Source organism: Tachysurus fulvidraco, chromosome 5, assembly GCF_022655615.1.
Source record: "Tachysurus fulvidraco isolate hzauxx_2018 chromosome 5, HZAU_PFXX_2.0, whole genome shotgun sequence".
NCBI classification, from domain to species: Eukaryota; Metazoa; Chordata; class Actinopteri; order Siluriformes; family Bagridae; genus Tachysurus; species Tachysurus fulvidraco.
Genome location: NC_062522.1, coordinates 15,685,220 through 15,757,308, shown reverse-complemented (window position 1 = coordinate 15,757,308; position 72,089 = coordinate 15,685,220). Strand labels below are relative to the sequence as shown.

General features: G+C 38.4%; 4 protein-coding genes across 8 annotated transcripts in view; 2 read left to right on the top strand and 2 right to left on the bottom strand.

Moving 5' to 3' along the window:
- The first annotated feature begins 16,362 nt into the window (after window positions 1-16,362).
- slc6a22.1 (solute carrier family 6 member 22, tandem duplicate 1) lies at window positions 16,363-31,122 on the top strand. Of its 2 annotated transcripts, XM_047813458.1 has the most exons (16): window positions 16,363-16,609; window positions 17,579-17,661; window positions 20,114-20,313; window positions 21,144-21,278; window positions 22,406-22,546; window positions 23,177-23,261; window positions 23,353-23,485; window positions 23,591-23,725; window positions 24,021-24,124; window positions 24,221-24,345; window positions 24,438-24,550; window positions 24,678-24,815; window positions 25,039-25,141; window positions 26,511-26,611; window positions 27,778-27,948; window positions 28,659-31,122. In XM_047813458.1, exons 3-16 carry the CDS (start codon window positions 20,118-20,120, stop codon window positions 28,698-28,700), a joined length of 1,722 nt encoding a protein of 573 aa, XP_047669414.1. In that variant the 5' UTR covers window positions 16,363-16,609; window positions 17,579-17,661; window positions 20,114-20,117; the 3' UTR covers window positions 28,701-31,122. The 2 variants fall into 2 exon arrangements, with proteins under 2 accessions (XP_047669414.1, XP_027002279.1); XM_027146478.2 differs by lacking the exon at window positions 17,579-17,661 and having other exon boundaries at window positions 16,368-16,609.
- A 559-nt stretch (window positions 31,123-31,681) lies between these two features.
- Window positions 31,682-43,385, bottom strand: fkbp5 (FKBP prolyl isomerase 5). 2 transcript variants are annotated; one of them, XM_047813461.1, is made up of 12 exons: window positions 43,167-43,385; window positions 42,794-42,883; window positions 37,942-38,062; window positions 37,306-37,450; window positions 35,662-35,804; window positions 35,382-35,496; window positions 35,094-35,250; window positions 34,908-34,998; window positions 34,585-34,668; window positions 33,307-33,492; window positions 32,972-33,211; window positions 31,682-32,764 (listed from the first exon to the last, which is right to left on the bottom strand). In XM_047813461.1, exons 3-12 carry the CDS (start codon window positions 38,044-38,046, stop codon window positions 32,669-32,671), a joined length of 1,362 nt encoding a protein of 453 aa, XP_047669417.1. In that variant the 5' UTR covers window positions 38,047-38,062; window positions 42,794-42,883; window positions 43,167-43,385; the 3' UTR covers window positions 31,682-32,668. The 2 variants fall into 2 exon arrangements, with proteins under 2 accessions (XP_047669417.1, XP_027002290.2); XM_027146489.2 differs by lacking the exon at window positions 42,794-42,883 and having other exon boundaries at window positions 43,167-43,384.
- Window positions 43,386-49,026: 5,641 nt separating this feature from the next.
- Window positions 49,027-65,728, top strand: rab44 (RAB44, member RAS oncogene family). 3 transcript variants are annotated; one of them, XM_027146417.2, is made up of 10 exons: window positions 49,027-49,181; window positions 50,000-50,986; window positions 64,009-64,046; window positions 64,234-64,385; window positions 64,474-64,596; window positions 64,689-64,770; window positions 64,853-64,967; window positions 65,138-65,236; window positions 65,394-65,470; window positions 65,562-65,728. In XM_027146417.2, the coding sequence occupies exons 2-10, from the start codon at window positions 50,018-50,020 to the stop codon at window positions 65,650-65,652; spliced, it is 1,746 nt and encodes a 581-aa protein (XP_027002218.2). In that variant the 5' UTR covers window positions 49,027-49,181; window positions 50,000-50,017; the 3' UTR covers window positions 65,653-65,728. The 3 variants fall into 3 exon arrangements, with proteins under 3 accessions (XP_027002218.2, XP_047669376.1, XP_047669375.1); XM_047813420.1 differs by having other exon boundaries at window positions 50,000-63,892; window positions 64,480-64,596; XM_047813419.1 differs by having other exon boundaries at window positions 50,000-63,892.
- Window positions 65,362-72,089, bottom strand: part of entpd8 (ectonucleoside triphosphate diphosphohydrolase 8) — a 7,053-nt gene continuing 325 nt past the window's right edge. The window contains exons 2-10 of the mRNA XM_027146484.2: window positions 71,778-71,907; window positions 71,524-71,641; window positions 71,224-71,374; window positions 68,732-68,891; window positions 68,399-68,629; window positions 67,763-68,029; window positions 67,389-67,499; window positions 67,133-67,267; window positions 65,362-66,329 (exon numbers count right to left, since the gene is read on the bottom strand). Of these exons, the coding sequence (XP_027002285.1) occupies window positions 66,135-66,329; window positions 67,133-67,267; window positions 67,389-67,499; window positions 67,763-68,029; window positions 68,399-68,629; window positions 68,732-68,891; window positions 71,224-71,374; window positions 71,524-71,641; window positions 71,778-71,903 (1,494 nt within the window). The 5' untranslated portion in view covers window positions 71,904-71,907 and the 3' untranslated portion in view covers window positions 65,362-66,134. The remainder of the gene's footprint in view (window positions 66,330-67,132; window positions 67,268-67,388; window positions 67,500-67,762; window positions 68,030-68,398; window positions 68,630-68,731; window positions 68,892-71,223; window positions 71,375-71,523; window positions 71,642-71,777; window positions 71,908-72,089) is intronic.

Genomic DNA, 72,089 nt, shown 5'->3' with positions numbered 1-72,089 from the left:
GTCCAGTTCGATAGTCGGGTGCGTTCTACGGTGCCTGTCGGCTTGGAGTTTCTGCTGTCTGATGGCTCTCCGTAGCTGGGGGTGAGCCTCGGTCCAGGTCTCCTCGCTCCTACGGAACCAATCATCCACTGCAGGTAGATCGGAGGGTTCATCGGCCCATGGGAACAAGGGCGGTTGATGCCCGAGGATACATTGGAAGGGCGTGAGGCCGGTGGCCGGTTTGGTGAGCGAATTTTGTGCATACTCCTCCCACACGAGGTACCTGCTCCAGTCAGCTTCGTTGTTCTGGCAGTATTATCGGAGGAAGCGGGTGAGTTCCTGGTTCAAGCGTTACGTCGGGCCGTTGGCCTGTGGATGATATCCCGAGGTAAGACTGATGTTGATATCTAATTGCTTGAAGAAGGCCGCCCACATGCGGGCGGTGAGCTGTGGTCCTCTGTCTAAGACGATGTCTTTGGGTAAGCTGTAGAAACGGAATACATAATTACAGAGGGTCTCTGCTGTTTCCAATGCCGTAGGAAGTTTGGGTAGAGATATCAGGCGGCACGCCTTAGAGAACCGGTCAACGATGGTGAAAATGACGGTGCAATTATCAGACTTGGGCAGGTCGGTGACGAAATCAATGGTGATATGAGACCAGGGGCACTGTGGGATAGGTAGTGGCTGTAACAATCTGGCCAGGAGTTGATGTAACGAAGTCACTGGTGTCTTCGGACAGAGAGGGCCACCAGAATTTGTTTTGAGCCAGTCGGGTTGTGGCCACGATGCCGGAGTGGCCGGAGCTGGGTGAGGCATGTAGTAGTTGCAGAAGGTTCGCGCATAGATTCTCCAGCACATAGGTTTTGGTAGTGGGACAGTAGTCAGGAGGCGGAGAAAGGGCATTAGCCTGAGAGATCTGTGTCATGATGTCCTATTGAATGGGAGCGACAATCTGAGCCTCGGGTATGATGGGCTCTGCCGGAGAGTTCTGGTCAGGTTCATTATCAAGGTGGGAAAGTGTGTCGGCTTTGATATTCTTCTATCCTGGTCTGTAAGTTACGGTGAAGTTAAAGTGCTTGAAAAACATAGCCCATCGTGGTTGGCGGGGGTTTATTCGCTTGGCCAAGCGTAGGTATTCGAGCATAATGATCCATGAGAACCGTGAACGGATGCTGAGCGCCCTCCAGCCAGTGTCGCCACTCCTCAAAGGCCGCCTTCATGGCCAGTAGCTCACGATCCCCCACATCATAATTACGTTCAGCGGGAGACAATTTCTTGGAAAAGTAGGCACAAGGAAACATCTTATTAGCCGGACCTTGTCTCTGGGAAAGGACTGCTCCGATGCCAGTACTGGAGGCGTCCACTTCGACAACAAACAGCCGCGCTGGGTCATTGTGGTGCAGGATGGGAGCTGTGTAAAGCGCTCCTTCAGTAGGTGAAAGGCTCGGACCGCTTCAGGTGACCACGTGAGATGAGACGGTGCTTCTTCGTCATAGAAATGAGGGGTGCCGCGACCGTGTTGAATCCACGGATGAAGCGGTGGAAGAAATTAGCAAACTCAAGGAAGCCTTGCAGCTCTTTGATGGTTTGGGGTCGGGGCCACTTCAACACTGCCTCCACTTTAGAGTCATCCATGGTGACCCCTCCGGTGGAGATGACGTATCAAAGGAATGAATTGAAGGTCTTGTGAAATTCACATTTCTCGTCCTTTGCGTAGGGCTGATGTTGAATCAGGCGCTTTAGTACAGCTCTCATAGCTCGGATAGCGAAACTTCACAGTGATTTCGTTCAGGGCCCGATAATCTATGCAGAGGCCGAGCCCTCCATCCTTCTTTTTTACGAAGAAAAATCCGGACAATGCCGAATGAACCCCTTCTTTAGTTCCTCCTCGATATATTTGTTCATAGCTTCAGATTCTGGCTGTGACAATGGGAAGATTCTGCCCTTAGGCGGTGAGGTGGTAGCTTGTTGGCCTTGACCTTGCTGAACGCCTCCGCGAGATTGTGATACTAAGCCGAAAGGTTGGTAATGACTGGAGTGTCAGGTGTGGCGGCCGCGGAGTACAGCGGAAGAAGTGCTTCTTAGGGATGATAATGTTGAGCGCAGGTTTCATCCCAGGTTATAATCCGCGGTTCTCCAGCCATGGCAGACCCAGGATCAGGGAATGATGAGGAGAGGTAATGACATGGGATCTAATAATTTTGTTGTGACAGGAACCCATTTGTAATTTGATTTCCTCAGTGACGAATCTTATCCGTACCTCTCCGAGAGGTCGACCGTCTATCGCCTCCACTGCCACAGGTGAGACACACTTAGTTAGCGGGATGGCATTCAATCTGACAAACTCCTCCGAAATGAAATTTCCAGCGGCACCGGAATTGATGAGAGCCTCCAGATCAAAGCTTCCACCCGGTACTTTCAGGCGCACATCGAGCCGGGCACAGTTCTGAGTTTGAGGGGCGAAAGTTGTCACGCTCACCAGCGTACTTCGCTCGTTGTGTGGTCTAAAAGGGCAGGAAGACAGCAGGTGTCCGGAGTTACCACAGTATAAGCAGAGTTGATGATGGATGCGACGTGCTCTCTCCTCAGGGGTGAGGTGAGTGTATGCGGGGTGCATGGGTCCGACATTCTCGGATGACAGAATGCGTGTGGATGAACGGCTCTGATCAGGATATCGATTCGGATAGACAGCTCCATGAATTCCGATAGGTCTCTCCCCTCATCATGACAGGCGAGTTTGGCTTGCAGCTCGTGGTTCAGACCTTTGCAGTAGAGGAGCTTGAGGGGACTCTCCTCCCAGCATGCCTGAGCTGCGAGGGTGCGAAATGCTAGCGCATATTCCGCAGCACTGCGGTTTCCCTGGGAAATGTTCAGAAGATGCTCCTCTGCGCCCTCTCCTCCTGCGGGATGTTCAAATACGCTGCAAAACTGGGCGATGAAGTGATGGAAGGAGGGGAACGCGGTGCCGTCCTCCCTCCATACCGAGGTAGCCCACTCTAGAGCCCTTCCGGTGAGCAGGGTGCAAACGAATGCTATGCGGCTGGCTTCTGTGGGGTAGAAAGAGGATTGTTGTGTCACAAATAGTGAACACTGCATCAGGAAACCTTTGCATTTTGCCGAATCCCCATCGAATTTCTCCGGGAAGGGCTAGCGGAGGCTGCACAGGATCTGCACAAATCTTGCAGGGCTGTTACAAGTTCACCCATGTGCGATGTGAGACGAGCCACTGCTGGGGGTGGTGGCCGGTTTGCTGAGCTTGGTGAAGAGCTTGGTGAAGAGCTCTGTTTTGAACTGCGAGGCAGCGGCTGGATCACTTTGCGGCAAAGTCTTCTGTAATGATGCGTCGTGAGACGTAGGATCCATTTGCACCCTTTATTATGATACTCGTGGTACAACAGGCTTAGGACAGAGTCGGCAAACACACCAACGCAGATGAGGCAGAGATCAGAATCAGTAACACAGGCAGAAGGTCAGGGCAGGCGGCAGAAAAACGTAAATCAGAGTAAAACAGTACAAAGTCAGAAACCAGGAAGACACAGGAAATAAACGCTCAGACCTATAGCAGAGGCAAATTGAGACTTCGCACTGGAGTCAAGTTCAAGTTCATGTTTTATAGGAAACGGGTAATTGGCAGCAGGTGGTGGTGTAATTAGCCCCGGTGCGGGGATTATGGGAGATGCAGTCCGGAAACAACTAGTACTCATGTTCCCTCTGGTGGCGGTCGGGGGACGAGGCAGGTGCTTCAGCCGTGACAGAGACTTGCTTGACAAATATTAAAAACAGACTCAACTTGACTTTTACTTGTGACTTACTCCCACCTCTGAAAACCACCCAATTATATTAGCAACTATAATAAAAACATTATTGTGGCAGATTTTCACATCAGCTGATTATGTCACAGCAACATGCATATTTGTGTTGTCTAATTTTCCCATATATTTTAGGCCATTCAGAGCATCTTAATTGATCAGAGCATTCTAACTGATAAAGACATACAGATTTTGAGAACTGAATTTTATATTGCATGTTACATGAGGAAAGAAGTGACTTCTCCTATAGACCAGATGGTCATGATTTCAACTACCAGCACACTGCCATGGTGTGTGCCTGTGAGCTGCTCAGTTGTGTCCTATTTCAATGATATGTCAATTTTGGGTAAATCCAAATAACTTATGACCTACAGTAGAGTGCCTTTCCTATATTTATATTGAACTTTACCATTATTAATGGACTTAATTAAGACCTCATGCCAGAAATCTACACAAAATAGCACAAAGGGGAATATTAATATTATTATTAAATTGGAATATTATTGAAGAAATTACGCAATATATTTACATTTACATTTACGGCATTTAGCAGACACCCTTATCCAGAGTGACTTATCCAGAGTGACTTATAACTGACTTATAACATAATATATATTATGTTATGTATTATATGGTTGCATAATGTTGGGCAGCAGAAGTAGTTGCAAGTGCAGATATAGACCTTATTGAAAGCAGGCTGACAAATCCAAATCCTTTTAATTATCAATCAACCCGCTGGTACTGGCACTCAGGAACATATGCTACATATTTTGAGAGTTCAAAATAGGACTGTAGAAGAATAATAAAATATCCTACTTTACTACTACTGTACTTTTGCTTCTCTTTTTATTAAATTATTTGCTTTGATTAATATCATAAATACCCGTGACCTGAGGTAGTTCGGATAAGCGGTAGAAAATGAATGAATGAATATCATAAGTACAATATGTACTATATATGTAGCAGTGTATTGGCAATATACTAGAGTCTTATTTTATTTACATATCATTCCAAGATAAATTGGACTAGCCTTGAGCCAGTAAGATCCACAACTTTTCATTGCTTCACTTTCAACATGCTGTAAGAAATAAAAAATGTCTGAAAATCAGACGATAAGGGTGAAGATATTAAAGAAGAACAAGAAGTTTATTCCAACAGTGACAAAATACATGAAGGACCTTTGGTTCATCTGAGTCCCAGGAACCCAGGACAAAGCATGCTTAAGTATTTTATACTGTTTTCCCTCTTTGTAGTTTAAATGAGGTTCCGCTTTGAATGTGTATTGAGCGTAAGAACTGATGGCTGGGATACACCTTGTTGTCTAGCCGGATGTCTTTAAATGTTAATCATGGTCACGTAAACCTTGGCTTGGTATTGTTACAGTTATCACCCAAATGGTCACTTTAAATGGTATTCGCGGTCACATAGACCCTTTTTTAGTGGCGATCCTTGATGTCCTGCTGCCGCTCCCATACTAACGATTTAATCAAGTTTATTCATTTAGAGTTCTAAACATATTACCTTATGATACATAAGCCTTTTTAGGAATGAGCTCTCTCCGATGTGTATCTTGGAGTGGAATCTGAATTTCTGTAATTTCTAACCGTTGGTTATGTTTATCACATAACCATTGAGGGTCACAGCCAGTGTGCTGTTCACCTATCTTAAACCTGCATTTATCTTTGACCATATCCACTGTCAGCAAGACCCTGAGTAAACATTTAAGGCCATTCTGTCACAATCCCATGGAAGCCCACTAGACTCTATCTGTTAGGCGAAGTGAGGGAGGCGGAAGCCGAGGCACCAGCAAAACAGAGTTTAATGAAAGAATACGCAGAGTATACACACTAGAAACAGTAAACAATAACGGACGCTGGAATGGAGCAAATGTCGTGCTTATATAGGCCAGTGAAATGAGGAGCAGGTGTGGTAATCAGTACGCTGGTGATGCGCTCCGCGCAGGCGGGGCGTGCACAGGAGAAGAAGCTGGGTGCTCCCTGACACCACCCCCTCCCCCAGGGGTGGCACCGGACACCCTGACCCGGCGACGAGGCCGGCCCCTCGACCGGGGCGCCGGGCAGCGTGGATGTGAAGCATGGAACTCCACCAGCAGCGACGGATCCAGCACGTCTCGCCGAGCCACCCATGACCGCTCCTCTGGCCCGTACCCCTCCCAGTCCACCAGGTACTCGAGGTGACCCCTGCGCCGCCTAGAATCCAGCACCTCCTTCACCACATAGATATCGGGCTGGTCCACGATCTCCGGTTGTGCGGGCGCCGCGGGGCCACCTGGGGGGCGAGATACAGGAGAGGCACAAGGTTTGAGCAAGGACACATGGAAGGTAGGGTGAATGCGGTACCTTGGCGGCAGTTCTAGCCGATAGGACACGTCGTTGACCTGGTCGGCGATTTTGAAGGGCCCAATGAACCGAGGGCTCAACTTGCGGCAGGGCAATCTCAGTTTCAGGTCCTTGGTAGATGGAGGTCCAGGTCCCCGGGTCCCCGGGACGGAAGCGTGGTGATTCCAGTCGCCGAGCGTCGGCGTGTCGGCAGGTGTTGCGGAGGGCTCGACGCAACTGGGTGTGTGCAGATTCCCGCACCCTACTGCTCTCTCGGAACCATGAAACGACTGCAGGCACATTGCTTGGCTCGTCCAACCAAGGGAACAGGGGTGATTGGAACCCCAACACACACTGGAAAGGGGTAAGTCCTGTAGTGTCCTGGCGGAGCGAGTTCTGGGCATACTCAGCCCATGGCAGAAACCGACACCACTCCTCTTGATCCTGGCTGCAGTAGGTCCTCAAATAACGGCTCAGTTCTTGGATCTTTCGCTCGGCCTGGCCATTAGACTGCGGGTGGTATCCCGAGGTTAGGTTCACGGACACCCCAGGAGTTTGAAGAACCCTCTCCAGACCCGGGACGTGAACTGAGGCCCTCGGTCTGAGACGATTTCCTCGGGGAGTCCGAAGTTCCGGAAAACGTGATGGAACAGGGCTTCGGCTGTCTCGAGGGCGGTCGGCAGGCTCTTCATCGGGATGAAGCGGCAGGCCTTAGAAAATCAGTCTACCACCACCAGGATGCAGGTGTGGCCCTCCAACCGGGGCAAATCAGTCACAAAATCGAGTCCTAGGTGAGACCAGGGGCGCTGAGGGACAGGGAGCGGCATTAGCTTGCCCACGGGCAGGTGGCGTGGGACCTTGGAAATGGCGCAGGTGGGGCATTCCTGCACGTACCATGTGATCTCCACCCAGGTGGCCTGTGCCCGGTCCTTCAAGGACTGATTTGATGAGATCGCGTCGGCAGGAGGTCGGGACGAAGACACGTCCATCTGGGCATCCCGCAGGCGTGGCCTCGTGGAGCGATGCCGTGCGAATCTCATGGTCGATCTCCCAAATGATGGGCCCCAGGATGAGCGTGGGAGGAAGGACGGGTTGCGGGTCACTGGGTTCCTCCGGCCCGTACATCCGGGATAGGGCATCGGCTTTGCCGTTGAGTGTACCGGCCCGATAGGTGATGTGGAACCGGAACCTGGTGAAAAAGAGGGCCCAGCGTGCCTGTCGGGGGTTAAGCCTCCGTGCCTCTCGTAGGTACTGGATGTTCTTGTGATCGGTGACAACGGTGAATGGGTGATCGGCTCCCTCCAGCCAGTGTCTCCATTCGTCCATGGCCAGCTTGATGGCCAGAAGCTCGCGGTTGCCAATGTCATAGTTCTGTTCAGCTGCGGAGAGCTTGTGGGAGAAGAAGGCACACGGGTGGAGCTGAGCAGGGGTTCCCGATCGCTGGGAAAGAGTAGCCCCCACTCCAGTAGAAGACGCGTCGACCTCGACCACGAAGGGCCTCCGGGGGTCTGGGTGACGCAGAACAGGAGCGCTACAGAAGCGTTGTCGAAGCTCGTGGAAAGCCTCCTGAGCCTCCCTGGTCCACCTCAGGGATCGGGCGTTACCCCGGAGGAGTGAAGTGAGGGGGGCGGTGATCCGGCTATAGCCCTGGATGAACCGGCGATAAAAATTCGCGAAACCCAGGAAACCCTGGAGCTCCTTGATCGATTCAGGGACGGGCCAATGTCTCACTGCCTTTACTTTTCCTTCGTCCATCTGGATCCCCTCTGCACTGATGATGTAGCCCAGGAAGAGGATAGTATGGCGGTGGAACTCGCACTTCGAGAGGTTCAGGTAGAGCCGGTGTGAGCGCAGTACCTCCAGGACGGCACGCACATGTTTCAAGTGTTCCTCCCGATTTCGGGAGTAGATCAGGATGTCGTCTATGTAGACCATGACGAACCTCTGGAGATAGGGCCGCAGTACCTCGTTCATGAACCCCTGGAAGACGGCTGGAGCGATGGATAAGCCATACGGCATGACCCGGTATTCATAGTGCCCCGAGGGTGTGATGAAGGCAGTCTTCCACTCGTCTCCCTTCCTTATGCGGATTAGGTTGTATGCGCTCCGCAGATCGAGCTTGGTGAAAACCCTTGCATCCCGCAGGTCCTCCAGAGCAGCGGGCACGAGTGGGAGGGGGTACGGAAGAGGAGCGATTTGGGAGTTTAGCTGCCGGTAATCAATACAGGGGCGAAGACCTCCATCCTTCTTTCCCACGAAGAAGAAGCTGGATGCTGCTGGAGAGGATGAGTGCGTGATAAACCCCTGACGGAGAGCCTGCTGAACGTATTCCTCCATTGCTCTGTGTTCAGGAGTGGACAGCGGGTACCACGGCCTTTGGGTAGCTTAGCACTGGGGAGCAGGTCAATGCAGCAGTCCCAGGGTCGATGAGGGGGGAGACAGGTGGCGGCCTGGGCACTGAACACGTCCTCGAAGTCCCGGTACTCCTCGGGGATGTTTGGCTGAGTTGTAGTCGTAGCCTCCTCCAGCCGGGTGGCGCCGATCATAGCCCTTTGGACTTGCGCCGGAAGCTGGGAGAGACAGTGCTCCTTACAGTAGGGACTCCACTCCAGTATGTCACAGGGATCCCAGGAGCACCTGGGCGCGTGCCTTTGTAACCATGGTCTCCCCAGGATCACGCTGACGGTGGAACACTCCAGGACCAGGAACCTGATCTCCTCCCGATGGAATAGCCCCACTTGGAGTGTCACCATCGGGGTGCAGTACTTCACCCATCCCTTTCCCAGCGGTCGTCCCTGGATGGTGTGCACCTCTAAGTCCTGGGAGCTCCTCTCTCGGGGGAGGTGTAAGCGGTCGAGGCAGGCCCGGGAGATGAAGTTTCCCGCTGAGCCGGAGTCAACTAGGGCAGGTACAGAGATAGATATAGCGGGGGTTAGAAGAGATACCATGAACTTGGATAAGGGTGAGATGTCAGTGGGAAGCTCAACAGTACTCACCGCAGCACGAACGGGGCGTGTGGGGCACCGAGTGACGGAGTGTCCCGCGATCCGCAGTACAGGCACCTTCCCATAGCCAGGCGGCGGTCTCTTTCTCTCCAGGACAGTCTCTGGGAGCCCAGCTGCATAGGTTCGGCGTCTAGGGCGGCAGTTGCGCCTTGCAGCGCGCCTGGTTGAGTAGGAGTGGTAGCGGGATGACAGGCTGCCAGGCGCTGAGAGAGCCCGATGGATTTCTGAATGAAGCTCTCCAGCCCCACTGTGTCCTCATGCACTGCCATGGCCTGCTTGATCTCAGGATTCAATCCCTGCCGATAAATGCTGAGAAGCGCTGACTCATTCCAGCCACTAGATGCTGCCAGGGTGCGGAAACGGAGGCTGTAACCTGAAATGCTGTCGTTCCCTTGACGTAAGCTGAGCAGCTGGTCGGCCGCGGTGAGGACGCCGGAGGTGGCGCAAAACACCTCCAGGAAGTGAGCAGTGAACCCAGCGTAAGACTGCGTAGCCGGGCTAGCCGCGTCCCACAGTGATTGTGCCCAAGCCAGTGCTCTCCCGGAGAGGAGGGAAATGAAGAACACTACCTTGGATCGTTCGGTGGGGAATCGCTGTGGTTGCATCTCAATATAGAGATTCACCTGGAGCTGGAAACCGCGGTATTCGGAGGCTTCTCCGGAAAAGGCAACCTAGGGTTAGGGTTAGTGCCATGGGGCTGCCAGTGGAAGCGGGTGGGTTTTGTTGAGCTGCGGAGGAAGGGAAAGTGGCTTGGAGCGCGGAAATGAGGTCCCGAACCGATAATCAGATGTGGTAATCAGTACGCTGGTGATGCGCTCCGCGCAGGCGGGGCGTGCACAGGAGAAGAAGCTGGGTGCTCCCTGACACTATCCTTCTACATCAAGAAACTTTGAAACTTTGAGAGAAATTGTTATGTTGGCAATTGACAATTGCTTGTTGTGAAAATGGTTCTCGAGGGGATGAGGTATTGGCTGGACAAAACTCTTTTTCCAGGGCTAGGCAGCAACAAGAATTGCTGAACAATTTAAAAATATATATATAAAGTGAATGTATAATGAGTGAGTGAATGTATAATTTTTTTCAGGTCAAAAAATTGGCCCCAGCATATACAGTACTGCTCTCTGTATAGTCTGTGGGCTTGCATGGGCTATATGGGGAAGTGGCTTTATAAATAAAAACAGTCAAGGGAAAAATAAAACACACCCTTCTTCAATTGTATGCTTTTATTTATCAAAAAACATTTTATTCTAACATTTATAAAACTGGTAGAAAGAAACAAGTACAGATTGCAATTCAGGAACAAGTAAAACCACAGTGGCATGACTTAGTGGTAAGCATATTTACCTTACACTTCCAAAATTGGGAGTGTGGTTTCTGCCTTCACCCTATGTGTGATGTTTTCACGCTCTCCCCATGCTTCAGGGGTTTTCTCAAGGTTTTTCGGCTGTTTTTACACTGAAGCAGATTTAATTATTAGCATTACAGCACAGTGTAATTCTTTTCACATATCTGTTTTTTTAGAATCTGTGCTTTTTAGAAGAGTGCTTAGGGTCAGATAATACGGCACACCTGGAGCAGAGCCAGGTGGAAAACCCAAGGGCCCAACAGTGGCAGCTTGGTGGTTTCGGGCATGAACCTTGATCTTTCGATCAACTATGCAGAGCCCTAACCACTTGAGCTGCCACTGCCCTGTGTGTATAACATTACTTTCGAAAAGGATGTGGTGTTTATTTATATAATATATCTAAAAAGTTTATACCCCCCTGTTAAAATGGCAGTTTGCTTGCCGTGTAAAAAAAATAAAAAAAAATAATCAAGATAAAACATGTCAGACCCTTTTCCACCTTTATTTTGAAATTTCAACCTATATATTTTTAAAGTGAGGAACAATATGAATCATTTAAGGGGGGAAAAATGTTAAATAACCACGCCCTTTTTATAATTGGGAATATGGCAGTGCTGAGAATCAATCATCCACATTCAAGCTATATAATTGTTCAATACTAATTATTATATACTTGCCATCAATTAACAATATATTCTTATAGGATTTTTCTGACATATTTTCTTATATTAGTTAGGAAAGAGTTACAAAAATTTTTTTTAAAGACATTGAATATATCATAGAAAACTGTAAAGACAAAAATACATTGGAGAAAATACGGCACAACAATGACAGTATAAAGAACAGGACAACTGATGAACAGTTGAAAACTGGTCAGGGAGGATGCAGAAAGGCCTAAGGCAATTTTAAAAGAATTGCAGTAATTTATGGCAAGTTTCTCCTTACATGTGACAACAATCTCCTTAATTCTTCATATGTCTGGGCTATGGGGATGAAGGCAAGTCGAAATCATGTTTTACTAAAAAACATCCAAACCTGACTAAAGTTTACAACAAATACAAGCAAACTCCCAAAACCATGTGGAGTGATGTGTTATGGTCTGATGAAATCTTTGGGCTTAATAGACAACATTGCCAAAAAAAAAAACACTATCTCCATGGTGAAATACTGTATAGAGGAGGCAGGGTCATAGTTTGGGCTGATTTCCTTAAACTGGAACTGGGGCTATACTTAGTATAAAGAGAATAATGAACATCTCCAAACTCCAGTCAGTTTTGGCACATCTTCTAAAACGCGTAAAATGAAGAAGAATGTCACCTTTCAGCACGATGACCCGAAGCACACCTCCAAATGAAAAAATGAACAGCTTCAACAAAACAAGGTTTTGGAATGGCCCAGCCAAGTTCCAGATTTAAATTCAATTGAAAATCTGTAGTGTGACCTTACGATGGCAGCACAGAAGATGCCCAGCCAATTTAAGGAAGAATGGCAAAATATTGCTAAATCAACATGTTCAAACTGATTGACTCGGGATTAAATCTAAAACTGTATTAAGTATTAGATTAGGTATTCAATTAAGTATTAGTTTAGCAGTGTGCACACTTAAGCAAACAGGTTATTATACGTTTTTCTTTTTTTATCCAAACTATTCTAATTGTTTTTCTCTTTAATATATAATTTTTTTTCTTTTGTAGTTCAAAAAAGGTGGGTGGAATAAGACACAAATGCAGAGATAACATAAAAAAGGGGGTTTATTAAGAAAAAATACTAACACAAGGACAATCATTGAAACACAAGGAAGTAGTGTGAAGAGGTGGAAAGGGGTTAAGGATAGGGCGGGGCTAACACAAGTGAACACAAACAAAAGCACATGGCGCAGGCCAAAACAAAGCCTGTCAGAATGTCCACCTAGTGTTCAGACAAAGAACAGTCAAGCCATCCATGACAGTTACTGTAGTTTCATTTAATGTTAAGGAACATACATAAGTCTCAATAAGTCAAGACAGAGGAGCATGTACTTTCCAGTGAGGCTGATGTGGGTGTAACTGTGTACATGTACAGTAATGTATTTGTACAGAACACTGACACTGGAGACTCCTTTCAGAAATGTTAAACAAATGTCTTATAACAATAGCCTCCACCATGAAAATTAAACATGATTATTCTAATAATACATAAACACTGTTTTCTTTGTTATATAACAAGACTTAAGCTACTGTATGTGCAGCATCTTCAAGTCCACATGAATGAGCTGTAATTTTAGGAATAGTATTGCACTGTAACAAATAGCTGTAAAAATAAGAGACAATTTGTATACAAATATATTTTTCATTGGGCATAAAGTTGTATAATGATGCCTTTGAGGAACAAAATAATAACAGCAAGCTATTGTTCAGACTTATGGTAGTTCAGCTTAATTCTTTAGTTCTTTTCTTTTTCAGTTAAGTCAGACTTGAGTCCGCCCATAACTCTTCTTAACAAAATCATGATGCATCACATCCCAGTAAGTGATTTAACACACATTCAACGTTAAAAAATAAAAAAAATGTCATAAAATATTATAGATCATTTAATTTAAGATAAACTGAAGAATTTTCACCCAAAAATAACCCTGCTGCTAGGTTGAAATATGTTTTTGGTTAAATATAAGCTAGGATAGTCCTCTCTCATTTCTAAGAAATCAAATCAACAACTCACTAAGTTAGCTAGATTGGTCATTTGCACATATGTTATCTTGCAATCTAATCAAATATCCAAGATAAGATGTGATCTATTGATTTGTAAAAAAAAAAAAAAAAATGCAAGGGACTAGGCTCCATCTTACCATTTGTTGTGGGGATATTTCATGTATAAATATTTGCAAAATGTATCATATTGCTTTTCTCCTCATTTATGTACGGGAATCTTGCTTGTTATGCTAGCTTGGTTGATGCAAATAAGAGGCAAAATGTTAATTGAAATATGCACTAATTACATTACTTTGCTGCAAAAGTATCTCAGTTTTTTGCCTAATGCATCTTTTAAATATTGTTTACCTAAATGCAGAAGAGCTTTTTTTTAAGTTTACTGCCTTTAGGTTTTTCACTAAAGCTGGAAAGAACGAGTAAACTGGATAATGCAGGATATTTAACATGAGATTAAACAATTTGTATCTACAATAGAAAAGGAATTGCTTGCTTGTATAGTGTGATTCTTGCTTCCACCCTGTGTGTGGAGTTTGTATATTCTCTGTGTGTTTAAACTAGCACTTTTTACTTCTAGTCCATAATCTAGTGATGAAGCAGTATTGACAAATTCATTTTGTAAGTCACTCTAAAAAAAGACTGTTTGCCAAAAGCCACGAATGTAAATGTGCTTATGGGTTACCTCCAGGTATTTTGCTTTCATACCCTGCTTGAAAGACAGCCTGTTTTGGTTCTACATGTTGCCTTTGATTGTGGAATACCACAAAAATTGTGCAACTTGCTAAGATGCTGCGAATGTCACATGCATGTACACACATATAGAAAAGGGAAGATAGAGCAGGTATCTAAAAGGAATATATATCTTTAAACATTTTTTATTAAGGGATAAATGTAAGGGACTAGGCTCCGTCTTACCATTTGTTGTGGAGATATTTCATGTATAAATATTTGAAAAATGTATCATATTGCTTTTCTCCTCATCTATGTATGGGAATCTTGCTTGTTATGCTAGCTTGGTTGATGCAAATAAGAGGCAAAATGTTAATTGAAATATGCACTAATTACATTACTTTGCTGCAAAAGTATCTCAGTTTTTTGCCTAATGCATCTTTTAAATATTGTTTACCTAAATGCAGAAGAGCTTTTTTTTAAGTTTACTGCCTTTAGGTTTTTCACTAAAGCTGGAAAGAACGAGTAAACTGGATAATGCAGGATATTTAACATGAGATTAAGCAATTTGTATCTACAATAGAAAAGGAATTGCTTGCTTGTATAGTGTGATTCTTGCTTCCACCCTGTGTGTGGAGTTTGTATATTCTCTGTGTGTTTAAACTAGCACTTTTTACTTCTAGTCCATAATCTAGTGATGAAGCAGTATTGACAAATTCATTTTGTAAGTCACTCTAAAAAAAGACTGTTTGCCAAAAGCCACGAATGTAAATGTGCTTATGGGTTACCTCCAGGTATTTTGCTTTCATACCCTGAAAGACAGCCTGTTTTGGTTCTACATGTTGCCTTTGATTGTGGAATACCACAAAAATTGTGCAAATTGCTAAGATGTTGCGAATGTCACATGTACACACATATAGAAAAGGGAAGATAGAGCAGGTATCTAAAAGGAATATATATCTTTAAACAATTTTTATTATTATTTTCAAATTCAAATTTAAATTTATTTGTCACATACACATACATACAGGGTACGACATGCAATGAAATGCTTTTTGCACCTGTCCGGTCTTTAAGCATAAAAGGAATGCAATTAGGGGTGTAAAAAAAAAAAAAAAAAAAAAAAAAATAGATAAACAAAAACTATAAACTATATAAAAACTATATAAAATATGAAAATATATGTGGAAAAAAATTTATACACATATACATAAATATACACAAATGTGTATGGTTTTTAATGATTGTCCTTAAATTGTCTATGTGCAGTATGGTGTGTATAGAGTGTATAAAGTGGCACTGTGCTGTGCAAGTCCAGAGTTAAAATGACAGTCCAGAGTTAAAGTGTCAGTGCAAAAAAATGTGTGCAGAAAAGCAGTGTAGATGGAGGAAGAGGTCCAGCACTAGATCCTGGGTGTTTCCTCATTTAAACTTCGAATGGCCTGCGGGAAGAAGCTTCTCCTCATTCTCTCTGTGTTTGCTTTCAAGGAGCGGAGGCGTTTCCCTGAATGCAACAAAAAAGAGTCCATTGTTGGGAAGGCTGAAATCCTTTACAATCTTCCTGGCCCTGGTCCTCCAGGTTTTTAGTCTCCTGTAGGTAGGCCGTCTCATCATTGTTGGAGATCAGGCCCACCACAACAGTGTCGTCAGCAAACTTGATGATAGTGGTTTTGTGGAAAGTAGCCACACAGTCATATGTGTACAGTGAGTACAGCAGGGCGCTCAGAACACAAGCCTGGGAAGCTCCAGTGCTGAGGGTGAGGGTGGATAAGATGTGTTTGCCCACCCGTACGGCTGAGTTCCAGGACCTCCAACTTAGAGGTGAGCGTGGAGGGAATTATGGTGTTAGACAGTGACCTGTCATCCACAAACAGCATTTTTGCATAATTCCCTTTTGTGCAGTCAAGGTGGCTCATCATTGTGTGGAGAAGATAAGCAATGGTGTCCTCAGTAGAGCGGTTCATGTGGTATGTGAATTTAGTGGATCTGGTGTCTGGTAGTGATGCAGTGATAATAATTTGTTTAATTTGTTTTTGGTTAATTATTTTTTGGTTAATTACATAATTTGGTTAATTACTGGTTGGTTAAAACTAATTACATTTTTCAAAAAAAAAAAAATAATTTTATGCCAGCTGGTCAGAGCAGCCAGTTTTTCAGCAGGTATGGTATGGGCAATGTACATTTACAGCATTTAGCAGATGCCCTTATCCAATAACTGAGGGTTAAGGGCCTTGCTCAGGGGCCCCAGCAGTGGCAGCTTACCAACCTTCCGATTGGTAGCCCAACACCTTAACCAACACTAGGCTACCACATCCCAATGTACAATTGGTTATGTCAGTAAATGAACCATAAAACCTAAGGTTCTGTTTGACTCTTTTGGCGTCCCACAGTCACAGGTTGCCACTTGGCGTACCCTAATTCCTATCATTTACATCGGTATCTGGCCAAAGGGTAGCTTTGTGACACAGTTGTACTCTCCTTTTGATATATGACCATAATTGTGTAACAGTTAAACTGTAACTGTTTAATATCTTTTAATAGCTTGATAAACTGAGCCTAAACTCAATGGCTAAATAAGCCCCGCCTCATCCAAGCGCAAATACATCTTCAAATAGACGCACGTGTTTTTCCACTGTAGTTCGAGTACAGAGCAGAACAGAGACACAGGCGGATAACGCGAATATACCGGATAAAATTGCCTGTTCTTGCAATTTCTTTATGCACATCCAATCTTGAGCAACACTGGCTTCCTAAACTTCTGAACGACTGCCTCCATCAGGTAGCATTTGCTCTTTCGTTTTCTCTCCTTCCTTACCCCGTTAGGGCAACTGTAAGTATAAAACCTGTGTTTAGAGGACATTTGCTTTCGCACCGCGTCACTTAAGGAAGTGGATTGTAGCCTATTGTATTGTGTCCCTGTGCTCATAATATCTAGGCTAAAGGGCACGGGGAAGGTACAGTGACTCATTGTTACTTCCTGGGGTTTGTAGTGCCTCTGTCAATCCTAAACTCATAAGATTACACATGATCAAAATTACCGTTTGTTAAGAGTCACTTATGTGCGTTTAGAGTGATCGTTTGATGGGGAAAAAATATCTTTCTGTGAAGTTAACACTGAACGTAGATGGAGTTCCAACAATTGCGCGTCCTCGCAACGCGATGCAATGTATCACATTAGATACCAAAGTAAGCTCTGAAATTGTCATAGTGTCGCTTTAAACGCCCTGCCAGCTGGTTTAGTTGCTGTGTGAATATAAGCGTAACAACATGATGATAGCATGACAAGTGATAACGTAAAAGCGTCACATGATGATTATTATTTAACCTTCTATAACGCAGTTATCATCGCCAATAAGCTTGTTTCCTCTTTGTAGTCACTCAAAGCACCCATAATCACCCGTTATCCTTAACAGTTTCTATCACATTGTTCCTGTGGGTTGATGCCCCACTAGTGTTAGGAGCACATTTAATAAAGAGGGAGGAAGGAACCGTCAATAAGTAATTTAGGGTGTTGGTGCTTTATAACTGATCTCCTACGTGTAAGTCTTTAGGTTACTCTATGGTGTGACAAGCTGAGTTGTATTGTTATTATTATTATTATTGTTGTTGTTGCTGTCTCTCTCTCTCTCTATCTCTCTCTTTCTCTCTCTCTCTCTCTCTCTCTCTCTCTCTCTCTCTCTATATATATATATATATATATATATATATATATATATATATATATATATATATATATATATAAGAACAGCAGGTGAACCAGGGAAGAGTTCTGGGCAAAGCAAACCTATCAGAATCAGTCTCATTGAAGAGCCAGTGTAGCACAAAGAAAAAGTCAGTGCTGTGATGGAAAAGTTTGAAAACCCAGTGTTAAGTATCTTGCTACTTTTGGGATTGCATAGGTGCAGACCGCTCACAATGTTACTCTGACATGTATCGTCTAACTAAAGCAATTGTTCCTTAGTTTGTGGATCACTTTTTAGAACAGCACTTACTGCTTTGATTTGTTTGTTACATAAGATTGACTGTTTGTTAACATGATAAACCTGTTAGGACCTCTAAAACATGTCTTACCAGAAGTGCAGTAGTGATGATCATTACACACAGAAATAGAGAGCATAGCTTTGAATGTTGTAATACCATGCCAGAGTGAAAAGCAATCAAATGTGACTAAAAATACTTACAGCTCTCAGCAGTGCTTATGAGTTATATTATTAAATTGTCTAATTTTTTTTTCAGTGGAAGCTTTGGTGTTGATTTTGATATGCACAGGCACAGACTTGATTTCCTTTTTCTATCACCATTTTTCTGATAAATGAAAATTTTCAGAGAATACAAATAATCAGCTGCTGTGTTTATTTTTATTTTTTTGCTGTTAATTTAGGTATATACATAGGTATTAAATTTTTTTGTGCATGTTAAATGTATGACTTTTTTGCTTGACTCAGTTAGATCTACAGCCATGTCATTTAAATCGTTGTAATGTAGTATTGCTTGGACTTTTATTTTATGCTAATTAGTTCTCTCAGGTCATTAATCAAGAGTAGTTTGAGCTCCCCACATGGACACACTTTTCAGTCTTTTCCTAACTGACGGCACCGATCTGACAGTCCTTTCAAAATCACTTTCAACAACTCCAATCCTCTTGCCTACTGATTTTAACAAATTTCATCTGCTTGACATTCAGTGGCTTCCCTCCCATGCATAAAGCAGGAAATGTGTGGATCTGGTTTTCATTTGTCTTTCTCCAGTTACAGACATGACTGGTACCCCACTTCACATCTCTTAGCATCACATTGGTTTCTTTTCAGTGTAGACTCTCCACTCGTGTCCCACAAGGCTCAGTTCTTGGTCCTCTTCTCTTCTCCCTCTAAACTCGTCCTAATAGATTCTCATATCACTGCTAAGTGGTCATCTTTTGCCAGCTCATATTCTCCTTTCCATCCTTAGATGCCCCTTTTTCTGCTTAGAATTCGCATAGCTCTTATCATTCCCAGCACTGCATCTAGTGCCCTCAGATTTTGTCACACTGCTCAACTAGTCCCACCATTTCTCACGGTACGTTAGGCATGCATAAAGACACTGCACAGTTCTGCAGAGTTTCAATAATCTTCATAGAGAACTACTATCAAGACTGAAGAGTGTTAATCTTCCCTCTATATAATTATTTGCTCTCTGTAAACACTGTTCAAAGTGTACATTAACATTTATGGCATTTTGCAGACGTGCTTATCCAGAGAGATGTACAAAAGTTCTTTGAATTCACAATCAATAAATCAATACTGGTTCACACGGTCACACAGTACTAATACCATCAGTCTAAAAGTCTTTTGCAGGGTATTTCATTAAAGATCTTTACCTGTAATTTGAAGAAAGCCAGCAACTTCTGTGTTCTGACATTGATGGGAAGTTCATTTTACCACCTACCTGTAGGTGAAATAGTTAAGGCAGATCATGTTTAATAGATTTCTCATGTCTCTGCTGGTTAGAAGGATGCCGGTAGTAATTTTCCTACATTGTAAATTTTAAACACTTTAAATAATAGTTAAATATTGTGTTGCTATAAGCCAAGGAAATTATCTAGAACAGTGGACATTTGTATCAGTGGAACGTGTAAGGCCTAACAGAGATTACACATTGCCAAGGTTTTGTTTAAAATTAAATCTGTGAGTACACAGTCTTTTTATAACAGAAATCTGTTTAGATATAATATACAGTTTGACCATGAATGAATTATTAACAAATTGCAGTGGGTGCTGAGGCACAAAATGAAGCCATATATGTAACACAATATATAAGCAAAGGTCGTAATGCTGTGCTGAGTCTAGTATACTGGCTGTTCTATTTTAGCCACACACTGTTAAAATGGTGCAATTTGGTTGGAAGACAATGTGTGTCATACATACATACACACACATATATATATATATATATATATATATATATATATATATATATATATATATATATATATATATATATATATATATATATATATATATATATATGTGTGTGTGTATATACACACACACACACACATATATATACGTGTGTGTGTATATATGTGTGTGTGTGTGTGTACATATATATAATTTTTTTTTTTTGACAAAAAATGCTTGTACTCTATGTACTTGCATGTAGTGTCATTGAGCTAACACAAATCAAGAAAAGTCTGATGAATGCTTTCTTATTCAAAACTGTACAGAGGGACACTAGAGAGTTTTTATATATACATGCTTGTGTAGTCATAACAATGGAGATATCTAACATGTTTACCTTCTTTCAGTGATATGGCGATGAATTATGATCCCGAGATGCAGATGAAATTGGCTTGTCCTGAATCAGGAAGAGTTCATACAAAAGGCAAAACTCAAGAGAGAGGCCAATGGTCAAATAAAGTTGAATTTATCCTAGCTGTTGCTGGCCAAATTATCGGTCTAGGAAATGTGTGGAGGTTCCCATACCTGTGCTACAAGAATGGAGGAGGTAAGTGATTAACAACCGAAATACTGAACTTATGTGGTTATCACTTGGAAAAGGCTCAGTTTAAAATATTTGTTGCACATGATCCATGTCGAAATATACAGTCTGGCTTTTATACCAATACAAGATTCAGTCTTGGTAAAAGGATAAGTATATATACAATAACTATATATGCAATAACTATATGATGTCTGTGTTCCATCTTTGGCAAGACACCAGTGCTGGTGCTACTAGATCTCAGTGCTGCATTTGACATCATAAATCACAGAATAATCTTAGACCATGAGTGCAAAACTCATCTATGTAACATGCCACATTCCAATATCAAGTGGCACACATAAAAAAAAAACAGCACATTACTACCGCTAATAATATTAATAATAAGAAGAAAAGGAAGAATGTTATCATTAGTGAGATAGTATTAAAGTGAAAGAGGGATTTTTAGTTATACATTTAAAAAATGTAAAATTTCACTCCCCTCCTTTGCTTTGCAATGTTGGTGAATGTTTCAGTTGGTGAATTCTCCAGCTGAAGCAAAATCCACATTGTTTCCTTTTTTGTTTTGCTTTGGCTGATTTGATAGGCTATTCATGCAATTCACTTAGACCTAATTCTTTAAACAAACTCTCAAATCGACTTGAATAATCACTAGGGACCAGTCAACTAGTATCCAAAGCTGGACCCATTGATGATCTCACTCACCGGCCAGCTTCCTTCCATCATACAGGAGCTGCTTTTGAGCTAAACAAATTTATAAGAAAATGCCTTTTTTTGTGAGATGTGCATTATATATATAAACTTGTCTTACCTGAAATTGTGACTTTGTTCTTCAGGAGCATTTTTAATACCATATTTGGTCTTCCTGTTTGCCTGTGGCATTCCACTGTTCCTCATGGAGATATCATTGGGTCAATACACTAGTCAAGGTTGCATTACCTGCTGGAGAAAAATCTGCCCCCTGTTTGAAGGTGAGCCTTTATGCATTTAAAAAAGAACTTTGGTCTAAAATGTACTTTTTATATATTTTTTTCCTTTGAATTAATGGGTACTTACTTCAAGGTCCCAAAAAATAAGTAAATATGTAGATGTAAAACAAATATTTACAACAAAGTTTGTCGTAACTTTTTTTTTTGTAAAAACAAAGTTTGTTGTTGTCCCTACTAAGGCATCTGCAGTGGTCAAGGACAGTCGTGTAAGAAGGACATTTGTGATTTTAGTGGATAGAAAATACAATTTTAAATGTGTATTTTAATGCTTTAAGAGGAAGTATGTGAGTACCCATTGTGTATACTATTAAGTCATCAAATTAAAAATTGAATTATTTTATGTTGTTGTTAAGTTTGTTTATTACTGTATTTAACTTGAACATTCTGGTAACCTACCTTAAAATTTATATCAGGGAAACCTATCTACAACCTTTTTTAAAATAAGCAGGTGTAGCTCTGATTTTGTCAGAGTGATAGCATGCAGCCAAATTGTGGATAAGACTGAATTGTAGAATTGCAACATGTGAATCTACAAATACCAACTCTAGGCTATTTTTGTATACAATGTAACATGACTCCTCAAATCTATTAATTGGAAATTATGCCCCCAATATAACCACCACTGTGCAGATGTTATTTGGTTATTAGGCTAACACTGCCGTGCCACTGGAATTTTACTGGGTGTGGCAGTGGAACAAGTGCATGGAGCACAGCAACAAGCTAGGGGTTTGGTAATCAGCTCAGTGTAATCAGCCACTAGTTATTAAAAGGCCAGAGCTTGATTAAAACACACAGTGCATTTCTCACAGTGAAAATGCAGTGTTTAATAAACCCAGCAACACTGCTATGCCTGATAGTCTCACATGTCAGTGTCACTGATAATTTCATTTCTGAAATACAGATGGTTGGTTGTGGTCCTTCCCTTAACAGATTAACAGGTTATTGGAGGGCAAATTGTGCATAGCATTGAAACAAATTAATAGTAAAATGTTTAATAGTAAAAAATGTGTAATTTAGACCCCTGCAATGAAGAAAACATTTTCTGATGACTTAAGTGGTGTGGTGGAAACAATGTAAAATAATGCTACTTTTTTTATTTCCTTTTGTAGGATTGGGCTATGGATCTCAGGTGGTCGTGTTGTACTCCAGCATCTACTATATCATCATTTTGGCCTGGGCATTCTTCTATCTTTTTTCTTCCTTTAGTGCAGAGTTACCATGGGCTAGCTGCAGCAATACCTGGAATACTGGTATTAATATTATTAACATAAACAACTAATAAATTAAAAACTCAAACAGTGGATTGTATAGAGATTTGGCATTTTAAGTTGTGAAGTTAAACAGGACGTGGAAGGGTTAATGGCCATGATTACTGCAAATTTGTCTATTTAACAATGTATATTTTCCTGATACTATTTGCCTGCCAGCCATGATAGCCTGATAAAAAGCATCGTATCTGCTGTTGGGTTGCAGGACAAGTGACTGAAATTACTGAGGTCATAATATAATAATTTATTTATTTTTTTCATTTTCTGTGCTCATGTCATACATTAGAATACATATTAAGGTACGATACAGTGCTAGAAATTACATCCCACCCTAGGTTATGCATATAAACAAGGTCTACTGGACCCTCAACAAGGTCTACTGGAATCAATTATATTTAAATTATGTTTGTGAAATACTGGACCCCCCTTTATTTAACAGTTAAATGGATCTATTGGTACAAAAGTTCTCTTTCATATAAGTAAATTGTTATACAGTAATATCAAATATAAAGTAAATTATAGTGCCCCCTTAAATGTCATTCTATAATTTTTAGACTGTGGTTCATGTGCTGTATTAGGGGAATGTTTAGCTGTGTCTTCTCTCCTCAACAGAAACGTGCATTGAATTTGAAAAAATGGAGTATGTAAACTTGAGTATACCAGAGAATGCAACTTCACCTGTTAAAGAGTTCTGGGAGTGAGTGTTTTTAAATTGCAGTTAAAATAGATCTATTGTATTATTACATGTGTCAGAGGGTAATCGACCAAATATGGTTTGTGTTTTTCAGGAGGAGAGTGCTAAATCTCACAAGCAGTGTGTATGAGCTGGGCAGTGTAAGGTGGGAGCTGGCACTGTATCTCCTCTTGGCTTGGATCATCTGCTACTTCTGTGTCTGGAAGGGAGTGAAGTCTACAGGAAAGGTAGGACCTTCTTTAAACATATTCAGAAAATTAATTATGGGTATAGTATCTGTTTTAAAGTTGTGGCATACTTAGTTTTACTAAGCGTTATCTCTTACTTCTCAGGTGGTCTATTTCACTGCTACCTTTCCTTATGTAATATTGGCAGTGCTGTTGGTGCGTGGAGTCACGTTGCCTGGGGCTGTTAATGGCATTATTTTTTACCTCAAACCAGATACTACACGCCTCACAGACCCACAGGTATGAGGAGACGCTGATATAAAATATGGTGGATGGAAAGAAATGTATTAAATGTAATAATCTTATTAATGTAATCTTTAATGTATTAAAAATAATAATCTTTTTTTTTAAATAATATTTAAATGTGTTTTCTGTTTTGTAAATTATATCAATAAGAAGGTTATAGTCTCCAAATGTACATAAAATTAACCCTTAATAATTAGGAATTCACTGAATTACTAAAGAGTTTGCAGCTGTTGCTTTGTCAAATGGTCAGTGAGTACTGAAGGCTCTTTCTTTCTTTCATGGTATGTAGGTGTGGATGGATGCCGGAACACAGATATTTTACTCCTACGCACTCTGCATTGGGTGCCTCACTGCACTGGGCAGCTACAACAAGTACAATAATAACTGCTACAAGTTAGTAAACTAATTATATATACCAGTTCATACAGACATTTATATATAAGCAACTAGTATATACACATAAAATATGAAAAATGTGTGTCTTTGCAGGGACTGTATTTATCTGTGCCTGTTGAACAGTGGGACCAGTTTTGTGGCTGGTTTTGCCATCTTCTCTGTGCTGGGCTTCATGGCTTATGAGCAGCAGACAGACATCTCAAAAGTGGCAGAGTCAGGTGACTGAATATCTAACCGATCTGCTATGTTCCAAGTGGTAAACATATCCAGGGCTACCCTCAAAAACCCTAAAATTTATTTGCTTTCCCAGGTCCAGGTTTGGCCTTCATTGCTTACCCCAGGGCAGTGGCGATGATGCCGGTTCCACAACTATGGGCCATTTGTTTCTTTCTTATGATTATTCTGCTAGGTCTGGACAGTGAGGTAAGTGCAAAATCAATTTAAGGCAGCCGTATATAAATCTTACCAAGTTTTAAACTCTTAATTAATTAGTTAATTTGAGTGTTAATTTACCAAAGCACTTTTGTTCTGTCAACACTCCTCTTTACAGTTTGTGTGTTTGGAGGCACTGATGACTGCTGTAACTGACATGTACCCCTCATTCTTCCTCTTTGGTCATCGCCGCAAAGGTTTCCTGCTCATCATTTGTGTGGGGTGTTTCCTGTGTGGCCTTGTTATGGTAACAGAGGTGATTATGCATTCTTGCCCTTAGCTGAGAAGTCATCCTGAAATAAGTCTTTATTATTCAAAGGCATTTAGAGATTTGTAGACTCATTATAAAACCACCAGTATTGTATTTTAACAATCAATGCAAATAGTAAAATAACGAATAGTCAAAAGTATTTTTAAATAAATGATATAATTTTATGTAATTTCTTTTACACATTCTCACTCCCAATTTCATCCTCCAGGGTGGCTTGTATATTTTTCAGCTCTTTGATTACTATTGCTGCAGTGGGATGACACTTCTGTTATTTGCCATTCTGCAGTCGGTGTGTATAGGGTGGGTGTATGGTAAGTACTCCACCTCCAGCAGTATCCACAAACTTGGGCAATAAGGCATATAATAAATTCTAAATAATATAAAAGTAATAGATTTAAATGAAAAAGTCTGCAAATCTGAGTGCTAAGGTGCGTTGTGTGTCGCCATTGTCAGCCGTCTGTCTCATCCCCACACCACCCCGAGTGGAATTAAAAAGCCGTATGGAACATGGGCGAAACTAACTCCTCAGTCTGTCTGTGGAGCAGTTCCTGAAGCTGCTCCTCTGCCTAGAGATGATGATAATTACCTTAAAGCCACACAAATTAAATCACACTGCACCCAGAACCTGACCTGGTTGTCAAACAGCATTCCAGCTGTCAACTTAATAAGAAAAAGAAAGCTTGAAGCCGTGAATAACAAACAGTTGAAAGCATTCCTTGTCAATAGCATTTGCATATATAGGCATGTACTGTTTTCCAGGTATTCACAAATTCCAAGGTTTGTAATACCAGACTGTCTTGCCAGAGGCATTTGTTTCAGTTGATTTTTATCTATGCATACAGTGGTCCTAAACTGAATCAACATGATTACTAAAAAGGTACTCTCTTGGAGACTGCAAATATGCACGGTTAAACACCTTTGTCACCAATGAGTGTGCTTTAAATCTACAAACTGCCAAGTGTAAAATCACCAAACCATTTAACTAACAAGGAGAAGGGACAAATGTACTTATATTTGTCTTATAAGTACATTATTCAATTTAAATTCTTTATCATTTATCTAAAAATATATTACACTATACAGACTAGGTCATAACTTCCTGTACAAAGATTATTTTATCAACACTTTTTATCTAATATTTTTATCCTCACATTTCAGAATTATGTTTACAGTTGGTTAGATTTTTTTTTCAGTCACTAGACTAACAGCAATTTTTGCTATATACCATATGCAAAAAAAGATTTTGTAGGATGTGTAGGCCTGATTGAGGCCAAGGATATTATGCACAGCGCAAGTTTGATCTTACAAAAAAAGGCAAATATGTGTCCTCATGTCATCTGCATATTATTTTATTGTAGTTTTTTATCCCTTAACTTTCCAGTCCCTGTATATTTGTCATTATGTCATATGACCATATGTCATATTATGAAAACTAAATAATAACCATAATACTTGCTGATCTGATTAGTAATCATATCTGGGGATATAAAAAAAAAATGCAGTACAGTTTTGGACTCCATATAAGCATATACATACCAGACCACTGGGGATCCAAAGACACACTGAGAACCAGGTCACCAGGTCCTACCAAATGGTGGAGTGTATATAATCTGTTTATGACTTGCCATAGTTTTGGTGAACTTGAAAAATAATTTTCAACTTTCTGTACGTTTCTTCTAGGTGCTGATCGTCTTTATGATAATATTGAGGACATGATTGGCTATAAGCCACTGGTCTTAATAAAGTATTGTTGGAGGTACCTCACCCCTCTGTTCTGTGCTGTAAGTCTCTCTGTAACTACATTTGCATTCTAAATTTTTCTAATTAATTTTATATTACAGGTGATATGAAAGTGATTACAATCTTCTAAAAGTTACAGGACCTGTTAGTGAATCTATACATATTCACAACTTTCCGTTCAGTAGTCAAACACCTTAATCTCTGAGATTTTCATCTCTCATTTCCTCTAGTACACAAAATGTACTGATAGTTTTACAGAATAACTTGCAGCTGTTTTTTTTTTATTATTATTATTTAATATATTACCTGTTAACTGTACAAATTTATGATGTTATATATGCAGTCTTTAGATTTTTTGGTTGCCCTTAAACCTTTCAAATTAGATCACTTCAACAAAGTATCCCTATAAGAAAGTTTGGTCTTTCCCTACTTTGTTTTTGACTCACTAAAAGACAAATCATACATTAGAACTAGATTTGTAAAGTTCGTCACAACAAACTTTGATGTTGGCTTTGACGATACAAATATTCGCAAAGGCCATTGCTTTTTGGAGGCGAGTGGACATAAGGGTCAGTGTTCCTTTTGGAAGCAAGTAGACAGAAAGCTAGGGTGCCAAAACATTTGGAGGTAAGTGGAGACGAGCATGTGACCTCATCAGAATGCCCATGAGGAAGTTCCCCTCGTTGTTCTGAGTGTTTTAATATGTCACATGTCCATGATGTAAAAAGTTTTTTGATTTTGCATATATTGGGGGCGGGGCTGCGGCACAACCAAAAGGCCAGACGGTACACCAATTTAAAACTTTGTACAGAGTATCACCCTAAAGGAGCTGGCCGAGTTTAGTGTAGATAGTGTAGAAGTACCGGTACTCGGATCACTTAGAAAAGTAATAGCAACAAACGTCAAACCAGGGTTTACCACATATCCGAATTTAGTGCATGTGGCTCGAAAGCCCTAGGAGGAGTTACTCTTGATATATTTTTGTCTAAGCTTAAATAGGAAAACAGAATGTTGGCTTCTACAAAGCCAACATAATAATCCTGCACAGGTGTAGATCCTTAACACTTACTTTTCCTTGCTCCACCCTCTGCCGCTCAACCACCCTCATTAGCACAAACGTTTTTGGATTCCTTAATAGTTTAATGAACTCTTGAAGAACCATTTTTTTACTACAATTTTTTTTTTACTTGCATATTTTTGTCTTTAGGCTACATTTGTCTTCTCTCTGATCAAATTCACTCCTCTGAAGTTTAACAATGTTACCGAGTACCCCTGGTGGGGCTATGCTATTGGTTGGTGGTTCACACTCTCTTCAACTCTACTGGTTCCTCTTTGGATGATCTATGTGCTGCTCACTTCCAGTGGCACACTAAGACAGGTATGTACCAGACAGATTGCTGCATAACTTACCAATGTAATAGAATAATATATAATGGATGTAAAAATCCTACACACTTATGCTGAAATTGGTATGATTTTGTGATGAAATGAAGCCAAGATCTATCATGTCAGGACGTTTTTCCACTCTCAATGATGAGATTACGGTATATAAATATTAATTGAAAAATAACCAGAAACATTATTTGGGAAAACCTGTATAATGTCCTAGATGCATAAATTTGCTCACTCGTTAAACCATTAATACTGCCAAGATTTAGTGATCACAGAAATTAACACTTAATCAAGCAAACTCTGCAATATAAAGAGGAGCTAGGAATTGTTTCAAATTTAATACAGATTTTCTGCAGTTTGGGGCCAAGGCCCGAAGCCCTCTTCGTTTTTCAGCCAAAGCTTTCTTCTATTCAAGTGTGTCAAACATGAGTACAGCTATTAAGTTTATGTTTTGACCATTATTGGTGATGGTCTCCTGAGGGGTGTTCTTGATCTATCCAAATGTTGTACAAGGGTTTCTCTAACACAGTTGTTTTATCTAATGGTCTGAGAAATAATTTATTTAACCTCTATTTTCAACTATATATTTCAATATATTGGGTTAGACACTCAAATAATAATAACTTCTAGGTATACAATAACCTGCCTGGTTCTATTGAAATGTTGTAACCTATTGTAATTTTTGACCCTTTTTAGAGACTACGTGCTCTCTGTACCCCAGCAAGTGACCTTAGGTAAACTCTACACAACTGAAAGCTATGGAGAACTTCTTGCACTATGGTAAAGGCAAGCGCCTCCGTGGAGCACAAAGTGCAATAGTTAAGTCATTAATATATATTTTAAAAATGCACTTTTATAATGGCCTTTAGCATCTCCTCAACTGGAAATGCTGTGTAGTTGGTGTATATATGCGCACACTTGGAATGTAACTTGTAGACAAATCACTATTTGTAAATGGGTGGGTAGACGTGCATGTGCATGTCGTAAGACGAATGTATCAGAAGAACACCATTGTATACGCACAATGGTTTACATTCTCAACTAATCGTATTGGAAAAGTGCCTAAAAATGTTTTGACAGTTTAGGTTTTTTTTTTGGTTTTTTTTGGTTTTTTTTGCTTTGGTCATTATAAAATTATTACTTTAGTCATTCCTTTGGCAAAAATTCAAAGCCATTTTATTCATTAATTAATTGTTTACAAGTTCAAAAGTGTCATAAAAAGAGTGAAAAGGTTGTACTGTGCAACTGCATTTTTTTATATGCATACATAATATATATTCTGTATGTATGCACATAAAAATTCAGTTGCACAGTGTGTGTATATATATGACCAGGTTAAGGAACATCCAACAATTTATGAAAGGGTGCGTGTGATTGAGTATATGAACATGAGTATGCAGAGAGCCTTGCAATGGACTGGCAGCCTTGTTGAATGAGTAGAACTGCATTCCAAGTCAAAAAGGAAGTACCATGTGAAGTACATAGTAAGTACGTAACAAGTAAGACAACTTGTTAATATATAATTACATTAGATGGTACTTTAGTTAAAAAAGGTTTTGCTAAATGCTCATTAATTTAAGATTAGTAATATAGCAATACTATTAATATTATAGCAATATTATTGAGATTCAAAGTGCCTATTCTAGTATATTTGGTTCTTGTTGATTTTCCAATCTGCTTTGTTTAGAGAATCTGTATAATCAGAATCCACAAAAGCAAAACATCTACAGTAATAAATCAACCATTCCAGGCAGATTATGCAGGGATTTCACAAAAGAATTCTAGCTATATTTGGCCTTTTTGGTGCTTGCTAATCTTTTTGGAGAATGTTTTCTCTCGCATAACTTTTTAAATTCAACTTGGTTTTACCTCATTATTGTACCTTATTGGTTTTCTCATTTCTCATTTCTCATTGGTGTCTTATATAAAAACGTTGATTGTTTACCTAATATTATGTAAATGCCCATCAATAACTTTTATGATCTGAGAACTGTGTGGCCAGTTTTACACATTTTATCTGAATAGCAATATCATTCATTCATTCATTCATTCATTTTCTACCGCTTATCCGAACTTCTCGGGTCACGGGGAGCCTGTGCCTATCTCAGGTGTCATCGGGCATCAAGGCAGGATACACCCTGGACCGAGTTGAATAGCAATGTAATACTTTCAAATGTTGCTTAATCAGAACTTGTAAAGCGTCGGTACAATTTGTAATTATGTGATGTAAACTTTAAGGTATCCATACTGTGAAAGTCAGATTATCAGATTATTTTTGAACATTCAGAGGCTGGATATGATTTTAGAAACACTGTGAAACTTAAAAATGGCTCGCACTTTAAACAATACAATGCAGATGATAACCTCTGAATCTAATTTTACACAGCAGTATTGTTTGGTGTTGGACATTGACAAGTGAACTGCTTTTGTGTGTTGATTTTATTATAACACTATAAGCACTGCTTTGTTTTGTTTTTTAATTAATGAGAAAAATCATTCTTTGTAGTTGAGTGGTGCTAAAAACTGGATATATATAAACTCCTCAAAAAGTAAAAAAAAATGTTTTTGTCATTAGTTTTCCTTCTGACTTTTTCTCAATTCTCTAGCAGACTTCATGCCTTGATGGGTCAGAATGGTTGTGGGACCTACAGAGTTTTAGGCAGGTTGTTTACGATTTGTGTGTATACCCACATGCGCACACACGTACACAAACACACATACACATATGTATGTATGTATGTATATTTAAGTGATTATGTATTCAGATCTTGTGGAATATTGTGTAGATCCCCCTTGTGCCACCAAAACTGCTCTGACCTGTCAATGAAAGTAACAATAACTTTTTTGAAAATAATTATTTGTTGTTTGGAACTGTAATGATTTTTTTTCATTTACATAATTAACAATTTTTAAAAAGGTATTTGTTGTAAGTTGTGAAATACATGATTGTTAAAATATCAGATATCAGTGTCAAATGTTTAAAAATGTGTAGATTTTGGGTAATGGTAGTTAATGTTATTATTGTCTTTATTGTTATTGTCCAGTTAATTATAGAGTTTTATATTGTATTAATCTGACATCATCAGTGCCTTACGCTGTCTTTCATATAGTTTTGTCTTTGGTAACACTAATGTAATTAAAGGTACTTTATTCTCCAAAAGCTTTAACTTTGACTTGTCTTGAGTCGATTAGATATGATTATCTTGTTGGATAAGGTTTGCAGTAGGCAGTATATCGTTTCATGTAAACATTTATAGAATTATAATTTTCAGCCAGAAAGCAGTTTTAATGTTGTCTTTTCAGCAGTGCTATAATGGACAAAAAAGCACTCTTGATGTATACAATATACAGAGTCCATTAGAAGTCTCTTGTTCAATAATAATTCATATTGATGCACTGCCCTCTACTGACTAAAGTGTAATCTGTTTGTTTACTTTTGAAGATTGCGTAGTGGTGCCATAGATAGCATTGTTACTTTACACCTCCAGGAACCCTTGTTTGATTCTGAGACAGGGGTTCCTATCTGTGTGGTTTACTCCCACCCCAAGATATGCATGTAGGTGGGTGGATATGTATGTCCCTGGAAGTGTCTCAGTATTATAATTAGCCTGCACATTTATAGGAACTTCCCCTCTTAAAATATTATTTGTAAAGTAAATGCCAAGATGCTGATTGTCAGCTCACACCAGGAGATGCCAGACATAGATATTGCAAGCATGGAGACTTTCAGACATTTTATTCTTTCAACAGGGAGTGTGCAAAAAAAGTTACGGTCTTCCAGTTAGCCGTATAATCATTAGTCCATGTTCCCATAGGGAAGGATGCATTTTGTGTCAACAGATTAGGAAAAATATGATGGCAATACAGAATTTTGGAGTCCATCTATCAAATGTAGTTATTTGTCTAAACTCACACATGCTGATAAACCTCCCCACAATGTATATCTCAAGACTAATATTGAAATCATCCCAAGCCACTAAAACAAAACAAATTATTGAAATCATGATATACAGTACCAACTTTTATTCTTATCATCACATCTTTACAGTATACAAATGCCTTGCAAGGCTCAGATATACAGTGGGGTCCAAAAGTCTGAGAGCAACTTCTTCTATTTTGCACTCTTTCCATTTCAAATTATATTGCTGACAGTGGCTTGAATGAAAAATAAAAGCTTTTAAATATGTACAGTACAGGAAATTCATTGTTTCTTGGTATTTTCTATGTCAATATCTTGCTTTAATGATAGTGTGCACTCAAGCTAGATCATATCCCCCAGTTCCCTATGAAAACATGCTTCAATACAAGGGAATAAGAATAAGGGATATCTGAACCTTTGTACAAAGCAGTTGACATGTTCAATATCACAAATTTACTTACCTTTAAATAAGAACAAAAATTAGTTCAAACAATTTCCCACAATTCAGTGTGATCTTAGACTTTTAGCTCCCACTGTTTGTGATGGAGGTTAGATGTTGAATACCAGTGGTCATGTGTGTATTTTGTCTGTTGGAATGCCATTTAATGCACGTTTATAGCCTCTTCAGTGACCCATGCTCTTATACCTAGTCTTGTGTGAGCCTTTGTCTTTTGGGTGCTGAGAGATAGCGGTCATGCCATGATGCGTAAAAAGGGCCTGTCCATGAGTATTCAGCACAAACATATAAGGTCAGCTCCGCCCACACGTGAGGTGGGCTATGGACCCATTAGGGGCCATCCTGACTCCTTCGTGGCCTCTTCACAGGCTTGCAGTTTTGATTAAGTACTCCACAATCTTCTTTAGTCCTTTTTAATCGGTTTACCTGTGGTGGCAAGAACATAAAACCTCATGAATTTTCAGAAAATATAATAATGTAAAAGATAATGTAAAGATATCTCGGATTGACTTAGATTTTTTACAGTGCTTACAATGCAGCAAGGTCACAGCAAAATAACTAAACTTAACTCTCCAATTTAACAGCTGTCTATGACACGTTATAGAGAAATAAATATCATGAAAGTTTATGTACCTTGGCATCATGTTCAGCAAACCTCTGGAACATGTTTGCATAGATCTTTTTATCACGCTCATTGTGTTCACGTATCTTGCGTTGGCAGACCGCAATCTGGCAACGGGCTGCACGGTTGCTGGGATTGACATGCAGAACTTGCCGGAAGTCCACAAGGGCCAGACTGAATTCATTCCTCAACAGGCGAGCCTCTCCACGCCGATACAGTGCCTTCTCATTCGCATGGTCTAGCTCTACCACCTAGCAAAAGCAATTCACAGACTGTAATGGTTAAGTCTTCATTGAGCAGCTACTCTGATGCTGAGTTATCTATAGAAGGCTATCAACTGCTATACCTTGTTACAGCTTTCCACAGCTTGAGAATATTCACGCAAACGTAGGTAACACAGAGCTAGGTTTAAATTGGCCACAAGCAGGAGGTCCTGAATGGCCTGTTGTTGCTCCTTTCCAGCTCCACACTCCATTTCAAGCCATGTCACAATACGCTGATACTGAATGACAGCCTGGTAGTATCGCCCAGCCTGAAACATAAGGCATAATCACAATATATGCGAACGCCACAGTGACATGCATATTTAATTATATTACTACAAATCTAAAATTATCATAATTTATACAGTGAATCAACTATTCTTGACTTAATCATTTATTGGTAATATTGATATTACCAATGTAATATGTATGATATGCTTACATCGTGGTACATTTTTAAGTATTGTCACATGATTGAACAGAACAATACTGTAGCACAAACAGATTAATTAAGGGATGAAACACAAGAGGACATGCTGTTATAAGTAAACAATCACTGATGTGTGTTTGTCCAAAACATCTTGTTGATGATTACAAAACACAGGCAGTAGAGACTGCTTCCGTATCAACAAATATACTTTCTCTGTGAAGTAACACATTTTGTCAGTTTCTATTAGCCTTGCATTATGTGCAGTATGTTCAAATTCATGTAAATAAGTGGTAACTATAAAAGCACTAAAATATTAGAACAACAAATGTATGGAAACCAATAATTGAAATGAATGCTGCCATGATATATAAATCCATCAGCCATAACATAAAACCACCTGCCTAATATTGTATAGGTCCTAATATTGCATTTAAATTTGGGGCCATCATGGATTGGCCTTTGTCCAGCAAATCCCACAGATGCTCGACTGGTTTAAGATCTGGGGAATTGGGATCCCAAGGATCACACTGATTTTATGCCTTATTCCCATAATCCATCTTGGTAACATCTCTTCCACAAGTGAGTGACCTACATGGCATTGATTACATAAGAGAAAACATGATTCATCAGACTAAGCCACATGCTTCCATTGCTCCATGGTCCAGTTCTGATGCTCACATGCGGAATGGACACTTTTGGGAGTGGGCAGGGGTTAGCATCGGCACACTGACCAGTCTGCGGTTATGCAGCCCTGCACTGTCTGTTCTGACCACTTTCTACCATAGCCAGTATAAACATTTACAGCAATTTGTGCTACAGTAGTTCTCAATCAGACCAGGTGAGCCAGCCAATGCTCTGCACACATGCATTAATGAGGCTGCCACACTTACAGTAAAAAAAGGTTTTAACAATAATTAAAAGGACTGCTCACCTTGAAGTACTGGGTTCCTTTCTGTTTAACTAAAACTGCTTGTTCTAGTTTCTCACTCAAGGCCATTTCCCAGGATTCTTTGGCCTGAAAAAAAAAATTCAGTTTTAGAAACCATTTTCTATGAACACAAAACTGTTTTATGAACACTAGATGGAGTGTTTTCTCTTTGATTGCCATAGAACACTGCCATTGGTCTGTATATGCAATCTACCACGAATTAAGTATAGCTAAAATTCTGTTGGGTTTACTTTAACTTAATGTTACAGACATTGCTTTTGATATGAACTTAATATCAGTATCTAAATAGGGGTCCTTTTGTTCACCTTTTGAAAATCTTTGAGCGTCACTTCATACAAAAGCTCTGTATTTGGTCCAATATCCAATTCTGGTTTTCCCTCTTTACCATATCCATATCTGTAAAATACAATACTTATCTTTGTAGAAAGTGACATTTTTAAATAAAAATATTAAATTTAAATTCTTGGTCCATCAACCACTTTAGAACCTACTTGGGTTTTAAGTATAATAGACAGCATTCCCCTTTCTGCATCTTTTCCATGGCCCGATCGACTCCCAGAGGAATGCCTATGTCCTCAGATTCTCCCACCACAAATGTGGCATCCCGTGAATCGAACAAACGGCCACAACATCTTCCTTCTAAATGCACTGTAGAACATAAAAAACAACAGCTTTTTCTTAAATTTATTTACATAAATGAATTTTAACTACCTTAAACGATTTTGTACCTTATTTATCTAAAAAAATTCTAATTAAAAAAATTCCAATTAAATGCATACCATGAACTGTGGCTCCATCATTGGGATTGTTGTAGCCTTCACCTTTGACTTTTATTCTCCTTATGATTCCACCATCCTCTGAAAGATCCTCACCTCTAAAGCTCAACAGCTCTACCTGATAAGCAACCAGGTTGGAGTGGAGGGTCACAGAAAGTTACTGATAATATACTGTACATTTTTTCTAATAAGCATGACATATGTAATAAACCTCAAACAAACCTATCTAGCCAGACAAATAAGCATGAATGAAATGTAAAGTCTATTTGTACAAACTGCCCACCTCAAACAATAGTGTAGAATTTGGAGGTATCTTTGGGGGGCTGCCAACAGAGCCATAGGCATATTCTGGCTTACACATCAGCAGACACACTTCTCCTTTCTGCATGGAGCACACACCAATATCCCATGCTTTGATCACCTGACCTTCAAGACAGCAATAAAGGAAACCATGAACATCAAGTAATATCTGAAGCACTAATGCCATTATAAAAAAATAATAATTGAAAACTTTTAAAACAAACTTGCACTTCAACATAAATGCAGTCCAGGGAGGTGCAACAGAAAGAGGTAGAATATGGTGTGCCATCAGCATCATTTAATATGTCAGGAACTGCTTATGGTATAATAGTAATAGACTTATATGACTAAGGGTTATGAGGTAACAGGAATTTCAACTCTGCCTTAATACCACTGTGGGTGTAAGAATATAAACTACAAAAGTACAAAGAAGAAATAAATGTAAGGCCTAGAAAACATCCAATTCTCATGGGTCTTAAGGAGAAACATGTCATGACATTGAGATGGCTAGTTCATAAACAGATGAACAGAGATAAGTATTTAAAGGCAGGGTCTCCGATTTTTGAAAGCCAATGTCATTTGAAATTACCAAAACAAACACACCCCTAACCCAAACGGGTCACACCCCTGTATTGATAGCTCCGCCCACACATACGTGACCCAGGCAAATAATGGAAAGAAATGTGTCTTTATCATAGCTGAAGGGAAGAACAATACGATTGCAGATAAACAAACAAGCAAAAATGACACACAAGCATCATCATGCAAAGGACAGCATATATTAGTTCTGTGAAACAAAGCAAAACCAACGTTACTCACCTATCGAGAAGGGAAAAAGCACCTCGGCGTCTTAAGTAAGGTTGGATTTCCCGAGTGAATAACTCCTGAGCTAAACGCTGTTACTACACAAAACACGGTTGTAGCTGCCTCTCTACATTGCTACGATAGAAAAGAGGTGTTATTTGTGTAGTAACAGCGTTTAGCTCAGGAGTTATTGACTCGGGAAACTCCAATCTGTGAATATGTGGCCAACTCCTGCTCTTTCAGTTCTCTCCAGAGCTGGAAAGCTGATCCTATATTAACACGGGTCCAACTTCTTGCCTTATCGTAAGCCTTTCTTCGCTTTCTTTCTTTGTTTTTATCCTCCATGTCAATGCTAAAACCGCTTTCTGCTAATGTCACGCATGCGCACTGAACACTATCCCTGCCGTATATTGACAAGCCCCGCCCATTTCTGCTCATTGGCTACACGTTTGTTTTGATTTTTGTTTTGATTTTTGTTTATTATTCGGCCCGACTCAGTTTTCTGAAGCATTTCTCAAAAATCGGAGACCCTGCCTTTAAATAGTCAACTTGACACAGATGTACAATAAATTAAAATGTCTCTACTACGTGACATCTGTTACTGACATCAGTTACAGGCTTGTGTCTAACCAGAATTTTATATTTTGTGGTTACACTTTATGGTTTACGCATAATCAAAAGGTATATAAATAGTAAATTGTATGTCTGGTATTTTTAAATCCTTGTCACCATTTCCAAAAAAAAACAGACAAAAACACAAAAACAATATCATAGCTACATTATTAGCTAATGGGTTTAACAGAAATTAATGTAATTGCAATACCTTTGCCTACATTGAAGACAAAAGGTTCCTTATGGTCATAACTGGAGTCAAACTTTTTCCCATTAAGCAGTTTTCCAGTGTAGTGAACATGCACCTTGTCCCCAATCATAGGCTTCTCTCCCTCTGTACCATGTCGCTTCACAATCTGTTAAAGAGATCATAATCATCAACATCATCTCTTGATTCAGCACTGTCAAATCTGTTGTTGAAAAATATGTCATTGTGTTCATTTTGACTAAAGAGGTATTTCAACATGTTTAATCAGTTTTCATCCATTTTTTACTGATTGGTTTTGGAGGGTTCAGGGTTTTTGTAATGTTTTTTTCCAATATTGGGATGAAAAACAATTAATGGTTATATAATTGTGCTTTCTACCACAAACACATCATAATCACAATGTTCACAATGTACATTAAATGCATGTATGTTAATTATATCAAGGCTTACAGTATATAAATCATCAAACCACAGACTTGGTTGCGGTAGATGTTTATCGCTACTTATATCTGCAACAATCTAGGTAAATTGTCATTGTGCACAAATCATCATACAGACACAATGAAAATATTATGTCGGTTAACAAATATTCACTGAGATGGACAGAAATAGTGCTAAAGCAATAATAGTTTTACTAGCCTTGCACACTCCCCGGTCTTTGTTTGGCGTGATGTCTAAACCCTGTGAGGAAAAGAGGGCAATAGGAGACTGTGCAGTTGGGCACACATCCTCAAATTTCGCCATCTCCTCAAGACATAACCTTGAAAAACAAATACAAATACAAACCTTTAAATACAAAATAAAATGATCCCATATGAAGTAATATTTTTAACTATTATTTAATAGCAGTTAACTGCTATTTAATATCAGTATAATAATGGTAGTCTAATAGCTCATTTTAACTATGTAGTTAATTGGTGTGATTATATAATAGATTATTGTGTAAAAACACACAAAATAAATGTACAATAGAAAGATATATAGCATGGTATTTGGGAGATTTTTTTAACTTCTATTAATATTTATAGCACAATTTATACAACTCAAATAAACTCTGTGAAAAAGATGTGGACATTACATAATAAAATTTAACAATGTCTAAATGTCACACTGTTCACTTCTTTCTCTCCTTCTTATTCTTGGATCTTTTGGTAGCAGGCCTGACTACATTGGTACGATGCTGAGTAAAGTTTTATTTGGCATCATTCAGTGTGTGTATACAACTGTACCTATTACACAAAGTTTTGTTTCCATATCCTGTCGTATGCTGGGGTTTAGCAAAATGTGTAATCCTCAAAAAGCTTAGACCAACTGGAGAGTTTCTTGCTTACACAGTCTGAAACATTTTATTTTTAAACTTGGTTAAGTCTGCAAACTATGTAGAGAAAAGCTAGAACTACATCTTATTTTATCATTGTGGCATGCCCTCTCTTCATAACACTTTGCAGCTTTCTGTATGGCTTTCTATTTTAAAAGACTAATAAATGCAATGGAACAGCCAAATCTTTAGTTCAACCTAAATGTGACTGAATTAATTCATGAAAATGGGTTCAAAACATTAAGATCTATAGCATCTGGTAAATCCACATCAGCTTCAGGTTTTTAAAATGGATTAATAATTTTTATATATCACTAGTAGTGATTGTCATTATTAGTTTTTTATTAGTAAAATTTTCCCCAGACTTATTTACAGATCATTCATTCAACTCTAGTTTTTTAATGACAAATACATACACACCACACACACCTACACAGAGGGGGGGGAGAGGGGGGGCTTCACTATCTGATCAGATATACAATTAAGCATTTGCATTTGTTTATGTAATAATGAGAAACCCAGTGTCTTTGTCTCCTGTCTGATTTTTTTCAATCTGTATATATGTTTATCCTGAGGCACTCTGTCAGCTCCATGCGTGGGTATGTGTGTGTCTCTGGTAAGAGGAGGCGTGTGTGTGTGTGTGTGTGTGTGTGTGTGTGTGTGTGTGTGTGTGTGCGTGTGTGTGCGTGTGTGTGTGTGTGTGTGTGTGTGTACACTCATGAGTGTGTGCTGGGGAACACCATGTTCCCTCTATTCACAGTTCCTGGCACAATCCAGTGGCGTCTACCAAATTTCTATCTTCACACTGGGTCTCAGAGACCACTCTCAACCATTTAAGCTCTAAATATAAATCAAACATGCTTCCCATTTCATAACTATTCATATGTTTAGCTATTAAAATGATACATTACGAAATATCAAGAGCATATATCTGTACCATAATCACCACACCATATCACATAAAGCAAGAAACAAACTGCATCCATTGTTTCAGATAAACACACTGCTTAGGTGGCAATAAGGTTTTAAGTCAGTGAAGATATGTCTCTTACATATAAAAAGTCAGAACAATAATGAAAAAGATACAAGACCAAAACCAAATCAGAGAAGAGAACATTCAGTTCAGTCTTGCAAGATACACACTATTACTCAAGGATTGTACTCAAACTGCTTATTTATAGACACATACTGTGTTTGTGGAAACATAGACAGTGATATGCTACTAATAACTCACAATCATCAAATATGCATTGTTTATATTTTCCCTACACCCTTAACTTCTCTATCTATCTATCTATCTATCTATCTATCTATCTATCTATCTATCTATCTATCTATCTATCTATCTATAATGGATATTTAAAAAGTCTTTTCCTGTTAAAATATCAAGTTTTTTTTGTGATTTAAATATAAATCAAGATAAATCATTTCAGAACTTTTTTCACCTTCATTGAGAGATTACAACATATAAAAATTTTTGAGAAAACATGAAAAAAAGTAGAAATCTGGTTTCATAAGTTTGTACACCCTTTTATAATTTGGAATATGGCGGTGTCAACCAATCACATTCAATCTCATGTTCAATAATAATTATCATTTACATCTGTCATCAGTGAAATTATTCTGATTATCCCAAATAAAGCTCAGTTTTTGCAGGATCTTCTTAGTTTCATCCAACTGCTCATGGCATGGTCCACAAAGAGCTTAAAATCATGCAAGGTATCAGACTTAAAAAGTTAATGATCAGGAGAAGGGTATAAATGAAACTTCCAAAATATTAGATGTACCATGGAACACAGTTAAGGCCATTATCAACAAATAGAGAAAATAGAACACCACAGTGACATCACCAAGAACAGGGTGTCCTTCCAACATTTATATAAAGACAAAAACTTTTAACGGTGGCTGCCAAGAGATCTACGGCAACATTAAAGGAGCTGCAGAAATATCTGATAAATAATGATTTCGCTCTACATGTGACAACAATGTCTAAAATTCTTCACAGGTCTGTGCTATTGGTTAGAGAGAATAGTCTGAAGCCCTTTCTCACAAAATGCATCCAAGCTCAATAAAATCTGGTTAAACTATGTGGCGGAATGGGTTATGGTCTGATGAGACCAACTCAATTATAAATCCATAAATCCAAAAGATATATTTGACGCAATAAAGAAAAGCAGATCACCAAAAAAACACCACACACACAGGGTAGCATGTGGTAGCAAAATTACACTATAGTTGGATCAAGCTGGATGCTTTTCATCAAGAACTGGGGCTTTTATTAAGGTGGAGAGAATCATGAAGAGCCAGTAAATTTTTATGCAAAACCATGACGCATCTTCACCTTTCAGCACAACAATGACCCAAATCACTACATCCAAATAAACAAATAAACAGTTTAACCAAAACCCAGACCTGAATCCAGCTACAAATCTACTGTATACTGTGACTTGAAGCGAGCTCTGCACAGGAAATACCCTTACAATTTGGTTGATCTAGAATGTTTTTGCAAGAAAGAATGGGAAAATATTGGCAAATCAAGATGTGCCATACTGGAAGACTCGTAACTGGAAAAGATGTGTGGAATAAAATCAAAAGAAGCTTTAACAAAGTATGAGCATGTACTCTTATGCAACCAGATTTTGCCTATTTTTCCTATTATTGTGGTAGCCTATGTGGTAGTGATGTGGTAGCCTAGTATTTAAGGTGTTAGGCTACCAATCGGAAGGTTGTGAGTTTGATTCCTATGTCCACCAAGTTGCCACTGCTGGGACCCTGAGCAAGGCCCTTAACCCTCAATTGCTCAGTTGTAAAAAATATTAGATAAAATGTAAGTCTCTCTGGATAAAGGTGTCTGCTAAATGCTGTAAATTGTTTTAGATTTTCTTCCACTTACTTTTTATATGTGGTAATTTCACATTGAGGGAGTATATATAATGTTTCATGCAGTATATATAAACTGTGGAATTACAACATGGTTAAATGATCCTGGCACAAAGTATTAAGTAGTTTTTAATATTTGTTTTAAAAGGGTAAGCAGTCTGTTTCTGTCTGTTCCTTCTCTCCCTGTTTCAAGCAGCATACAGAGTCACTTCTGTGCCTGTCTATCCCTGAGCTTATCTCATCCAAATTATACACCTATCTGAATCCCACCTACGTCATGGTGATGCATCTTCACATTCTTCTGATAATTAAATTAAACTTCAGCTTACAAGTATAACTCAATCACATCCAGTATTTCTTAGACGAAGACGCAAATGAGCCATAGTTGATTCATTCTTTCCTCACACATCATCCACACTGAAACACACTTAGATAACATCTCAGGTTCTTACACAATTCCACAAAGGCACACACAATTATGTGTCAATATGCAGTTTAGATCTTTTAACCTTTTTTTAACATAAATTCCGACTTATTATCTGTCATCTTTGCCAAAATACAACAAAGAAATTTCACTTGATTTGTAAACAACTCAGTATTACACTGATATCATATTTCCATCTTTCTTATAGATGTCATTCACACTAGCAGGTATGTTCTGTTCTTTCAAAACAGGAACGTGACCAGGAGCATGTGCTTTCATAAGTTCTAGGAAAACCCTCCAGGCTTGCATTGTATGCTGACAGTTTGGAAAATGCAGCGTGCTCATCCTGACATTCGTGCATATGTAAAAGTTATTGTTTACCAAGCATTTACCTACCATCCTTTAGTAGCCCATGCAAATATTAGACCAGGCTTCAGACTCAGGAATAATAAGTGTCTGTTTCCCTACATGAGCTTTTAAATGGCAATTTGGGTTCAGTGAGTTCTTCTGAACTCAGGCATCACAGTAAGGGGGGGGGGGGGGGGTAATACGATGACATAGACATCTTATGGTTTGCTTTTATAAAATGTAGTATATAGCTTAAAATTTATTGCCTGTACCTATATTAGGTTCTACTTGCTGCTTGCATTTTAAATTAGTACTCTATTAAGCCAATATTATAGCTGTAACGTTTTGGGCTGTCAGGTGAGTGTTTATGTGATGTTCTGAAAATAACTTAACATGAAGGATTAACATCTTTAATCCCTTTAATACGTATCATTCTAATAAGTATTTTTTGAGATGAACTAGTTGAATACTCACGGCCTTGTTGTAGCACCATGAAATGAACATTAAACATTAAATCAGACCTTTTCTTGTTGCTGGGGTGGCAGCATCAAGGGTAGATCTTTTGTGCCTTTAATATGTGCCTTTCCCCTGGAAACATGGCTGTAGTGGACCTTTAAAATGATTTCAAATGAATAGAATTGTAGGATAAAGCTTTAAAGATTCACTACATGTCCCTTTCTAGGTAAAAAAATAAAAAATTAAAAAAAAAAACACTAAAGGTACAAAAGGTGTACACTCTCCAGCGACAAGGAAAAGGTACAGCTGTGTACGTTTTTCTAAAAGTGTGGCAAGGCTTAGATAGACAGATAGACAGATAGACAGATAGACAGATAGATAGATAGATAGATAGATAGATAGATAGATAGATAGATAGATAGATAGATAGATACTTACAATATTTCACTTTTGTCTCCCGCCTGTCTCATGCGCTTCACTGTATAATCCGCAAGGAACTTTATACAAATTTTGCCGGCAAGTGCAACATGTAACCGTAGCGCTTTATGTGCGCCGTGTGCTGTCGCTGCCGCTGCCGGAGAGGAAGCCCGCCCTCTTCCACCGTGAGTACTAAATGTTCCAGCGGTGCTATTTTACGCCGCTTAAGCTGAACAACAAAGCCACATGGACTGGGGGTGGGGGGTGAAACGACGAACATGGGAGGCGGAGTGAACGAGGGCTGGGCATTGCTCATAGTTTAAAAAAAAAAAAAAAAAAAAAAGGGCAGGTTCTTGTAAACTATCCACAAAGTAACACAATGTTCCGGCTGCGCTGTAGCTCGCTGTGATGAGAACACTGTGTCCTAGTAGACACCGTGACCCGTAACCCGTTCTGTGCCGAATCAGTGTGTAAACAGTGTACAAAGCCGCATACACTCCACATCCATATCGTGTGTTATAACGAACATTGGAACGTCAAATCCACGTTTATTATTTTTTTTAATCACAGCTGATCGTTTACTTCATTTCTAAAGTGCTACGTGTTTTTTCCCTTTCTTGCTGCCGCGTGAGATTATTTATAGCCTACAAACGCTTAACCTGCGCCTTCAGCAGTGTCTGCGTTTCACTCCTCTAACAAACATCGGATCATACACTCATCTGATTAGAAACGTTCATTACAATCAACTCTAGAAAAACTTACTAGCTTACATGAAAAATAATCACATACAGTAAATGTGAATGGAACTATTGTGAAAAATAGAATTATTATAGAATAGAAAGTACAAAGTTAAAACCAGTGTAGAAGACAATGGGTATACTGCACAAAAGATGAACATCTAAAAAAAAAATCTATGTGTAAAATGAGCACATTTAGTTATGTGGGGTTAACTGTCAGCCTTTTGTGTACCCTCGAAGCATCCGTAACTCACTTGATGCAGCACAGGGGATTAGAACCAAAATAACATTCTGTTACTCCTGTTCTTCTAACATGACCCTTTGACTCTTTTATTACAGAAGACACGATGTTCTCCTGTTCATTTACACTGAAAAGAAAAGCTTGTGTGCTGACGAGAGCTCAAGACTGAAGGAGTTTTCAGTCAAATCAACAAAAAAATGTGTAGCAATAATCTGTCAAGTCATTATATGTGTGAACAAACCATTTCCTGTTTTATTAAATTTTATTTAATTAAACTTGTTAGCCAATATTAAATTGGCTAAAGGTGTCTGTTTTGTGTAGTACAATTGTGTACTGTTTGAATACAGTTTGATAGCTGTACTAGGATTTAGAGTACCAAGTTGCAAAATATAACCCTATTCATTTTAGGTCTGATGATACACAACCCTTCTAATGGTTATCCTTGAGGAAGGCAGAATATTTTTTGTTGTTGTTTGTAAGATGTTCATTAAAGTTGGCTCAAGAAGCAGACAATAAGCAGGAGGATATTCAACGATGCCACTCTCTCAGCGCTCTATGCGATTATGAGAAAATGGTCACAATTCTCTACACAGATATCATATCTTATTTTCTAGCTCATTGTGCATTCTAAATAATTATATGTTCTTTTATATGGATTTGTATGTAATTTTTTATTCTTTAGATCCCCTAATCTACCCTTTTAACAAATCACTGAGTGTTTAATAAGAGTGTTAGTTCTACAGTCAAAGGTAAATATGAATACTGTCATGCAATGCTAGCAGATGGAGGTAAGTCACTGAACACTAAGTGTTGTCCTCACATCTCTAACTCCAAACTAACAGTGTTTTAGCTTTATAGTATTCTTAGACACTGGCCTATTTGTACCAGAATGAGTTTTCCACAGAGAATAAAAAGCATTTCTGTAAATCATTTTACATAAGGAAATCTACCAAATTCTGTTATTTGTGTAGCTATAATGCAATTGAACCATTCTGTAGTGGCATCAGTGCATCATTAAGATGCATTAGTAATCACAGGATACGACTTGATTTAGGTCACTGTTAACACATGCTGTACTACAGACAGACAAAATAAATATTGGTTTAGAGCATGTTCAGGGACAACTATTAAAGACTTTTATGAGTTGGAGGGTTCGTTTCTCTTATATAACATCTTAAAATGCCTACATGATGGATAATGTAAATGCAGTTAAATGTCATGGTCCTGCAGGTTTTAGTGTTCTTATCTTTCAACCACATTATGCCTGCTTGTATGAATGCCTTTTAATGAAAGACTCTGTTCTATACATACAATACTATTATTTGTCAGTACTGATCTAAATATGTACCTGATGCTTGTGTATACAGTATATATACCTTCTAAATTTGTAAATTTGCTAAACATGATACATGCTAATGTTGACTATAAAATGTCATGTTTTTAACATGATTGCAGTGATAACATGAAACATATTAATTTATTTTGTACCCCACAGAGCAAGTAAATAAGTGTTTTGAAAACAATGTGTTCAATAGATTTCTTGTATATTGCATTTTTAAACATAGTCACACATCTCAAAATATTTCCTATTAGAAGAGATCGCTAGAAACATTATCCCCTCTATCTTGGGGATCTGGAGTGTTGCTTACAATATTTCCCCTGCAATGAGGCCCTGGGCTGAGGCTGTCTAGAATCTTTTTGACATTCTTGTCCTAGAATGAGTAGGACTTTATCCAATACTCTAGTGATAGCCACAGAACCTTTTGACACTGTAATAAGAATAGGTAAATTAATGTTTAAATTGAAGCAAACAAACATATATAGAAGAAGGTTTGTGTAGACTATGCATTCTTTGGACCAGAGGTAGGAACTGGTAAATAATGAGAGCTAGACAATGACTACAATTTGTGTGTTACTGTTAGATCCATAACTATACATTCATCATCCTTGTAATAATGGTAAAAATAACAATATGTGACAGATAGGGCTAAACAGACCCATAAACTGCTTTCGCTCTCTCACTGTGTGTGTGTGTGTGTGTGTGTGTGTGTGTGTGTGTGTGTGTGTGTGTGTGTGTGTGTGTGTGTGTGTGTGTGTGTGTGTGCTTGCGCGTGCATGCATGCGTGTGTGTAATGGACAGAAGGGTGAGTTCATATAAGGTTACACAGTCATCAGGAAGTGAAATATAACAGAATGTGCAGTGCTAATCTGTTTGAAAAACACATGCTGTACCGCTTATGATTACACATATCCACACACTACTAAGATTGTGAAAAACTGGCTTTTTATTTCAGCTGAAATAGTAGTTTACAAAACAGCTGAATTATATATTGGTCATGTATTAGAAACAGCATATAATAAGAATTTGTAAAAAACTTTTACCAGAATGTGTACTCCACTTTTTGCCCTAAGGTTTAAGAGAATTTATCCAAGAAAAACTGGTTAATTGATTTGAAGCAGTAAATAAGCCCTCTGTAAGTTTGCATTCCCTGCTCTCAAAGCACCTCAGTTAACTCATTAACTGATTATGTAGCTGTTTGTGTATTAGTTGTTATGGGAGCAAGCAAATTCTAAAGCAAGCAGAGCAGTGAGTTCTCAGAAGGGGAACTTAATGCAAATGATAGAATGTATTATTATTATTATTATTATTATTATTATTATTATTATTGATGTACTTATTTCTTAAATATAGGTCTAGCTTCAGTGAAGTTTGGGTGTTTAAGTTTTAGTGTTCCAACATCTAATGCATCTCTGAATTAAAGCAAATTCTATTTACTGGATTACGTTATAGAACTATTACATAACTCATCTGACTAAACTGACTTAAAGTTCAAGCAGAGATGAAAATAAGTGAAGTAATTAGGTTAAGTGAAAACAGAGTTAAGCAGGTAAGTTAAATAAATAAGTACATAAGGTGGTAAAGATGTCACCTAATAAATTAGACAGAAAGAAAGAAAGAAAGAAAGAAAGAAAGAAAGAAAGAAAGAAAGAAAGAAAGAAAGAAAGCACTGTAGATTGTTAATACTGGTTAAAATATCTACAAACAGCTTAACCATCCTCGTATCATTAATTGCCCCTGGTGTCGTACCCTATATTTCCATGTATGTAATCATGTAACCAGCCCTGAAGCCGGAAATACCGCTGTCTTTACATAGCAATGACCTTTTAAGGATGTACAACTAAAATGACGGAAGAGACCGCAGAATCTGATTGGTTGACTTCCAGCGTTGCTTTAATGTATATGTAGTTCACGAAACGAAAGTGCATACCATAAAGAACTACAAGTCAAATGTTTGTTTTTCGTTACAATTATAAAACATTGAATATAGCCATACAATATTTAAAAACGGTTAGCTAATATCAAGATGCAATTGGAAATGAAGGCCTACTTCTTACTCAATAATAGTTTATTTAAAAGAACAACTTACTTTATTTACTCCTTGTTATTACAAGAAATATTCCAAGTGAAAAGAAAAATAAATACAAAATAGGTTTGTGTGTGTGTGTCAGTCCCTATTTAAAGAAATATACTATTTATAACTGGTTTTTCAATAACATCTGTTTCTAATGTTCATATGGACCATAACTTTCCAGTCCTTCTTACCTTTTAAAGCGATACGTTTTAATTCACGCGACTGTTTATTAGATGTACTGACTCACTCTTTGTTTCTGTGTCCAACGTGGATTCTTTAAAAATGTCCCCTTCCGAAAACACACTGTTTTTTCAGTGGATAATCTTACCTGTTTTAGACATGTCCAAAGACTGTAATGATCATAATGCCCCCCCCCCCCCAAATATTTATTATAGTATAAAGCGGTGAAAGACAAATTATAATAATGACGCTTTACTCCCATCTCTTTCTAAAGAGTTTCATACTTAAGCTTTTAAGTAAACTGCATACTAGTGACAGCAGGTGGTCAAAAATATGTATTGCAGGTAGTAATTTGCTGCAGGTAGTAATCTACTGGGGAGGCTGTGATGAGTTCAAACGCGTTATATATAACGTCTGACGTTATATACTGTCAGTAGACACACAAAGTAAAAATTACTAATGAACTGGTTAGGTTTCAAATTCGATTTTTCTTAATATGCACATAAAACAGAAAAGTCTTTTAGAATTTGTCAGTGAAAACATTTTTTTTCTTTTCAGGTGAATAACATTAGCAGTAAACATGTATTGCCTTTGTTGGGGGTGTTTTTGTGTGATGTGTTGTATCCTGTGGTTTGCAGAGTTTTCTGTTCTGGTTTTGACTTGAGCCTGTTACTTGACTTTGAGGTTTGTTTCCCCTTTCTGGGTTGGAGTTTGTGTATATAATTGTACTAGGGTTAGAGTATTGTGTATATATATATATATATATATATATATATATATATATATATATATATATATATATATATATATATATATATATATTGTGTATACATGTACTTTTGTTATTGTTGTATTACTGTGTCAGGTCACATCACATGACATCAAACAAGGAATAACAAACCCCTGCTAGCACCGCCTCTGGTGGACTGACAGTGAATTGTCCCATAGTCCTTACATGAGCAATTCATGTTTTGTGGTATAATAGCCAGTCATGGTGCAAAATTATTTGAGTTTTCATTTAACACAAATATTCGAGGGTTCATTTTCAAAAGTATAAACGTTTTCATTTTGTTTATATTGATAAAGTGTGAGGTTATGTTGATAGTGTTTTTGAGTTAAAAAAAAAAAAAAAAAAGTTAAAAGAAAACAAAGAAAATGTCCTGAAACTAAAGAGAAATAAAACCATCTAACTCCAGTTTTAATCTTTTGTTCAGTTCACACTTAAAAACTGGCCAGCATTTTTCATATGTCTGAACATCATGGTTTACACATTGCCATAAGTGTCAACAGCACAGGAAGTTGAAAACCATGTTAGCAGCAAAGGAGGAAGCTACACGTTGGGCAATAATCAGTAGATGCAGCACCAAAGGAGTCTTTAACAAAAAAGACTCTGCCATCTTCTTGTTGCTATAGGACATGTAGAAGAGAACAATTTCCTGATAAACATCTATCGAAGTCATCTAGGGTAGGTCGCAGCATGTTTTTCTTAGAGAGCTTTTAAGAACATACGAATATTATATAGTATTGTATAGTTATGTGAGTCTGTCAATTTCTGTAAAAATTAAAAAAAAAATTAGCTTATGTTCCATCTTACATTGAAACTGAATTGAATACATAATATAATGTATGTGTTTCAAATTACAGTGCAACACTGTACACAGTTTACAAATTCTTTATTTAATTTAAAGATTTATTTGATATAGCAAATGTCATGAGATACTAGATGTCTGCTTGTGTTAGATTTGATTTAGCACTGAGAAAATCTGAAATGTGTATTGTAGATTGCTTTATTTACTTTACGTTGGGTAGAATTTTTAAATTGTCCTACTACTCAGTATCTGCCACTAAAATGTCAAGTTAAAAAATATAGCAATTTGATTTCATTTGTCTAGTAATACCAATAGCACAATAATGTATTATTGAAACTCTATGTTAATTATTATGCCTATCATTCTTCTTAATTAAGTTAATACATAACAGAATTAAACATTCTTAAAAAAAATACTAGACATTCTCTGTTCTAGACATTACTGCAGCCACAGTTATTTCACTTTATCAGAACACAAATCTAGAAATGCTAGAAGTACAAACGTCTGCACCAGGGGATGTCCACATTACCCAACTCCAACCCCCACACAATTCTTACATTATATTTCTGTTGCTCTGCATGCATTAGTAGAATGAGTCATATACTTAACCTTTAACATTCATGGGTTGAAGTATAGTTATATGATGCATCATTAAATTCAACTCTGATTAGGTACACTTTTTGTGTGATTTCAGGGCAAATTGTGAAGAATCATGTCAAGCAGAAAGAGTAAGAGGGGCCAGAAACTTGGCTCCTCTCGGCGTAACAAAAATCGGAACCAAGAAACTGAAGAAAAAGACAATGATGATGGATACCAAGACCCTGGAAAAGAGGAGCCTGAAAGTGAGTGTCAGTTTCTCACAGTTTCTGAAAACCAATCATCTAATGAGTCTTCACTGCTTCATCCTGATCATCCAGTTGTAGTTTGCACCAGCCCAAGCAGTTCAGTCCTGGAATTTTCTCCTCAACCACAGTCAAAGGAATTTAATGTTGTATTGGGACAAGCTGATATAACAAGTAAAAAAAGAAAAATGGGATCAACTCGCAAGGGCAACAGAAACTTCAAATTTGAAGAAATTTCTGAGGATGAGCCAGAGCACAGAGTACAGCTAACTGAATGTACTAGTGAAAATGAAGGCAATAGCAAAAATGCTGAATACCAAAACTTAGAAGCAGCCCTTCAAAGCAAACACATGGACATCTCTTCTTCTGAACCCAACCAGCTCCATGAGGCAGAATTCAGTCAAGTTTTAATGCATGATCAATCCAATTTAAATTGTATCATTAATGACACACTGGAAGTTACTGAGGTACAGTCAGCATCTTTGATATATGAACATGAGCATATGACAGAATTCAGTCAAGATTTAAAGCATGATCGGTCCAGTTTAAATGTTATGGTTAAGGACACACTGGAAGGTTCTCATGCTGAAAATATAATACAAGATGAAGTTACTGGAGTACAGTCAGCATCTTTGATATATGAACATGAGCATATGACTGAAGATGACAAAATGTCTACAGTTATATGGGAAAATGTTAATAGCAAAGCAAGCACAGAAGATGAGAAGACAGTTGAACACTGCCTTGAGCATAAGGATACATCTTTACAGCTAACTGAGGAGACCATTTACAAGTCTGAAAGTACAGAAGTCAGAGAGGATACTGACGAGTATAAGGAGGTAAGTGCAGCTTGGGATAGAACAGACAATGATTCATATGAAGGGCTCACAGAAACAAACTTAAACCAAACAATGGTGCCATATACAAACATCATTTCACACCTTAAAATGAAAGATCAAGAACTAGGAACATCTTCAGAACAAATCCTTTCAGATGAATTCCAATTCCAGGGTGACAGTGAAATTAAGTGTTACAGAGAAGAAAAAAATGATCTTTCTGAGGCCAGATGTTGGACAGGAAAAAGTAGTGCAGATGAGAAAAAAGGCAATGCTAAAAATGAAGTGGACATGCATTATAATGAAGAAAAATATAGAGACACGGGGACAGAGGGAGAGGTAGAACATGATGACATGCAATCTGCAAATTCTAATCAGTTGTTAATCTCTAAAGTAAGTTTCACAAATATGTTAGATTCTGTGACAGAATCTGAACTAATATCTGCTAAAACACTGTATGGAGCAACAGAATCCAACAAGACATGTAACCTTCAACATAACAATCCTAAGGAATTTACAACTGCATTAGAGATGCAGTCAAAGGAAGGAGATTGTTCAGATCAGATGCCTGAGAAGGTAGACGAAGATAGATCTGAATTTTCAGACATAGAAACTGAGGTTGCTGGGGAAGAGAATAATGACATAAAGGAAGAAATAAAAGTTATTTCCACAGAAAGTTTTAAAACGGAGGATTTTAAAAGAGTGGATGATGAGAAGGATGGCATGTCCACATTTATGAATGAGCTTGAAATGGCATCAGTCATCACAAATATTCAAGATCATGCTATTACAGGGCAGGCATCTATAGTAATCGAAGATCATGGTATTGAGAGTCCTGATAAAATAAGTACCTGCCCTTGTCTTGATTCAGTGGAGCTCATTCATGAAACCCAAGTCAAATTAGACATGCCAGTGTATAATCCCATACCTGATCAGAAGCAAAACATGTATGACGAATGTCAAGTATATCCATCAAATGCAGAGCAATTTGAAAGCACATTTCCAGTTGTTTACATTCAGGAATCAATACAGGTTCAGGATAATTCAGCATCAGAAAATGTGAGCTTTAGCCGCTCTAAGAAAAACAAGATAGATTCATTTCAAAGGAATCTTAATGGACAAAACTCAGGAGGTGACCAGAATGCAATGGAGGAAACCATCCAGGTGCAAAGCTTAGAAGAAAGTACACCTGTCTCAGAGGATGAAACACTAAACTTCACTGCCGAAACATGTTATCATCAGTCACCAAATATGATAGAACCTGAAGCAAAAAAAATAGATGAAAATGTGATTAAAGCTGAACATCTGGTTGATACTGAGGTCCTCAAAATGCAAAGAAGAACAGAAGTGGCTGAAAGTATAATACGAAATGAAGAAACAACATGCGGGGGAGACAAGCATAATCAACCCATATCATTAGAAGATCCCCGTCAAAATACTTATCCAGATTTGAAATTGGAACAGTCAAAAATATCGGAATGTACTGAGATTGTTACTGATAGAATAAATACTGACCATACCGTGACTTTTGCCGAGCCTATAGACACAGCTGAAGTAGAACAACTGCTAGAGGAAAAGATTCTACAAGCTACCCCTACTCCTATTCCGAGCTCAAACAGTAACAGTAGAAAAATGGGATCAATACACAGGACTCTTAGAGAAAAGAAAAACGAAAAAGATAAAGAGGAAGATATGTATGTAGAGGAGAAAGATACGGCTTTCACAAAGAGATCTACGTTATTAGGTCCAGATACTGCAGCTAGTGAAGAGAAGGATAATGATAGAAAAAAAGAAATAAATGCTGGCCACAGAGAAAAATGTACAACAGAAGCAGAATATACACAACAATATATGTATTCTGAAATATCCTCTCAGACTGTTTTATCCTATCAAACTACAATCAAACATTCATCATCTCTAACAGAGCATACTGATTTCCAAAAAGATGATAAAAATAGTATAGAGAATTTGGAAAGTAAAAATGCAGAAATCCAGCCACAACCTCAGACTAGGAAAAAGAAAAAAATTGGATCAACACGGAGACCGAGTGGAAGACACCAACCACCTCCAGAAGGAGAGGAAGGAGAATGGAAAGAGCTGGAAAATGCAGAAGAAATTGAACATCAATTAATAACTCAAGATGCTGCATCAAGCCTGATCAATGAACCACAGAATACTATGAGTGAGGTGACACCTAACATCCATGACTCAACAGTGACAACTGAACAAATAGAAATTATTACCACAGATGTAGAAACAGGGACTGGAGGAATCGATGCACCACCTGCCATTTTATCAATTGAAGTTGATCAGATTAACACTGTGGTTTCTCATGAGGTAGGCACTGCAGGAGGAATCGATGCACCCCCTGGGATACAGGTTATTTCAGACATGCAAATGAACACAGAAAATATTCATACAATTGTGCCTGATCAGGACCAAAACATAACACAAGAACAGTTAGAGAATCTTACAAACTGGGAATCAGAACAAGACCAACCTGAAAGCACAAACCCATTGCTTCAGGGACAAGAATCACAATTGTCTCAGGTTGAAGTGATAAAAGAAAATGAAAACACACAGGAACAAAAAATGGACCAAGACAGTACAAACGCTGGGGTTATCAAGGCACACAATAATGATACAAAGGAAGAAATAAAAGCTGGTCCTACAGAACACTTTACCGAAGAGGACATCACAAGCGCATGTTCACAACAATATGTGCTTTGTGAATTAACCTCTCAAACTTCTGATCTGGGTTTAGCTACAATTGAATATCCTTCACCTGCAACAGAGCATCTGGATTTCAAGGAAGATGAAGCAAATAGTATAGAAAATGTGGAAAGTAGAAATGCAGAAATCCAGCCACAAACTCAGACTAGGAAAAAGAAAAAAATTGGATCAACACGGAGACCGCGTGGAAGACACCAACCACCTCCAGAAGGAGAGGAAGGAGAATGGAAAGAGCTGGAAAATGCAGAAGAAATTGAACATCAATTAATAACTCAAGATGCTACTTCAAACCTGATCAATGAACCACAGAATACTATGAGTGAGGTGACACCTAACATCCATGACTCAACAGTGACAACTGAACAAATAGAAATTATTACCACAGATGTAGAAACAGGGACTGGAGGAATCGATGCACAACCTTCCATATTATCTGTTGTCGTTGATCAGATTAACACTGTGGCTTCTCATGAGGTAGGCAATGCAGAAGTACTGACTGATACCATAGAGCAAAAGGAAAAGTCAGCAGTGCACGAAGTGAAGGATTCTGTTGTCATGCATTTAGATGAGCAAGAAATGGCACCAGTCCTCACAAAAATACAGGACGATGCTTTAATAGAGCATGTGTCCTTAACAGTCAGAATGCATGATAATGAGATTCCTGATAATGAATGTGCCAGTAGAGCTAATGTTCATTCTACATGTGAGAATGTGGACAATAGCAATGCAGAAATCAAGACGCAATCCCAACCTAAGACAAAGAAAAAAATTGGATCGACACGGCGACCACGTGGAAGACACCAACCACCTCCAGAAGGAGAGGAAGGAGAATGGAAAGAGCTAGAAAATGCAGAAGAAATTGAACATCAATTAATAACTCAAGATGCTACTTCAAACCTGATCAATGAACCACAGAATACTATGAGTGAGGTGACACCTAACATCCATGACTCAACAGAGACAACTGAACAAATAGAAATGATTACCACAGATGTAGAAACAGGGACTGGAGGAATCGATGCACCACCTGCCATTTTATCAATTGAAGTTGATCAGATTAACACTGTGGTTTCTCATGAGGTAGGCACTGCAGGAGGAATCGATGCACCACCTGGGATACAGGTTATTTCAGACATGCAAATGAACACAGAAAATATTCATACAAGTGTGCCTGATCAGGACCAAAACATAACACAAGAACAGTTAGAGAATCTTACAAACTGGAAATCGGAACAAGACCAACCTGAAAGCACAAACCCTTTGCTTCAGGGACAAGAATCACAATTGTCTCAGGTTGAAGTGATAAAAGAAAACGAAAACACACAGGAACAAAAAAAGGACCAAGACAGTACAAACGCTGGGGTTATCAAGGCACACAATAATGATACAAAGGAAGAAATAAAAGCTGGTCCTACAGACCACTTTACCAAAGAGGACATCACAAGCGCATGTTCACAACAATATGTGCTTTGTGAATTAACCTCTCAAACTTCTGATCTGGGTTTAGCTACAATTGAATATCCTTCACCTGCAACAGAGCATCTGGATTTCACGGAAGATGAAGCAAATAGTATAGAAAATGTGGAAAGTAGAAATGCAGAAATCCAGCCACAAACTCAGACTAGGAAAAAGAAAAAAATTGGATCAACACGGAGACCGCGTGGAAGACACCAACCACCTCCAGAAGGAGAGGAAGGAGAATGGAAAGAGCTGGAAAATGCAGAAGAAATTGAACATCAATTAATAACTCAAGATGCTGCATCAAGCCTGATCAATGAACCACAGAATACTATGAGTGAGGTGACACCTAACATCCATGACTCAACAGTGACAACTGAACAAATAGAAATTATTACCACAGATGTAGAAACAGGGACTGGAGGAATCGATGCACAACCTTCCATATTATCTGTTGAAGTTGATCAGATTAACACTGTGGCTTCTCGTGAGGTAGCCAATGCAGAAGTACTGACTGATACCATAGAGCAAAAGGAAAAGTCAGCAGTGCATGAAGTGAAGGATTCTGTTGTCATGCATTTAAATGAGCAAGAAATGGCACCAGTCGTCACAAAAATACAGGACGATGCTTTAATAGAGCATGTGTCCTTAACAGTCAGAATGCATGATAATGAGATTCTTGATAATGAATGTGCCAGTAGAGCTAATGCTCATTCTACATGTGAGAATGTGGACAATAGCAATGCAGAAATCGAGACGCAATCCCAAACTAAGACAAAGAAAAAAATTGGATCGACACGGCGACCACGTGGAAGACACCAACCACCTCCAGAAGGAGAGGAAGGAGAATGGAAAGATCTAGAAAATGCAGAAGAAATTGAACATCAATTAATAACTCAAGTTGCTGCATCAAGCCTGATCAATGAACCACAGAATACTATGAGTGAGGTGACACCTAACATCCATGACTCAACAGTGACAACTGAACAAATAGAAATTATTACCACAGATGTAGAAACAGGGACTGGAGGAATCGATGCACCACCTGCCATTTTATCAATTGAAGTTGATCAGATTAACACTGTGGTTTCTCATGAGGTAGCCACTGCAGGAGGAATCGATGCACCACCTGGGATACAGGTTATTTCAGACATGCAAATGAACACAGAAAATATTCGTACAATTGTGCCTGATCAGGACCAAAACATAACACAAGAACAGTTAGAGAATCTTACAAACTGGGAATCGGAACAAGACCAACCTGAAAGCACAAACCCATTGCTTCAGGGACAAGAATCACAATTGTCTCAGGTTGAAGTGATAAAAGAAAACGAAAACACACAGGAACAAAAAATGGACCAAGACAGTACAAACGCTGGGGTTATCAAGGCACACAATAATGATACAAAGGAAGAAATAAAAGCTGGTCCTACAGAACACTTTACCGAAGAGGACATCACAAGCGCATGTTCACAACAATATGTGCTTTGTGAATTAACCTCTCAAACTTCTGATCTGGGTTTAGCTACAATTGAATATCCTTCACCTGCAACAGAGCATCTGGATTTCAAGGAAGATGAAGCAAATAGTATAGAAAATGTGAAAAGTAGAAATGCAGAAATCCAGCCACAAACTCAGACTAGGAAAAAGAAAAAAATTGGATCAACACGGAGACCGCGTGGAAGACACCAACCACCTCCAGAAGGAGAGGAAGGAGAATGGAAAGAGCTGGAAAATGCAGAAGAAATTGAACATCAATTAATAACTCAAGATGCTACTTCAAACCTGATCAATGAACCACAGAATACTATGAGTGAGGTGACACCTAACATCCATGACTCAACAGTGACAACTGAACAAATAGAAATTATTAGCACAGATGTAGAAACAGGGACTGGAGGAATCGATGCACAACCTTCCATATTATCTGTTGAAGTTGATCAGATTAACACTGTGGCTTCTCATGAGGTAGGCAATGCAGAAGTACTGACTGATACCATAGAGCAAAAGGAAAAGTCAGCAGTGCATGAAGTGAAGGATTCTGTTGTCATGCATTTAGATGAGCAAGAAATGGCACCAGTCGTCACAAAAATACAGGACGATGCTTTAATAGAGCATGTGTCCTTAACAGTCAGAATGCATGATAATGAGATTCCTGATAATGAATGTACCAGTAGAGCTAATGTTCATTCTACATGTGAGAATGTGGACAATAACAATGCAGAAATCGAGACGCAATCCCAACCTAAGACAAAGAAAAAAATTGGATCGACACGGCGACCGCGTGGAAGACACCAACCACCTCCAGAAGGAGAGGAAGGAGAATGGAAAGATCTAGAAAATGCAGAAGAAATTGAACATCAATTAATAACTCAAGTTGCTGCATCAAGCCTGATCAATGAACCACAGAATACTATGAGTGAGGTGACACCTAACATCCATGACTCAACAGAGACAACTGAACAAATAGAAATGATTACCACAGATGTAGAAACAGGGACTGGAGGAATCGATGCACCACCTGCCATTTTATCAATTGAAGTTGATCAGATTAACACTGTGGTTTCTCATGAGGTAGGCACTGCAGGAGGAATCGATGCACCACCTGGGATACAGGTTATTTCAGACATGCAAATGAACACAGAAAATATTCATACAAGTGTGCCCGATCAGGACCAAAACATAACACAAGAACAGTTAGAGAATCTTACAAACTGGGAATCAGAACAAGACCAACCTGAAAACACAAACCCATTGCTTCAGGGACAAGAATCACAATTGTTTCAGGTTGAAGTAATAAAAGAAAACGAAAACACACAGGAACAAAAAATGGACCAAGACAGTACAAACGCTGGGGTTATCAAGGCACACAATAATGATACAAAGGAAGAAATAAAAGCTGGTCCTACAGAACACTTTACCGAAGAGGACATCACAAGCGCATGTTCACAACAATATGTGCTTTGTGAATTAACCTCTCAAACTTCTGATCTGGGTTTAGCTACAATTGAATATCCTTCACCTGCAACAGAGCATCCAGATTTCAAGGAAGATGAAGCAAATAGTATAAAAAATGTGGAAAGTAGAAATGCAGAAATCCAGCCACAAACTCAGACTAGGAAAAAGAAAAAAATTGGATCAACACGGAGACCGCGTGGAAGACACCAACCACCTCCAGAAGGAGAGGAAGGAGAATGGAAAGAGCTGGAAAATGCAGAAGAAATTGAACATCAATTAATAACTCAAGATGCTGCATCAAGCCTGATCAATGAACCACAGAATACTATGAGTGAGGTGACACCTAACATCCATGACTCAACAGTGACAACTGAACAAATAGAAATTATTAGCACAGATGTAGAAACAGGGACTGGAGGAATCGATGCACAACCTTCCATATTATCTGTTGAAGTTGATCAGATTAACACTGTGGCTTCTCATGAGGTAGGCAATGCAGAAGTACTGACTGATACCATAGAGCAAAAGGAAAAGTCAGCAGTGCACGAAGTGAAGGATTCTGTTGTCATGCATTTAGATGAGCAAGAAATGGCACCAGTCCTCACAAAAATACAGGACGATGTTTTAATAGAGCATGTGTCCTTAACAGTCAGAATGCATGATAATGAGATTCTTGATAATGAATGTGCCAGTAGAGCTAATGTTCATTCTACATGTGAGAATGTGGACAATAGCAATGCAGAAATCGAGACGCAATCCCAACCTAAGACAAAGAAAAAAATTGGATCGACACGGCGACCGCGTGGAAGACACCAACCACCTCCAGAAGGAGAGGAAGGAGAATGGAAAGATCTAGAAAATGCAGAAGAAATTGAACATCAATTAATAACTCAAGTTGCTGCATCAAGCCTGATCAATGAACCACAGAATACTATGAGTGAGGTGACACCTAACATCCATGACTCAACAGAGACAACTGAACAAATAGAAATGATTACCACAGATGTAGAAACAGGGACTGGAGGAATCGATGCACCACCTGCCATTTTATCAATTGAAGTTGATCAGATTAACACTGTGGTTTCTCATGAGGTAGGCACTGCAGGAGGAATCGATGCACCACCTGGGACACAGGTTATTTCAGACATGCAAATGAACACAGAAAATATTCATACAATTGTGCCTGATCAGGACCAAAACATAACACAAGAACAGTTAGAGAATCTTACAAACTGGGAATCAGAACAAGACCAACCTGAAAGCACAAACCCATTGCTTCAGGGACAAGAATCACAATTGTTTCAGGTTGAAGTGATAAAAGAAAACGAAAACACACAGGAACAAAAAATGGACCAAGACAGTACAAACGCTGGGGTTATCGAGGCACACAATAATGATACAAAGGAAGAAATAATAGCTGGTCCTACAGAACATTTTACCGAAGAGGACATCACAAGCGCATGTTCACAACAATATGTGCTTTGTGAATTAACCTCTCAAACTTCTGATCTGGGTTTAGCTACAATTGAATATCCTTCACCTGCAACAGAGCATCCAGATTTCAAGGAAGATGAAGCAAATAGTATAGAAAATGTGGAAAGTAGAAATGCAGAAATCCAGCCACAAACTCAGACGAGGAAAAAGAAAAAAATTGGATCAACACGGAGACCACGTGGAAGACACCAACCACCTCCAGAAGGAGACGAAGGAGAATGGAAAGAGCTAGAAAATGCAGAAGAAATTGAACATCAATTAATAACTCAAGATGCTGCATCAAGCCTGATCAATGAACCACAGAATACTATGAGTGAGGTGACACCTAACATCCATGACTCAACAGTGACAACTGAACAAATAGAAATTATTACCACAGATGTAGAAACAGGGACTGGAGGAATCGATGCACCACCTTCCATATTATCTGTTGAAGTTGATCAGATTAACACTGTGGCTTCTCATGAGGTAGGCAATGCAGAAGTACTGACTGATACCATAGAGCAAAAGGAAAAGTCAGCAGTGCACGAAGTGAAGGATTCTGTTCTCATGCATTTAGATGAGCAAGAAATGGCACCAGTCGTCACAAAAATACAGGACGATGCTTTAATAGAGCATGTGTCCTTAACAGTCAGAATGCATGATAATGAGATTCCTGATAATGAATGTGCCAGTAGAGCTAATGTTCATTCTACATGTGAGAATGTGGACAATAGCAATGCAGAAATCAAGACGCAATCCCAACCTAAGGCAAAGAAAAAAATTGGATCGACACGGAGACCACGTGGAAGACACCAACCACCTCCAGAAGGAGAGGAAGGAGAATGGAAAGATCTAGAAAATGCAGAAGAAATTGAACATCAATTAATAACTCAAGTTGCTGCATCAAGCCTGATCAATGAACCACAGAATACTATGAGTGAGGTGACACCTAACATCCATGACTCAACAGAGACAACTGAACAAATAGAAATGATTACCACAGATGTAGAAACAGGGACTGGAGGAATCGATGCACCACCTGCCATTTTATCAATTGAAGTTGATCAGATTAACACTGTGGTTTCTCATGAGGTAGGCACTGCAGGAGGAATCGATGCACCACCTGGGATACAGGTTATTTCAGACATGCAAATGAACACAGAAAATATTCATACAAGTGTGCCTGATCAGGACCAAAACATAACACAAGAACAGTTAGAGAATCTTACAAACTGGGAATCAGAACAAGACCAACCTGAAAGCACAAACCCATTGCTTCAGGGACAAGAATCACAATTGTCTCAGGTTGAAGTGATAAAAGAAAACGAAAACACACAGGAACAAAAAATGGACCAAGACAGTACAAATGCTGGGGTTATCAAGGCACACAATAATGATACAAAGGAAGACATAAAAACTGGTCCTACAGAACACTTTACCGAAGAGGACATCACAAGCGCATGTTCACAACAATATGTGCTTTGTGAATTAACCTCTCAAACTTCTGATCTGGGTTTAGCTACAATTGAATATCCTTCACCTGCAACAGAGCATCCGGATTTCAAGGAAGATGAAGCAAATAGTATAAAAAATGTGGAAAGTAGAAATGTAGAAATCCAGCCACAAACTCAGACTAGGAAAAAGAAAAAAATTGGATCAACACGGAGACCGCGTGGAAGACACCAACCACCTCCAGAAGGAGAGGAAGGAGAATGGAAAGAGCTAGAAAATGCAGAAGAAATTGAACATCAATTAATAACTCAAGTTGCTGCATCAAGCCTGATCAATGAACCACAGAATACTATGAGTGAGGTGACACCTAACATCCATGACTCAACAGTGACAACTGAACAAATAGAAATTATTACCACAGAAGGGCAAACAGGGACTGGAGGAATCGATGCACAACCTTCCATATTATCTGTTGAGGTTGATCAGATTAACACTGTGGCTTCTCATGAGGTAGGCAATGCAGAAGGACTGACTGATACCATAGAGCAAAAGGAAAAGTCAGCAGTGCATGAAGTGAAGGATTCTGTTGTCATGCATTTAGATGAGCAAGAAATGGCACCAGTCGTCACAAAAATACAGGACGATGCTTTAATAGAGCATGTGTCCTTAACAGTCAGAATGCATGATAATGAGATTCCTGATAATGAATGTGCCAGTAGAGCTAATGTTCATTCTACATGTGAGAATGTGGAAAGTAGAAATGCAGAAATCCAGCCACAAACTCAGACTAGGAAAAAGAAAAAAATTGGATCAACACGGAGACCGCGTGGCAGACACCAACCACCTCCAGAAGGAGAGGAAGGAGAATGGAAAGAGCTAGAAAATGCAGAAGAAATTGAACATCAATTAATAACTCAAGATGCTGCATCAAGCCTGATCAATGAACCACAGAATACTATGAGTGAGGTGACACCTAACATCCATGACTCAACAGTGACAACTGAACAAATAGAAATTATTACCACAGATGTAGAAACAGGGACTGGAGGAATCGATGCACAACCTTCCATATTATCTGTTGAAGTTGATCAGATTAACACTGTGGCTTCTCATGAGGTAGGCAATGCAGAAGGACTGACTGATACCATAGAGCAAAAGGAAAAGTCAGCAGTGCACGAAGTGAAGGATTCTGTTCTCATGCATTTAGATGAGCAAGAAATGGCACCAGTTGTCACAAAAATACAGGACGATGCTTTAATAGAGCATGTGTCCTTAACAGTCAGAATGCATGATAATGAGATTCCTGATAATGAATGTGCCAGTATAGCTAATGTTCATTCTACATGTGAGAATATGGACAATAGCAATGCAGGAATCCAAACGCAAAGACAGCATAACAAAAAGAAGAAATTTGGATCAACACGGAGACCACGTGGAGGACATCAACCACCTCCTGATGGCGAAGAAGAAGAATGGAAAGATCTTGAAAATACAGAAGAAATACAATGCATTGATCATGCAGCTAGTTCAAATTTGCTTACTGAGTTACAGAATGCTATAAGTGAGTCACTTGATACCCACTGTACTAAAAATTTAAATGCCAGTCAATTAGCATATCCCATTCAACTTATTCCTGAAACACAAGCTAGCTTAGACATGCCAGTTGTTTCTGAACAGTACCATACAATGTTTGAAGAACCTTTAGAGAATCCCAAAAATAATGAATCAGAAAAAGAGCAATGTGATAGCACATGCCCAATTGTTCATATGCAGGAATTAAATTTGGCCCCTGATTATATGGCAAAACAGAGTTCAGGAGATAGTAACTCTGGGAGAAGGAAGAAGATAGGTTCAACTAGAAGGAGTCTAAGAGTAATAAAAGAAAAAGAAAACATCCAGGAAGAAACAAGAGGAGAAAGTACACCAAACTCAGCGAAAGATAATGGGCAAAAAGGAGCATACCACTTAACTGCCGAAATATCTCTTCAATCCATACAAACACATTCCGATCCAATAAATATCATAGAACATGAGGCAGTAGAAATGGGTTCCATTTGCAAGAATCTTGAGGAAGGACAGAGTAAACAAGAAGCATGGCAAAGATCTACAGATATGAGCCCAAGACATGTTGGAGACTATGATAAAAAATACTTAAAATTAGTATCAAATGAAGACATCGTTAACCCAGAGTCAAGTTCTTGTGACAAAAAGGCAAGCATACAAGAGTACAAAACAAAAATTCACCATAAACTTGATCAGTCAGAAGGCTCCCTTCTTAGTGAGATAGAGCTTTACCTGAATAAAAGTTTTGAAAATACCCTATATGCTACAGCTCTTAACCCAAATATATCAGAATTTTCAGAACCAATGTTTGAGGGGTCTCTCCAGCCACCATCATCTCAAAACCCTCAAATTCATATGGAACAGAGTTCTCCAGCAAGAAAGAGAAAAATGGGGTCAAGTCGCAAGATGCCTAGAAACAAGCATGAAGAAAAAACACCCTATGAGAGCGAAGGGTCTGAACAGGAAAAAGAGAATTTGGACAAGAATAGTGTTAAAAATAGTGAACCTAAAATAGAGGCAAAGTCAGTTGAGGAAACAGAAGGCACAGAAGACATGAAAGAATCAGCTGAACTCATGTCTGAAGTCCAAGCTCTTTCTGAAATAAATGAGAGTAGTACACAAGTCACAGAACAACCACTTCCAGAAGGTAGACGAAAGTTTGGGTCCAGACGTACAACGAAGGGATGCAGTGGTCTAGGTGCATTTACACATGGTGATTATGAAAGCAACCAGGAAAACACAGATATTCAAATGACTAAGGACTTAAGGGTATGAATGTAATATCTCTATTCATATTTGTTTATGTTTTACTTATTTAAAAATATATATATATATATTATTCTGTACTTTTCATTTGATTAAATTTAACCTCTTGTATTTTGCAGGTTTCTGATCCAATCTCTCACCAGGTTTCTGAGGCAAGGTATACAGTAGATGAAAATTCTCGGACATTTTCTTGTTTGTTATTTTAACGAATCACATTTCCTTAACTCTAATGTCTGCTTAATCGGGTTGTTATGCTCATTATGGATATTGCACAATCTGAATTGTACAAACTGCATTTGTTCATTACTATTTTGCCATTATAATTGTATTGCTTTTTTTTCCAGACCAGGAACTGAAGAGGTTACAAAAGTGAAAGATACAAATATATCTCCTGAAGCTGGCCTTGTTTCTCTGGATAGCAATAGGAAAACTTCACCATCTGTTGTCAGCACTGGAATTAGACAGAAAATAGACTTTGAGCAATGGAATGAGCAAAGTGAGTGCAGAAATTTAAATAGAAGTTCTGTAGATTGGATAGGAAATGGTGTTAAACAGTCTGTAGCAACATAAACCTACTTGTGTAGTTCCAGATTTTGGACAATTGGTATATAACATTGTGATGGTGGGAAACAGCAGCGTGGGCAAGACGTCCTTCATAAAACGTTTACAGAGTGGACATTTCATCCCCGATTACAGCTCTACTATTGGTGAGTCTGAGGATTTCATTTAAATGCCTTGTGACTATCTAAATGATCAAAACTGAGTGTTTAATTGTGTTTCTGTTTATTTATGTATACAGGTGTTGACACCTTTGTTCATACTGTTACTTTGGGTAGTAAAACAGTCAAATTGTATGTGTGGGACACCGCAGGTCAGGAGAGGTAAGAAAACAACTAACCCTCATAAACAATCAAAAATATCCAGTGTGTTTTTTTATTTAATCTATGAAAATATCAATTTCAGGTATCACAGCATCACTAGGCAGGTTTTCCACAAGGCCCAGGGGCTTCTTCTGATGTATGATATCACATCATCTCAGAGTTTCCATGCTGTTCGTGCCTGGATCTCCCAGATTCAGGTTAGTTTATCATTGTATGAAACAATAGAGAATAATGAATGAACGAATTTGAAAGAATCTTAATAACCTTGAATCCCATAAATAATACAAGAAACCTTTCTTTAAACAAGCAATTCACAATCTTCAATTTACAGCCCTTTCCTCTATTAATTATAAATAATTCTGCACAGGAAAATGCTCACCCTGATGTCATCTTGATGTTACTTGGCAACAAAAACGACTGTGCTGATCGAGAAGTCCAGCTACAGGAAGGGGAGACTCTATCAAAAGTACAGTGATAGAAATAATGACCATCTCACTTATCAACTGTGTAGATATTAGATTAGTGTTGATATATCACTTTCTAGTCTACATAAGAACACTGCTGAGCTTGTGTGAAGAAAAATAAATCTTGTAAGACACTGTTTCATTTTTTAATCAACACAGGAATATGACATTCATTTTATGGAGTGCAGTGTTGCAACTGGTGAGAATGTGTCAGAATCTCTGAAGACTCTAGCATGGTAAGACAAGAAATGCCTATTAACACATTTTTTATATTTTATTATGAAACAACTTGCTTGCTGCTTACTGTGTGTTTCGTATTTTCACTAGGTTACTGATGAAACAGAGAGTGAGGAAAGAGGAGGAACATAAAACATTACAGCCAAAGCCTCAACAAAATAAGAAGTCAGGTTGCTGTTGAAAACTCTTTTTCTGTACACACACACACACACACACACACACACACACACACACACACACACACACACGCATTTTATCAAATACAGTATACAATATGCATTTAAAAATTGTAATAAGATTTTAAGAAAATATTATAGTATATTCACTGCATTTTTCAAATATTTTGGTTGTCTTCATTCATTTCAATCCATTCTTAATAAGCATACATTATTTAATTAACATAATTTTATGTGCTTTGTGCTGTTCCATGAAAATGAACAATTCTACTTTTTCTGATTCTACTTTACATTACAGTTACTTTTGTATTATCTTCCTGAGTTCATTGTAAGGCAGAATGTAATTTTATAACTACACTTGTAAGTTATATAAACTTGTATTGGCTAATATGAACTGAATATGTAAACAACTCAAATTAAGCTGAGAAATAAAAATGTAATTTATCTCCACCCTGGTTTAATTCACATAATTATATAATGTGCATCGCTATGTGGTTGGACCCCACACACAGAACATGATAATAATAAACAGGCTGAGAAAAAGTGCAAAGACAATGAAGAAAACCTCTGCTGCCCATTGACTGGTCTGGACTCCTGTTACCACTAGAGGGCGGCTAGAGGGAATCAGATTAGTGAGGTTCAGCATATAGCCCAGAGTCCAGCCTATGTCAGTGTCTGCCACCTGTAAGGTAAACATCACCAGTGTTGACATTCTGTAATTTTATAGCAATGTATTTTATATTTTTTTCATTTACTAGCATAAACTCAAAACTCAGTTAGCAAGTCAGAAGTCTATGCAGACAAAACTGTGAAATGTTTTACATTGCTTTCACACAAAATGCATGAAATGAGCACATTTTCCAAAATCTATGAACCCTTTTGTCATTCACATTTCATCAAATTTTGTGTAGTTTTGCAGTAACCATATTAAAATATATCGAAATTCTCAGAATATTTACAATAAAATTCAATAATAATCATTCCCAACACATAACACCAGTAATAATAAGAAAAAGAAGAAGAAAAAGAAAAAAAAGAAAAAGAACTTTAGTACAGTCAATAAAATGAAAATATGTTATTCCTATTCTATAATGAAATACTGTTTTTCATTATGGAATATTTATGTGAAAAATGTATATGCTGCGTTTATGTGTAATGCTCCCTGCTGTTAGTGTTTTTGGTCAGTGTGTTATGAGTGATTTTGTTTTCTAAGTGAGAATTCTTGCCAGCAATGTGGTAAAATGAGCGAATTTAGAGACATGTATAATATCAGTTTGAGCAAGTTTTGGGACATTAACTGTTTGGCCAAGATTCATGTTGATAATGCAGACTGCATGAAGAGTTTTGAAAACATGCATTCAGTATTGTCCTATACTTGTAAGAAATTGAAGAAAGAAAGAAAAAACAAAAAAAAAACAACTGTTACCTACCTGTCACCAGGTACTAACACAATTATGTTATGGTATGATTTTCTGTTATGCAAACCTGTTTCTGAAAAGAGATTTTATCCCAGTTGGTCTCGAATTTATATCCTTTGAGTAGAATAACCATGATATAATGACCAGAAAAACAGTAATCTCTAAGGTACTTCTCCTTCACCTTTGGATATTCTGCCACAAGCTGAAAAAGGGAAAAATCATTGTAAGAATTATAACTTCTATCATAAGTACTTACCCAAATTTGCTGTTTTTCCTATGTCCATTGGTAAAGGCAAAGAATTATGAGAGATGTGATTACTCACTGTCATCCAGGTTTTGTTGCAGTAAGATTCAATAGTAGAATTGACAAGAGACAATGAAGCCTTTGGTGCAAGACCAAGGAAGTCAAAGGTATAGAAGTATGCAGAGAAAGCCTGAAATGTACAAGAAGTGGATTTTTTTTGTATTGATACATCAAATTACAAAATCATTGTTACATTACATGTAGAGCAAGGATGCTCAATAATCCTTGTTCTAACCCTATACAATAAATCACTAAAGATGAAGAGTTTAAGAAGAGAAATCAGATCAGATCAGGGAAATTAACCTTTACTGGATTTTTGTAAATAAATCAATAATTTAGATATAATTGAAAAATGATCGTTTGAAGTCTAGCAAACAAATAAACAATACTCACAAAAAACTGTCCATTAACAGGAGGTTGGTAAACTCCATCAAATCCACAGTCTGGGTAAAGCGAACAGTTTGTCACATTTACAATAATTTCTATCAGTGACATACAGAGTGCAGAATCACCAGTCCCTGAAAAAGTGACTTGTGCCAAGGGATCATACGGGGTTGGCTTAACCACACAAGGAGAGTCATAAATGTCCCCCAGCTTTACTGTAAGATTGTAGCCTCTGTGGTAACATGGATGCTGTATAACAGAGGAGGGGCTGAAAGTCTAAAATGAATAAACAGACACAGATGATCTGAGCTCATTACAACTGTAACATGCTTCAAATAAACAACCATGAAATACTTTTCAAGCAGACAAAAACAACTCATTATATATCTATATGAATATTACCTGAATTATGTACATTACATTATGAATGTACATAAAAAAGTTTATCATTATACCAGCAATAAGATAAAAGAATAATAGGAAAGAGTACTCTTATCTCTAGTACTATTAAGGCCTTTAATCTTCACACTATCAGCCTGTTCAATATATTAAACTTTATTGTATGTAATGCTTGTATAATGACAGAAACAGTTCTTTATAGGCAATTACAAATAGTAACTAGCTATTTGCTATAATTGCACTAACCTTCTGAAGATAAGCGTTGAGCTTTTTCAGGGCTTGATCTTTGCCATAGCACAGGTAACTGTGTGTGTACAACTGATACCTGTAGCTATAGAGCTGGAGGTCAAAAGCAGACTGTGCGTCTTTCACTGGATCTTTTGGTATGAAGGAAATCTGTGTGGATGCACCACCTAAGTCTAGAGCTCCTAAAATAGTCCCAGCTTTAGGGTGAATCCATTTACCATCGAATTCATACTGTTTAAAATAATAGTTTGGAATTGTGGATTTAAGCAAATATCATAAATAACTAAAATAAAATATAATAGCATTTTGTTCTTATCATAAAGAAACCCTTACCTTAATGAAGCCCTCCAAAAGATAATTGATAGTGATCCAGCCATAAGCTCCTTCTTCCATTCCAGTGATAATTCTGGCCCCACGGAAATCAAAGGGATAACTCTGCATACTTTTGGTCACTTCGCTGAGTATTTGGTCTGACAGAGTTTTGTTTTGTAAACTGTGGAACACAGACATAATAAAAAATGTCAGATATGTTTTTTACTCTATTTATTTTACAAATGTCTGAGGTCAGCTGACCATCACAGGTATTTGTGTGATTTCGTCATTCCTGATTGAATCCCGCTTGCTTAAATGTTTTAAAATAATCAACTCTTCAGCATTGTCATGCCAAAAAAAGATTTGGGATCTAAAGATTCAATACAAGGAAATTTGTGAGTGTGATGCTCAGGTGTCCATATAAATTAGCTTTAACATTAAAGGATAAGGATTTCGGGACTTTAATTAGGGTTATCTGACTTACATTTGAATGGCGTTAACACATGGCTAATAGAAAGTTTTAATCCACAAAGAGACTAATAAAAATTGCTAAACAAAAAAAAATGGCAACAACACCACAGTGCTGCCAAATTCTTAACTCTCAACCAGGTTTGTGATTTTATGGAAATAAATAACTGAGTGGGTTGGTGTGGCTCAAAATATTCTAGTCTTCTTATAGCAATGATTGCATTTTTCCCTTGTTTTCTCTTAAATTTCATCACCTGCCAACTCCCGAAATCTAACAGCCACAATACTGTTCAAAATGCACCAGAGCACAAGGTAACACACTCAGAGGAAAGTGCTATCTGCCTATTTGAGCATGGTCATGGTTCTGCCTGCCGCAGTTGGGTATGGTATCATTAAATGACTTTTTAAAATAAATGTAATAATGACAATTTGTCCTGCCTTGATGCCCGATGACGCCTGCGATAGGCACAGGCTCCCCGTCACCCGAGAAGTTCGGATAAGCGGTAGAGAATGAATGAAAACTTGTCAATATGTATAAATAAATGATACCTTAGCATGTGAAGATATCTTTAATAAAGTAAATGTTATGTAATATTTCTCATTATAAGATAACGATAATATAGAAAACAAAAAAAAAATCTTAAAACCTATTTCTAGACATATTTACTAAATTTAAGTTTATGAGTGCCTTAAACCATTGGCAGGTAATTTTGCTGCTTTCTTTTAATAAACACTTGAAATAAACATTGTTCTGCTCATAAAATAAAACTAATTCCAGCTTGAAATGGGTAAAAAAAAAAAAAAAAAGTTGCAAGGCAGCTTTTTTATGTTTTCTTTGTTACGTGTCTAATAACAAACATTATAAAATATTTTATTTAACAAAGAAAAAAAAGAAGAAAATAATCTGCATTAAATGGAGCTACTGTATATATTGATAAATAACCTTAAAATATATAAATAATAAAACACTTTTGGCACACCTACTTATCAATAGGTTTATTATTTCAGTTCATTGCATTCATTATTGATATTATTTCTCTCCATGACCATATTCTTTACATTTAGATGTTCCATAATATTCCAAGATATTATTTTAATATTTCAACCTTCATGAAGGACTGAATGGGCTTCGTGCACTATTCCAAAATATGCTCACAGACCATCCTTTAGTAAATATGTAGCAAGTCAGACTGGCTTCGATTAACAAACATTTTATTTGTTAATGGCTTAAGGGCATCTGTAAATCAGGTGATAAATGTCTGACAATAAAATCTGTCTTTTTGAGGTGTATTTGAGCTGAAGACAGCTTCTAGAACAGTTCAAATCCAGGAGCCTTGGATTTTCATTAGTTTTCAGGATGTATTTCTAAAGCTACGGTGAAGGTATTATCAGCAAATGGCAAGTCAATTCTATAATGGCACAACAGTGACAGAAAATGTTATGTATGTGTCATTCATATGTCAGTAAATACCATCTTATTTATTGTCTTAATATTCTTGTTTTTTATATAGATAATTTGGTCAAATTAAAAGTCTTGAATGTCTGAGGCTACTTCAGTGTCATTGTTGTTCATGTATTCATAAAATCATAACTGGGTACCATATTATGAGTAACATAATTTAAGAACATGATTATGATTAAAATAAACAATCAGTACAGACTGGATAAATGGCATGTCAAGCAACAGTATCTATGCAGTAGGTAGGTTTTATAAATTTGTAAAACAGTAAACTTCAACATTATATAACTCCTTTGCCTTAATGTTATGCACATAATATCAGATTATCAGACTTACTTCACTACAACTTATCTCTTTTCATAGTCATCTTTTTAAAATAATCACATTTTCCCATAATGAGTAACCAGAAACATATTTTAATATGCAGTAAAATACAAATAAACTTGTGAAATAGTTCTCATTTCTTGATATATGGCATTCCTGTTGACTTGCTGTTTCTTGTGTAAAGAATGTCATGTGATCATTCCTATAACCCTTCAAACTGAAATCAAATATGCCAAAGGATTAATAAAGGAGAGACTCTGACCTAAGAAGTCGCATGCCGGCCGTGGCTCCCAGGTAGGCAGGCGTTACCCTTTGCTGACTTGCAGGGACCGTTGCCATTGCAATATCTAAGCATTCTCTTAAGCTCTCTCCAGCACCAGCTGGATTGGTAACATAACTGGATATGCCATCACCTATAAACAGAGAATTGTTCTCATCCACTATTTGTGGTGCATTAGAATGACCATGGATGGGAAAATGCACCTTTTCAAAGTCCTGTGATACAGACAAAAATAAATGGTGTTCTTTTGTTAGTAACAACGGATATTCTACCGATTTCTACCTTTGACGTCACAAAGAAGAGTCTGAGAGACGATTCCTGTGTTGTTTTCTTTGTTCCCTGGCCACTGATAAAGGAAGAGTGCTGTGTGAGAGGATCCTGCATCAAACACCATCCCATACTGAAGAAATCATACAAAGCAGTTAACTCACTTACTTTTACAAAAGCTTACATATAATGATACAATGTTAAATAATGTTGAAATGAATACTCTGAACCATATGACTGTGATTGATTCAAACAATACGAGTTGTGACCTGTGTTGAGTATGGCAGTTCTGCACTTTGACGATTAACAAGAGCGAGGATTAGCGCGATGATGGTCATGCATGTTATAGCTACCAGTGCAACGCCTAGTAGCACAGGTTTTAACTGTAGTTTCATATCTCTGTACAAACACACACAAGCATCCTGTCAATGCTGGGGCAATTCAGTAAGATGAACAGATGATCAATATGTGTCAGAAATGATAAAATTATATGACATTTAAAGTATTCTGTTAAAAAGTCTGTGTCTATACAATGTTTTTTTTTCTTCTTTTAAACAGAACATCAGTTGTAATATACAAAC

Coding starts and splice junctions, on each gene's coding strand:
- slc6a22.1 (XM_047813458.1), top strand. CDS start 20,118: ATGGCGATGAATTATGATCCCGAGATGCAGATGAAATTGGCTTGTCCT. Junction 24,816..25,038: donor GCCTTGTTATGGTAACAGAG/GTGATTATGCAT, acceptor TTCATCCTCCAG/GGTGGCTTGTATATTTTTCA. Junction 26,612..27,777: donor TCACCCCTCTGTTCTGTGCT/GTAAGTCTCTCT, acceptor TTTTGTCTTTAG/GCTACATTTGTCTTCTCTCT.
- fkbp5 (XM_027146489.2), bottom strand. CDS start 43,198: ATGAGACAGGCGGGAGACAAAAGTGAAATATT. Junction 35,497..35,661: donor ATTCTACACTATTGTTTGAG/GTGGGCAGTTTG, acceptor GTTGCTTATCAG/GTAGAGCTGTTGAGCTTTAG. Junction 33,493..34,584: donor AAGGAACCCAGTACTTCAAG/GTGAGCAGTCCT, acceptor CTTATGTTTCAG/GCTGGGCGATACTACCAGGC.
- rab44 (XM_047813419.1), top strand. CDS start 50,018: ATGTCAAGCAGAAAGAGTAAGAGGGGCCAGAAACTTGGCTCCTCTCGG. Junction 63,893..64,008: donor AAATGACTAAGGACTTAAGG/GTATGAATGTAA, acceptor TGTATTTTGCAG/GTTTCTGATCCAATCTCTCA. Junction 64,771..64,852: donor GACACCGCAGGTCAGGAGAG/GTAAGAAAACAA, acceptor TATCAATTTCAG/GTATCACAGCATCACTAGGC.